General features: G+C 43.2%; 1 protein-coding gene across 1 annotated transcript; it reads left to right on the forward strand.

Moving 5' to 3' along the window:
- The first annotated feature begins 1,225 nt into the window (after positions 1-1,225).
- On the forward strand, positions 1,226-59,837 carry Maco1 (macoilin 1). The gene is made up of 11 exons (XM_057784698.1): positions 1,226-1,512; positions 20,079-20,220; positions 21,592-21,718; positions 26,824-26,947; positions 28,835-29,013; positions 30,790-31,291; positions 48,360-48,518; positions 49,745-49,927; positions 51,799-51,919; positions 55,346-55,520; positions 59,534-59,837. The coding sequence occupies exons 1-11, from the start codon at positions 1,433-1,435 to the stop codon at positions 59,734-59,736; spliced, it is 1,995 nt and encodes a 664-aa protein (XP_057640681.1). The 5' UTR covers positions 1,226-1,432; the 3' UTR covers positions 59,737-59,837.
- The last annotated feature ends 1,013 nt before the right edge of the window (positions 59,838-60,850 follow it).

Genomic DNA, 60,850 nt, shown 5'->3' on the forward strand with positions numbered 1-60,850 from the left:
TTTTTTTTTTTCTCTGTTTTTGCTTTTCGAGACAGGGTTTCTTTATAGCTTTGGAACATGTAGACCAGGCTGGCCTCAAACCCATAGAGTCTCACCTGTCTCTTGCCTTCTAAGTTTAAAGGCGCGTGCCACCACTGCCCGGGTTAGCCGTTTTTAAAAATATGTATTTATTTAGTAGGTGTGTTTGTGGGCGCACGTGTGGAGGTCAGACGGCAACCTGTACGAGTCAGTACTCAGTTCACCACGCGGGTTCCGGGGATCGAACTCGGTCACCGAACTTGGCAGCAAACGCCTTTATCCGCTGCACACGTCGCCGGTCCTTCGCTGTTTTGTCCCCACCTCTAAGCCAAAGGGCTAGCGGGGACTGAAAGAGTAAACAGGACGGACGCAAAGCGCAGCGGACCGAGTCACACTATCTCCGAGGCCGAGCCGAACCCGCGTAACCCTCAGCACGCTCTAACCTGCGGACGTGGAGCCCGGCCACGCCGCCGCACACGCCCCCGGCAGCCCCGCGCGACGTCGCGCGCAACCTCGGCCCCGCCCTCCGTGACACACACCAAGGGGGCGGGAGCGCGAGGCCCCGCCCCCACCCTTCGATTGGTCGGCGCGCTGTCACCACGTCGCGGGAAGCTGGCAGGGTGTATGTGTGTGTGCGTGTGAGTGTGTGTAAGTGTGTGGGGTTTGCTTTGTCATTCGTACCCGGCTGACGCGGCCGGCATGGCCGCACGCCTGGGCGCCCGCAGAAGGGGCCGGGGCTCCGCTCCCGGGACGTCCTCTTACATAAGGACGCGGCTGCCTGAAGCACATGTCGGCGCAAGGTCCGCACACGCAGTACACCACGCCGTTCGCTTCTCGCACGCCAGGCGGGAGCCCGCGGCGCCGCACCGCACGGTGTACTCCGGCGTGGGCCTTCCCACAGCGAGACGCAGCCCAATAACCGCGAAGCGCACCTTCGCAACAAGGCATAATATAGGATGTTATATTTATAGGGCCTATTTATAAGCCTCTATTTAACTCTTTTCTGATAGGCCCAGCCACGCGTCTAGACCCTTTCCTGATTGGTGTGTCCTTCTGTCCTTCAAAGAGGCGGGCTCAAGAGTCCGTGTTACCTCAGAGAGCCCCAGGATTGGCCCTGCACGGCGCGCCGGCGCCTTCGATTGGCCCCGCGGGCCGTCCGTCGGGGCAGAGGAGGCGGGGCGGGCGGCTGGCTGGTGCGGGGCGGGCGGGCCCCGGAATTGTCATTTCTTTGTTTCCGAAGGCGGAGGAGGCTCGGCGCCCCCCTCCTGACCCCCCCTCCCCCCGGTGCTGGCTCCATGTCTGTGTGACCGGCCGCAGGGGTAGAATCCAGGCCCGACGCAGGGCGGGCGGGCGGCGGCGGCAGAGGTGAGAGGCAGCGGCGGCGCGGCGCGGGCACCGGCCCCCCAGCGGGAGGATGAAGCGGCGGAACGCCGACTGCAGTAAGCTCCGCCGCCCCCTGAAGCGGAACCGGATCACCGAGGGTATCTACGGCAGGTGAGCGGCGGTGCCCGGCGTGGGCCCGTGGGTCCCGGGCGCCGCTCTGGAGGGGGCCCGGCCCCGTTATGTAACCCCCGACTAGGCCGCATGCCCGCGCCGGGGGCTCTCCTGAGGCGCGCCGCCCGCGGAGCGCCCGGCCAGCCCGCCGAGGGTCCGCCCCGGGCCGCGGGGTGTGGCGAGGGCGCGGCGGGCGCGGGCGGGAGCCGCGGGGCCGCCGTTGGCCGTGGTGTGCCGGGGGAGGGGCGGCACCCCCGCGTCCCGGAGCCCAGACGCCCGGGGGTCTCCAGCAGGCTGCGCGCCGGGCCCCCCGACGGAGCCCGGGTCACGCTGGGCTCGGGACCTGGGGAGTTGGCTGTCCGAGTCTGAGGCTAGTGGACCCGTGCGAGGGGGAGGGAGAGTGAGGCCGCCAAAGTTGGGAGCTGCCAGGGGCCCTGGACCCCGGACCTCCCAGCTCGGAGCGAGGCCACGCCGGCTACTCTTCCGTCCGTCGCTGCCCTCACGGGATCCCCACTTGGCCCTGAGTGCCAAGACTGATACCCCCAGATCATGCCCGTGGCCCCACTCCAGACCCAGGCTGCTGTCAGCTCCTCAGCAAACATTATTTTGACGATTGCAAGCAGACACGTTGCTCCGACCCTTTCGCAGGGCTTCTCTTTCCCAAATCAGGTTTGGGATTTTTTTTTTTTTAATTCCTTTCTTCATGAAGGAAAGTGGTGTCTTTTTAAATAGAAATTGAGTCCACTCCTCCTGGAGAGGACAACAGGTTCACGGGGCAACTCGGTTGACTGTCACAGCTTCCCCAAGCCCAATTTGTGTATGGCGGCTTTTTTCCGGGAATGCCTCCGAAAGAACCGATTTCAGTGGAGAAGTTATCAGTTTCTGAAAGAGAATGCTCAGCATGTCGCTATAGGCTTAATTGAGTCCTCAAGGCGGCACGGTTTTGTTCTTGATGTGAGTCTTGGAGACATTTAGGAGGCAGCTGTTGACAACCAAGTTGTGTCATAACTATACACCTTGCGCATGCGGTTGTTTCCACGTGTGAAGTGGCTGTCCCCCACAGGCAGGTGACTGACCTAAACAGGAAGGGGGATTCTTCAAGTTTAGAAGGATTAAGAAGTCAAAAATCCTTGGCTAGATCCTCTTGTAAGGAGTCATCGATCTGAGACTCCTTGTTCATTCATTCAACAGACATAAATACTATCTGCTCAGCAGTGTTGGAGCCAGTCGGGACACAGCTGTTAGTAAAACTGAAGAGCACTGTTGCTGAATCAGATGTGACGTTTAAGTAAAACTGAAAAAGCAAAACCAAATTTTTCCAGCAGATTGAATGGGTGGAGGCAAGTCTGCTTACTATAAATTCTTGAATGAAGAAAAGGCTTTTTTCCTAGCCATTGAAAAAGATTAGCAGAACTTATTAATAGCAGCACAAGAACAGAAAGCGTGTTAAACAAAGTAGGCAAGTTAAGAGGACTGTGACATTTGAATTTCTATTTACAGTCACCTAAGACGAGGCCCCTCATAACAAAATTGGGAACTCCGTGTTGTTTGCATGTTTTCTGATGCATATTAACTTCTTTTCCTATTTAAACCAATACCTGGTGTATGACTCGTACCTCAGCAGCCACTCAGTGTGTGCTGACAAGGAGTTCCTCTTGTAATGAAGATCCGATGTTCTACTAATGGGTTTTAGACTTTGAATTTCCTTACCCTGGAGGTTAATAATAGATATACCTTGTCCATCATTTGGTTTCATATGAAAACTTCAGAAAACCAAATGGTTCTTCAGCTTCCAAGTCTGTCTGCTGTCTGTTGGGGATTCTTTGTAAATCTTAGTAAAGGAACCTAAGTTTATTTCTACCTGTCTTTCTTGTTTGACATAGAGTATTTTAGTTCCCTTATCTGTTTCTCAATGTTAATGGAGTACTGCAATGAAATAATCATATGGTGTGTTTTATCCCCTCATTTTTTTTTTAAGGACTTCTTTGAACAGCTTCCAGTTAGTTCTTAAGAGAACAGAATGAGTGGGCTAGTTATAAATTAGGACATTTGGGGATTCATGAATATCAAATTTCTGTTGATCATCAAATTGAAGTCTGTATTCAATTCTGTTTCATGCCATCTATTGCCTGTTTTGTTTCTGAACATCTGGCCAATTTAGTCTCATTAAAAAGGAGCTATCCCCCAAAGGGCTGTGTTGACAATTTTGATAACCACTGTCTGCTGTTTCATAGCCTAACCTTTGGTGGAGTACTGTGTTCATGTTCCCTGTCTGCTCAGCTCTCTTGAGCCCTGGCATATATGAGGGAGCAGCTGAGGTGGGAAGACTGGACTGAAGCCCACCAGAGACCTAGGGTTAGACTCAAAATCCCAGCCCTGATGCTTTGGACCCGTAGAACAGCCCTGCTTTGAAGCTCAATTTTCCCATTTGTTAAATGAACTTTGAAGATAAACGTACATACAGACATGCATACATGCAGTTTGTGTAACTCCTTATAAATTCCAAGATGTTATTGAGACATTATTTACCGTATTATTACTGTTACAGTTAGCATGTATGGCTTATTTCTTTTCTTTTTTCATCCGAGACAGGGTTTCTCTGTGTAGTTGTAGCTCTTCTGAAACTGACTCTGTAGATCAGGCTGGCCTTGAACTCACAGAGATCCTCCTGTCTTTGCTTCCTTGTGCTGGGATTAAAGGGTGCCACCACCACCTAACAGTGTGGTTTATTCTTTAAGAGGCAAGAAAGGTTAGATTTGATCCAACCAAAAGCAAAAGTAGAGTAGTCAAAACAAGGGGCCAATTGCTGCTTGATCATGCTTTAAAACAATGGTTCTGACTTTCCTGATGTTGTGACCCTTTAATACAGCTCATGTTGTACTGACCTCCAGCCATAAAATTATTTTTGTTGCTACTTCATAATTGTAATTTTGCCACTATTATGAATTCTAATGTAAATACCTGTTTTATGATGAATCCTGTGAAAGGGTCGTTCAACTCCCAAAGGAATGGTGACCCACAGGTTAAGAACTGCTACTTTAAAAATCCTGGTGCTACTGGCCTTGGTGGTGCACACCTTTAATCCCAGCACTGGGGAGGCAGATATATCTCTGTGAGTTCAAACCCCCAAATCCTGGTGCTTTTAATCATGGGCAGCTGTTACTGAGGTGACTGTCAGATAAGAGCACTCATTGTCAGTACCTAGTTCCATTGGAATTCTGTTTGAGGGGCCAAGATGCTATGAGTATTTTTTTTTTTTTTACAACTTTATTTCATGCACATTGGTATAACGATGTCAGATTCTCTTGAACTGGAGCTACAGACAGCTGTGAGCTGCCATGTGGGTGCTGGGAATTGAACTCGGGTCCTCTGGAGGAACAGTCAGTGCTCTTAACCTCTGAGCCATCTCACCAGCCCCGATGCTATGAGTATTAATCTTAGATATTAGTACTGTATGAGTGTGTGTATGCATTATCTGAAGATCCAAACATTCTCTGAAAGTGTTATTCCAGTCAAGTTAATGATCAGAATTAAGAGGAAGGAAACAAGAATGGTATTACTGTTATTATTATAGAGCATACATTTAGTGCAATTAAAAAAACCACCACAGAATTTAACATGCAAGGCAATTACTATACAGATGTTGAATGAATAGACAAATACATAAATATAAGCTAATGGATTCTTATTCATTCAAACCCTACATTGTGGTGGAGTTGTGGAAGGTCTAGGATAAGACATAGGTCCCCAGCTTCAGGGATTTATACTCTAGTACGCCATAGTAATACTCTCTTATTTTTTTTTTTTTTTTTTTTTTTGGTTTTTCGAGACAGGGTTTCTCTGTGGTTTTGGAGCCTGTCCTGGAACTAGCTCTTGTAGACCAGGCTGGTCTCGAACTCACAGAGATCCGCCTGCCTCTGCCTCCCGAGAGTAATACTCTCTTAAACTTGTACAGTGACTTAGAGGTTTCAAAGACCCTGGGGTTCTAGTCAAGCAAAAATATTTCTGTTGGATCAAATTTTAACTTCCTGTTTTAGTTGTTTGCCTGCCATGTTCGTGACTGCATTTTCTCCCTGTTCTGTTTTATGAGGTAGACAGTTACCACTAAAAGAGGGGATGCTTTTTTAACCCAAATGAGGTAGACTTGAAAATTATGCAAGCAAATTATTAATAATGAAAACTCTTCTTAATTATTACATACGGAAGTCCCTGGACTTCCTGGCTGTGAGTCCCTCCCCAAGCTTCCCTCACAACTGGTAGTGCACTAGGCTAAGCATTTCATTGCAGGTGGCGATTCTCCTGGTGAGATGAGTGTCTGGTGTGGTGTTTGACCCGCCCATGTGTAGTTCCCTCCCTCTCTCCCGCCACACTACCCACTCCTTTCTTCTAAGACTTAAAAAGAGGTAAAAATACATTAATGATAAGGCTGGACAGAAGCATTTTTATTAAAGTATATTTCAAATCTCTATATTTAAAATTGTTACTTAAAAGAGTAATGTAGAATAAGAACTTGGATTCAGTTATGCATTTCCAGCTTCAGGAAATGGTTTTCTTTCTGTTACTGGTGGTTGACGGTGGCAGCCTTCATTGTGCCAGTCTCCACTTGAAATGATGCCTGAAGCTTACAGTGCAGTACTGGACATGACAGCATAGGCAGTAGGACTGCCCTAGTTACACGAGACATTTATACCTGTTTTTCAACTCCAGAGGCGTTGTTAGAGACTATCAATCTTTGTACTGTTCCTCTCCCTTCCAGTTTCCTTTTCCAGACCCTTGTCTAAATATGGCATCTCCCAAGGTTTCTCTCTGTTGTTGTTCCTGTCTCCTTAATGATGTTTTCTGAGTCTGGTTTTAGATTCCTTAGGGCTATGCTTATTAAAGTCACTGGAGGCTGGCGGCCTTGATTGTACATGTGTTCTGCAACTGGAACTCCAGATTCCAGTGTCGCAATCTCACAGCCTGAAAGCATTTCTGTAACCTTGGTAGGCATTGACTTCAGGCTGGACCTGACATAAAAGACCTGGATACAGGCTCTGTATGTTCTAGAGGGCTTTGGGGAAGGGGTGAGTATAATGAATAAAGCAAAGTATTCAGCTAAACACTTAGGTTTGTTATTTCTATAAACTGCAATTAATTGGTCACACTGGAGTTTGTGTTTAATTTTTACCTGTGGTATATTCCCTTAAAAAAACACTTTACTTCAACTTCCATTATGATTCTTTTTTTTTTTTTTTCCATTATGATTCTTACTGTCTGAGTAGTTTTTGGTAGGTTAGTTTTATTAGATATTTTTAAAAGCCCTTTAGGGGACTGACTACATGGCTCAATGGCTAAGAGCATTGTCTACTCTTGCAGAGGATCTGGGTTTGAGTACCCACATGGTAGCTCACAACCATTTTTAACTCTGTTGTGAAGGGGATCCAGTGCCCTCTTCTGGCTTCTGTGAGCACTAGGCATAAGGGAAGGCAAAATACCCATCTATAAAATGAAATACTAAAAATAATAGCAAAAAAGAAAAGCCCTTTAAATTGTTGCTCCTGGGTTGAGAGGAGGGCATGCAGTTCAAGTTATCTGCAGACCCTGCCTGCCCTGTTGTAGGCACGGTATTCCCTTCATCTTCGTGTTGATTGCTCAGGGTCCTTCTTAAATCTCCACAGTCTTGGAGGATGATTTAACTGTGGGCTTAGGAACTTGATAACTTGATATTTTTACTAATTTCTTATTTCTTGTTATGTACCCTGTCTGCTATGGACTTATTTGGTATTCTGTGAACACTTATATTTCCAGAGACTTTTTTTGGGCTATTTCTCTCAGATATGCCCACTAGGTTGGTTTGTTTGCTTGTTTTGGTGTGCGCGTGCACACAAGTGCAATTTGCTGTTTTCTAGGCTGCTAACATCTTGTGGAGTCTACAGGATCAGATAAAAATCTCAGAAACAAGGCCAGCAAGATGGGTTGAAAAGGTACAGACACTTGCCACCAAGCCCTACAACCTGAGTTCAGTCTCTGGGACTCACCTGGTGGAAGGAAAGAACTAATTCCACAAGTTGTCCTCTGACCACCACACACATCACGATACATGTGTGCACACACAAAGTAAATACAATGAAACAACACACAAACCTAGTTAGCTGAAATATTGTAATTGAGCTACTTCATAAAGTATGGCATCCTCTTCAAATGCACTGATTGTTCTCTGGGCTTACTCAGTTAAGGTGTAATTATTTTACTTGGACAGTTTTCAGGAGTTGGGTTCTGAAGAACAAGTTGGCTGTGCAACAGGTGGCTCACATGAGATGGTGTATGCAGGGAAGAGCATAGGAGCATACACCTTCTCTAAACTTTCCATCGTGGGTCTCTTCAAACCTTTAGATGACTTGCTCCTCATGACCTCACTTTTAGGCATGTGTGTGCTTGTGTCCTGGCAGTGGAAACTAAAACAAACTTCTCCCTCCCTCCCTCCCTCCCTCCCTTCCTCCCTCCCTCCCTCCCTCCCTCCCTCCCTCCCTCCCTCCCTCCCTCCCTCCCTCCCTCCCTCTCTCTCCCCTCCCTCCCTCCCTCCCTCCCTCTCTCTCCCCTCCTTCCCCTCCTCCCTCCCTCCCTCCCTCCCTCCCTCCCTCCCTCCCTCCTTCCCTCCCAAGATGTTTTTTTTTTTTTTTTTCTGTGAAACAGTCCTGGCTGTCCTGGAACTCTGTCTGTAGACAGAGATTCAACTGCCTCTGCCTCCTAAGTGCTGAGATTAAAGATGTGTACCACTACTGCCTGGCTTTCAGTTTTTCTTTTATGTTTTCTTTCTTTCTTTCTTTCTTTCTTTCTTTCTTTCTTTCTTTATTTATTTATTTATTTATTTATTATGTATACAGCATTCCTTCCACGTATGCCTGCAGGCCAGAAGAGGGCACCAGACCCCATTACAGATGGTTGTGAGCCACCATATGGTTGCTGGGAATTGAACTCAGGACCTTTGGAAGAGCAGGCAATGCTCTTAACCTCTGAGCCATCTCTGTTTTGTTTTTTGAGACAGGGTTTCTATAAAGCTTTGGAGCCTGTTCTGAAATTCGCTCTGAAGACCAGGCAGGCCTCAAACTTACAGAGATCTGACTGTCTCTGCCTCCTGAGTGCTGGGATTAAAGGTGTGCACCACTACCACCTGGCTCAATTTTTCTTTTTAAATGACATGTTTCTCTGACACAATGATCATATTAGTTGGGCCTCCAGTACATATGCTGAATCCCAGTACTCAGGAGACATAGGCAGACAAATATCTGAGTTTGAGGTCAGCCAGGGCTACATAGTGAGACCCTAGCTCAAAGGGGCGGGGGCATGGATATTATAGAACTCACCCATAGTTGTTTTTGTAAAGAACCTTTAATTTTAATTATTTTTTTCAGTTTTTGTAGTATGAGTTGTGGGCTGCTTTTCTTACTGCCCGGCTCCCAGCCGCCTGGCTATTTTATGCGCGAAATAATCACATGGAGATCTGTATTAATGAAATTGCTGCCTGGCCCATTATATCTAGCCTCTTATTGGCTAACTCTCACAGCTTGATTCAACCCATTTCTTATAATCCGTATGTCTCCACAAAGTCATGGCTTACCGGGAAAGATTCAACATGTCTGACCTGGCAGCTTCATGGCAGGTGGCTCTCTGTCTGCCTCCTTCCTCCCAGAAATCTGTTCTGTCTACCCCACCCATCTAAGAGCTGCCCTATCAAAAGGCCAAGGCAGCTTTTTTATTCAACCAATGAAAGCAACACATAGAAAGAAGACCCTCCTACACCAAGTTTTATAGTGTGTTTATAATTATCAACTGGAAATTTATGAAGACCAGAGGTTTTTTTTCCTTTGATTAAAGCATATTTGCTCATTAAAAAACAAAACAAACAAACAAACAAACAAAACCTTGGTTCTAGCCAGGCTACACAGAGAAACCCTGTCTCAAAAAAGCCAAAAAACCAAAAGCAATTTATATTAGATTTATTCATTTTGCATGTGTTTTGCCTGTATATACATATGTGCACCATGTGTGCTTGGTGCCTGCAGGGGCTAGAGTCATGAGATCTCCTAAAACTAGAGTTATCGATACTTGGGAACCACCATGTGGGTGTTAGGAACCAAACCCAGGTCTTCTGTAAGAGCAGCAAGTGCTTCAAACCACAGGCCCATCTCTCCAGCCCCACTTCTTTGCATAGACATTTCTGGTATTCATTTAAGCCACATCCATGTAGAATTAACAGTTTCTGCTTTCTGTGCTCTTTCAGTGGTGTCCTAACCTGTTAGTTCCCTTTCTGTCCTTCAGGTTCCTTTCCTGTAAAATAAAAATGTTGTCCTGCCTACTTCCCAGGAGAAAAAATGAGATAATTATAGGCACACATTTAGAAAACTTAGAAGTGTGATGTAAATGTATGGTGTGAGTAAGTAGATTACTATGTCTATGTGAATAGTGGATTTACTTATAAGTGGATTTCTCGTGTTTCCACACTATCAACACAGTTTTTATTTTTATTTATTTATTTATTTTTTAATATTTATTTATTATGTATACAATATTCTGTGTATATGCCTGCAGGCCAGAAGAGGGCACCAGACTCCGTTACAGATGGTTGTGAGCCACCATGTGGTTGCTGGGAATTGAACTCAGGACCTTTGGAAGAGCAGGCAATGCTCTTAACCTCTGAGCCATCTCTCCAGCCCTCAACACAGTTTTTAAATTATTTTAAAAATCTCTGTGTGTATGTGTTGCTGGCTCAATGATGGTTTTGTAAGAGGCTGTGCATTGTCTTCTCTCACCTATTTTGCTTCTTTTCTTTTTATCCCCAACTTCATACATTCCATACTACTAAAATTTCATACTGTTAAAAAGTATTTGGGAGGTGGGGGTATTGCTCAGTGGGCAGAAACATTTGTGCAAGCTGAGGGCCTGAGTTTAAGTACCCACACCTGCATAAAAATCCAGGCATGACCACTTGGTCATGTAATTAGTGCTGTGGGGTGTTGAGACAGGAGGATCACTGGGGCTTATTGGCTGCTGTAGGTTCAGTAAGACAAGACAGTAAGTGCAGCAAACTAGAGCAGCATGCCCAGCATCCTCTCACCTCCATGTGTACACAGGAACTCACACACATATGCAACATGCATCACTCCCCCCCCAACCAAAGTGTTTTTGAAGCAGAAATTATAGAATTTCAAAGTCTCCACTTGCATTAGGTTACATTGTCTGTTCTTGATAGCTTTGTGGTCTGTCCAGCTCTTTATAAAAAGAAAAACATCATACCCCCAAATAATAAAAGTTTATTAGTGATCCCCGCTCCCCACAGGGTTTCTCTGTATAGCAGTGGCTGTCCCTGAACTCAGAGATCCGCCTGCCTCTGCCTGGGGCTGGAGAGATGGCTCAGTGGTTAAGAGCATTGCCTGCTCTTCCAAAGGTCCTGAGTTCAATTCCCAGCAACCACATGGTGGCTCACAACCATCTGTAATGAGGTCTGGTGCCCTCTTCTGGCCTTCGGCATACACACAGATAGACTATTGTATACATAATAAATAATAAATAAATATTTTAAAAAAAAAACTACAGTGGTACAAGCCTATAATCCCACCATTTAGAAGACAGAAGCAGGAGAATCAAAAGTCAGGGTCATCCTCAGACATGTAGATCATTTTAGATCAGCCCTGGCTATAGATTCCATCTCAATGTATAAATGAATATCATATAAATAAATGTATAATTCCCCCATTCCCCTGACATGGTTTCTCTGTGGCGCCCTGACTGTCTTGGAACTTGCTCTGTAGACCAGCCTCTGCCTCCCATATGCTGGTATTAAAGGCATGCATCACCACACCCAGCCTGTAAATAAATATATAAGTTTCTGGGGCTAAGAGGTCCAGGGGTCTGAACTCAAGAGACATATGTGTGACATTTAATAAAGACCTTCTGGCTACATTGTGAGGTAAAGCAGAGCAAGGCTGTTTCAGCTTAGGTGTCTTCCTCTTTGAGATGAAGTCTTATTATGTTTTTCAGGCTGACTTTGAATGTGCAAGCTTCTGACTTGACTGTGTGGGTACCTAGGATTATAGGCATGTGCTTATAAACATGCTCCTGGCTGCTGCCGCCCCGCCTCCTCTTTTGTTTAAAGATTATTTTATTTTTTATAATGTATGTGTGCAAGTGAGTGTCGGTGCCCATAGAAGCCAGAAGAGGTCATCAGATTCCCTGGAGCTAGAGTTATAGTGGCTATGAGCCACCTGATGTGAGTGTTAGGACTGAATGCTGTCCTCTGCTAGAGCAGCAAGTGTTCTTAACGGCTGAGTCTTCTCTCCAGTCCCTTTCACTTATGAAACTATGAGCCTATGACTTAATTTAATCTCACTTACCTCTCTAAGGCCCCACCCCTGACTGTCATCGATACTTGAATTTAAGGATGAAGTTTCAACCTGAGTTTCAGAGGAGACCTCTAATCAAACCATGCCATGCTGCCGGTGCTTCTCAAATGTTAATATATGCACAGGCCTTGGGAGCTGGTTAAAATTAAGGTTTAGGTTAAATAGGTCTGGACTGGGCCCTGAAATTCTGCTTTTCTAAAATGTGCACATGATACTGCTACTGCTGTGCTCTAGACTGTACTCTAAGTAGCAAGACTGCAATTACAGCCTGCCAGTGTGAGACTTCGGCAAATCAGAGAAAGGGGCTAGACGAATATTCTAGCAGTGCTGCATAACAGAGAAGACAGGGCTTGATAGGACATGTACCACGTGCTGAATGTGAAGGTGATTCAGTTGCCATTATGAGAGGACAAGAAAGCCTGGATTGGGATAGATGGCTGCCAGCAGAGCATTAGTTTGCCTAGGGAAAAGGTCAGAGACTGAGCATGGACGGCTAGCCCGTGGTAATTATGTGTACTGCCAGCAAGTAGTTAGTGACAGTGGAAAGAGACGCACTGTCCCTAGAAGGAAGAAGAATGTTCACTCCTCATTCCCATTAATTGGGGATGATGAATCCATAGATGGGAGAGTATTGCTAGATGGATTCAAGTAAAAATGGCTGTAATTGACACTGATGGACCTAGAATGAGGGGATAAAGCTTGTAGTTGGGATCTATTTTCAAAGATTTACCATGGTTAAGACAAGTAATAACACTTATTTTTTCTTAATTTCATCGGCAACTTTAGCAGAAGTATACAGTACCTTCTATCAAAAATGTTATGATATTAGAAAGTATCATTTTGCAGGTGTGCTCTAAATTTTACTCATGATTTTTTTGGGGGGAGGGGGTTGAGACACAGGGTGTGTAGCCCTGGCTGTCCTGGAACTTGCTCTGTAGACCAGCCTGGCCTTCACTTTCACCTGCCTCTGCCTCTTGAGTGCTGGAATTAAAGGCATGTGCCACTACATCAGACTTATTCACGATATTTTATAATTATTTGCCAGTAAGTGTCTATCAGAAATTTGGAATATCAAATTAGCCATAAATCATGTAATGAGCCATGTATGTAGAAATGTATCCAGTCATATTTTCTTCATGGATGAAAAGAAATGTTTTGAAATGCCCTTGGGATTGCAGCTCCTTTTTTTTTTTTTTTAAATATTTATTTATTATTTATTATGTATACAATAGTCTATCTGTGTGTATGCCGAAGGCCAGAAGAGGGCACCAGACCTTATTACAGAAGGTTGTGAGCCACCATGTGGTTGCTGGGAATTGAACTCAGGACCTTTGGAAGAGCAGGCAATGCTCTTAACCACTGAGCCATCTCTCCAGCCCCTGCCATCTCCTTTAATATGACAGAAATCTCAGGATTTTCAGAATATAGAAGGACAGGAACTAATAAAGGCATGCTTTCCATGATCTCTCAAGAGTGAGGCTGAGTGCACTGAACCTGGCATCTCTTGTAAACTTTCTCCTTTTTTTTTTTTTAAGATTTACTTATTTATTATCTATGTATACAGTATTCTGTCTGCATGTATGTCTGCAGGCCAGAGGAGGGCACCAGATCTCATTACAGATGGTTATGAGCCACTATGTGGTTGCTGGGAATTGAACTCTGGACCTTTGGGAGAACAGCCAGTGCTCTTAACCCCTGAGCCTCTCCCCAATCCTCTTGTAAACTCTCTAAACTTATAAATGAAGCAACTTTAGTAGAATTCAAGACTGAGTCTAGGGAAAATCAGCTTTGTTAATTTGCTGTCTCTAGGTTTTAAAGGATACCTTCCTGAAAAGGAAGCCTGAGGGAAGAGCTAGGATGTGGCCTGTGTTTACTGTCCAGATTTACTTAGATGTCTTTGCTTCTTAATAGACTCGGCAAAGAGTGATTGTCAAGGAATATCAAAGGCCTGAAAGAGCCGCACCCTGGCCCCAAGCTGGAAGTTTCAGAATTGAAAAAGAATATTCACCAATAAAGACCATTTTGTACTGCCTTCCGTTTAAATGATTAGGATATCAAAAAATATTCAGCCGGCTGCTGTTCTATGGACAGTGCTGTCCTGTTATTGAAATAGGGTGTTGCCTGCTAAACTTGAACTCTGCCATTCCTTGGGTGCCTTTTGGACAGAGCAGTTGGTACTGTTCATTTTCCACCTGGGAGTAATGACTACTCATTCAGCCACATTGAAGGAACAGCTTCAGAGATTATAAGGCTGGGGTTGTAGCTGAGTTATTAGGAGCGCTTCCCTCTCATAAGCAAAGCCCTGACTTGGGTCCCCAGCGCCTCTCATACACTGAGTGTGGTGGTGCACACCTGTAATTATAGCACTTGGGAATTGGAGGCAGAGGATGATGAGAAGTTCAGGGTCATCCTTTTCTACATAGTACGTTTGAGGCCTTGGATACATGAATACATGAATACTCTGTCTCAACAAACAAATGAAACAAAACAAAAACAGGGCTAGAGAGATGGCTCTGTGTTTAAGAGTGTTGTTTGCTCCTCTTCCAGAGATCCAGGTTTGGTACCGAACCTACTTTGGGTAGCTCACAACTGCCTGTTCCTCTGGCTCCAGAGAATCCAGCTCCCTCTTTTGTATGTTCTCAGACATTATATTCACATACATATACTTGCATTCAAACACAGGCATATATACACAAAATAAAAAATAAATTATTGTTTTGTTTTTTGAAACAATTCTTTTTTTTTTAAAGATTTATTTATTATGTATACAACTTTCTGCCTCCATTTATACCCACACACCAGAGGAGGGCGCCAGATCTCTTTACAGATGGTTTGGAACCACCATGTGGTTGCTGGGAATTGAACTCAGGACCTCTGGAAGAGCAGACAGTGCTCTTAACCACTGAGCCATCTCTCCAGCCCCAGAATTCTTCTTTTTAATGCTAACTGTCCTGGAATTCCCTGTATAGGTCAGACTGGCCTTGAACCCAGGAGTTCCTCCTGCCTCTGCCTCCCCAGTGCTGGAATTAAAAGTATGTCCCACTACTGCCTGGCTAAATAAAAATCTTAGAAAAAAGAAAAGAAAAAAAAGTTTTCTATATTGAAAGACAAGGAAAGGTAGGATCCACAGTTCAGGTGTAGATTTGAATTACTATTTGACAGATGACTAAAAAAAGAAGTAGGTAAGAGTAAACCAACCCAGCATTCCCAGGAGAGTCTGTAGAGACACATATGTTTCCCTTAGGTGACACTTAGAAGTGTCTGGGTCACAGGGCTGATATTTGTTTAAGAAACTGGAAGCCATTGAGTGTATGCTTACCAGTTTACATAATACAGAAATACATTTTCATGCACGTGATGCTGGGGATGGACCCCAAGGCCTTCCACATGCTAGACAAGTGCTTCATCACTGACCTGAACTTCCACCACTCCAGCTAGCCCCTTGCTATTTTTTTATCCCTGAGATGGGGAGGTGGGGAATGTAGCCTTGGTTGCCCTGGAACTCGCTCTGTAGACCAGGCTGGCTTTGAACTCACAGAGATCTGCCTGCCTCTGCCTCCTGAGTGCTGGGATAAAGGACATGTGCCACCATTGCCGGCCTGCCCTGTACCATTTTTAAATGCCTTTAAAACATGGCCAACAGACTGGCTTTCCTTTTTTAGTGCCTAGAAACAGTTCTGGACCAGAGGAAAATTTCTTTTAGTTTTGAAGTCATTTATAATTCTAGGTATCTGCAGAACTCAGTTTTTTTCTACTAAAATGCTTATCACTTTCCACAGTCAGCTGTGGGTTTAAGGAGAATGTAGGCCCTGTCTATAACTGGCCAACAAAACTGTAGTGCAGTGAAGCTGAAGGTGGGGCTTCAAATGAGATGGAACTGTTTCTTCCTTTGGCTCCTTGATACTATGCCAGACGTCTTAGGAACTTATTACCAAACTCACAGAAGTTCTAAGAATTAATGTTAGAAATTAGCAGCAGTGGTGGAGACACGGTTTAGTGATTAAGAACAATTACTGCTCTTGCAGAAGACCTGGGTTCAGTTCCCGGCACCCACGTCTGCTCACAACCACCAGAAACTCCAGTGTCGGGGATCTGATGACCTCCTTGGGCATCAGGCTCATACGTGGTGCAACACATACATACATGAGGACAAAACACTCATGCACAAAACAATTATTACAAGAATTAAAATAAATTAACACTAGATGGCAAATTCTATATTGTTTAAGTATCACATCTCTATTCTTGCTGTCTTCTCCCTGTGTGGCTTCATAGGACACAGAGAGAATCTGCTGACTGAATTTTGTTTTTTTCTTGTCCTCAAGCATATTAACCATTCTGTATGTATGGAGATGCTTCTTAGTTATTACAGTTCTTGATTTGTGTAGGAGCATTACAAGTAAGCGGTAAAGCACTTACTTAGTGTGTACAAGGCCCTGGATTCAATTCCCAGCACCAGGAGGGAAAATACCTTGGCTCTTTTTGGTCTGTATTTATTCAGATAATTAATTTGATCACATCAGCATAGGAATGCTTGCATTGCAAAGTATACAAGACTGGAAAGCTTTTAAAAAAATATTTGTGGCCGGGCGGTGGTGGCGCACGCCTTTAATCCCAGCACTCGGGAGGCAGAGGCAGGCGGATCTCTGTGAGTTCGAGACCAGCCTGGTCTACAAGAGCTAGTTCCAGGACAGGCTCCAAAACCACAGAGAAACCCTGTCTCGAAAAACCAAAAAAAAAAAAAAAAAAAAAAAAAATTTGTGCCAGGTTGTGATGGTGCATGCCAGCACTAAGGAGGCAGAGGCAGGAGGATCTCTGAGTTCAAGGCCAGCCTGGTCTGCAGAGTGAGTTCCAGGACAGCCAGGGCTGTCACTCAGAAAAACCACAAAATAAAAAATAAATAAATAAAAATTTTAAAAAAGGATAGAAAAGAAAGAAAACAGTTGTTATTGTGTATGTGTGTGAGAAAGGAGGATTGGTATTCACATGCCAGTAGTCCGAGGACAAGTTCAGCCTTTTTCTCTTCCACTGTGGAACTCAGGTCTTCAGAGCAAACTGTTTAAAGAACATTTAAAGTCCTGCTGTGGTGGCACTCGGGAGACAGAAGCAGGTGGCCCTCTGAGTTTAAGACCAGCCTGGTCTACATAGTGAGTTCTAGTACAGTCAAAGCTACACAGAAAAACCCTGTCTTGAAAAAAAGCAACTAAATTTTAAAAATATTTTATTTTATGTCTAAAAGTGTTTGGCTTACATGTATGTCTGCACTATGTACATGACTGGTGCCCTTGGAGGCCAGAAGAGGATGTTGAATCCCATGGAATTGGAATTGTGGGCAGTTGTGAGCTGCCATGTGGGTGCTGGGAATCAGCAATTGCTCTTAACTGCTGAGCCATCTCTTCAGCCCTGAAGGGCAATTTGTAAATTATATTTATGTACTGGAAACTCAGCAACACATGTACGTGTAACCCATTTTGTTGACAAGTTCTTTGGCCTTTACTTTTTCCAATTTGGCGAAGTGAGGCAGAGTTTAGACCCAGGACGTTGCCTCCCTGTGGCAACAAATGTCATTATGTCTGTCCTTGTCATTGGTCCTGATAGCTTCCACCAGCTTAGCCAGGGTTTTTCTCTTTGCATTAACCCGTGTGAAGGCTGCAGTGGTGTCTTGCTGTGGTCCAGCTGCCACAACCCTGTTATATCAAGGGACCCACCTTTGGGCACCAGGCAGGGAGACTACCAGTTCCCTTGGGGCTGTAATGTGTAATCACCACCAGCTGAGCATCCCTGCTCCACCACCACAGTGACAGTATTGACCCCCACTCAAAGGACAGGTGGTGTCTTAGCGCAGGCCAGCAGCCTATGCTAAGCCTGTGGTCTCTGGTCTGTACTTGTGGGGTGACTTAAGCAACTGGGAGACTGTCTGCCAGTCCAGGCCTGGGAGAACTGGTTAGTCTCAGGAGACACCTTCATGGCTGACAGGGGACAGACAGCCGTTTGCTGCTGCAGCCAGGTGTAATGAGGCCGTTTGACCAAGCAGGTGAGGACTTTGGTTAGATGTCCTGTTCACAGCCAAAGTTCTTAGGCTTTTGTCTGACCGGATCCACTACCTTTTAGACCTGCTGCTGCTGTTTCTTTTTCTCTAGTAGATCAGGCTGGCCTCGAACTCACAGACTGGCCTGTGCTGAGGTTAAAGGTGTTTGCTACCATTTTTGGTTCTTGTCTCTCTGTCCGCAAGCTTTATTACTCTAGATCATTTAACACCTTCCTGAAGTTTAATTGGTGTTTTTGCTGAGATTTTTGGGGGACAGCTTTGTGCTTTCTCCTGAATGACTTGTTTCCTGACAGTGCTGAATAGTATTACTTGGAGTAAAAACCCTAATTGACTCTTTTTTTTTTTCTTTCTGTGTTAATTTACCTTTGGTCTGTAGCTGACTGCTGGTATCAAACAATTGTAGGTAATATCCCCATGAGTCTGGAGACAAGTGGGCTTTTCTCTTGGGTATCATCCCCTCCACATTGTGAAAGTTCATTCTTGACTGCTTACATTTTCAACAGTACTCATATATGGTTAGTTTGTAAAATTAATTTTTCTAGGATGTAATCTTTCTTAGTCCAGGCTAGGTTGGAACTTGCTGTGTCGCCCAGACTGGCCTCAGACATTGATTTTTCTGGCCCAGCTTTTCCTGTGCTGGAATTGTAAGTGTATGCCACTATGCCTGGTTTAGAAACCTTTTTTTGTTGTTGTTTATTTTTTTCAAGACAGGGTTTCTCTGTGTAACAGCCCTGGCTGTTCTGGAACTAGCTTTGTAGACCAGGCTGATCTCAAACTCACAGAGATCCACCTGCTTCTGTCTCCCAAGTGCTGGGATTAAAGGCATGAGCCACTATCACCCAGTTTAATTTTTTTAAACAGTACAGTGGTTATATATGTGTACTAACTGGCTTCTCAAAATGTTTCTTTTACATGAATAGGAGGAACTCAGAGCACGTTTACATTTCAAGTCCCGAATGATTGTAGATGTCCCCTTTAACAGACACTTTTTTAAAAATATTTATTTATGTATTTATTATGTGTACAGTATTCTGCCTGCAGCACCAGAAGAGGGCCCCAGATCTCACTACAAATGGTTGGGAGTCCCCATGTGGTTGCTGGGAATTGAACTCAGGACTTTTGGAAGAGCAGTCAGTGCGCTTAACCTCTGAGCCATCTCTCCAGCCCCTTTAACAGACACTTTTGTGTCTGCGGTCTTTGGTAGTGACTGGTGATGCCCTAAGAGTTAACTTTGGTATTTTTTTAAGAGTTTGTTTATTATACAGTGTTCTGCCTGTATGTATGCCTGCAGGCCAGAAGGGGGCACCATATATCATCACAGATGGTTGTGAGCCACCACGAGGTTGCTGGGAATTGAACTCAGGTCCTCTTGAAGAGCAACCAGTGTTCTTAACTACTGAGCCATCTCTCCAGCCCCCAGCATTTTTTTTTAAGGTTTATTTGTTATGTATACAGTGTTCTGCCTGTATGCTTGCCAGCACACCAGAAGAGAGCACCAGATCTCATTATAGATGGCTGCAAGCCACCATGTGGTTGCTGGGAATTGAACTGAGGTCTTCTAGAAAAACTGTCAGTGCTCTTAACCTGAGCCATCTCTCCAGCCCCAGCTTTGATAATTTTGGGGAAGTTAGTTATGTTTTGTTTGGTCAGTGCAGGTGAATGCTGTATAGAGAAGCAAAAGAAGAGAGAAAAGCACAGAATTATTGAAGCACGCAGAGGTGCACAGCAAGAATTTCCAATTCTCGAGCAGGTGTGGAGCGTGAGGAAGCAAAGCAGCACATTTGAAGCCTTTCAGCCATGACATTTTCTTCTAATGAAGAACAGCTTGAAAGCTGTCGTTCTGAAAGTATTGAAGTATTTTAAAGTCAGACAGCACATTTTTAAAATTGTGGTTAGATTTAGTGTTTTTCCTCCATTTTAAGTGAGCTGAGCAGGTTTGGTCATCATCTTGACAGTGTGAGGCTTAGAGAGAAGGAGGCTTTACAATCCAGATAGGCCACAGCAGCAGCTTTCGGAGTTTTATCTCAACTGTGTTCGTGGTAAATGAAGTTATTTATATCTATTTTAAACAGAAACAGTGCCTTCCTATTTCTGGTTCTTCACACATGACCTTGAATCCCTTCTTTTTATGTTTACAGTACATTTTTATACCTGAAATTCCTGGTAGTGTGGGCACTTGTCCTTCTGGCCGACTTTGTCCTGGAGTTCCGATTTGAATATCTGTGGCCATTCTGGCTTTTCATCAGAAGCGTCTATGATTCCTTCAGATACCAGGGACTGGTATGTTTCTATTGGATGCTTTCCAACTATAAGGGATTTAGTTACCATTCTAATTAAGAGAATATCTTTAGTGGCTGATACTGATGTGTTTTAAATGAATTTTATTAACAATACTGAAAGTGCCTAATTGGGTCTGTGGATTAAAACTTGACTGTTCTAAGCACACTGATTAGCAATTCTGTTTTCTCCTCCTCCCCTCCCACTTGAGGGGACTGAGGAGACTGGGTGGAGGTTTCCAAGAGGGAGGAAGCTCTCTGAGAGTGCTCTGGAGCTCTTGTCACTAGGTTGTAATTGAATTAACACAGTGATTCTTATTGATGCCAAGATTCCTTTTATATCCTTAAAAGTTACTGAAAACTACAAAGAGTTTCTGTTAATGTAGGTTACAAAATAAAACAAGCTAGGTGATAGCATACACCTTTCATACCAGCGCTCAAGAGGCGGAAGTAGGAGGATTTCTGTGATTTCCAGGTTCCAGGCCAGCCTGGTCTTCAGATTTGGCCAGCCAGGGTTGTAGAAACCATGCTCTCAAAGAAAATGAAACAAATAGCAGCTAAAAAACCCAAAGAGAAAATAAAGCAAAAAACTAAATATATATTTATTAATTCATTAAAAATAACTACTTACCCAAAAAATAAAATAGAAAAGTAGCTCTGTTTTTTTTTAGAGCTCTCTGTTTGGAAGAATCTCAAAGCCCCTCCAGGAGTTGGCAGTTCACAGGTTAGAGTTTGGGGCATAGCCTGAGCTTATTTTTTGACTTATGTGTTATTCTCTTGTGTTCTATAGCTACACCTCATAACTAATTCTCCAATTCAGGTCTGGCGCTTTGGTTAGAGCAAATCCATGCTTCCAAAAGATGTCTTCAAGCTTTTGTCTTATTAGTAATGATAGTGGTGTCCAGAGGAAGGCAGCATTATCAGTATTACCACCAGCACATTTCTTGCCAGTGGTTTTGTTCATCTGCATTCCAGCAAGCCTGTCCTTTAAGAATGAAGCTCTTTAGGATGGTTTATGAGGAAACAGGAGGCTTTTCAGTGTTAAAGTTATTATTTATTCAGGTAACCTGCCTGTAGCATGCCAATGAGTTCACTGTGGTCCAGTCTCAGTTCTGGTCCGGTTCTTCCTCATGGTTTAAGAACCATGGACAGTATCACCCTTTAATGTTGAGTTAGCCCCTTCTTTTTAGTATATGTGCTGCTCAAGCAAGCTAGAAACCACTGCTTCTACATGGTCTATTCTAAGTGTTTAAAATGTCTTCTTGTTCATTTGCTCTGTATTTAGTAATTTTATTCAATCACTCTTTTAATAACATTGATTGAAAATGACAAGTTCTGAAATGTGGTTTTAATTTGTCTTTTTTTCTCTCTTCAGGCCTTTTCAGTATTTTTTGTTTGTGTAGCATTTACATCAAATATCATATGTCTCCTCTTCATTCCCATACAATGGCTCTTTTTCGCTGCTAGCACATATGTATGGGTCCAGTACGTATGGCACACAGGTAAGTCTTAATGACATCTTGGTTAGAAATTTTAGATACAAATTTTTAAAATGTGGAATCTTTGAATGAATTATTTAAGATTGACATTTTAAAATTGTCTTTCCCCAATACATGGTAATATGTCATTTGACCTTTGGTGGTGGTGGTTTGTGGGGTTTCGTTTGGAGTTGTAGGGTTGGTTGTTTGAGGCAGGAGCTCACTAGATAGTCCTGGTTGTCCTGAAACTCACTATATAGACCAGGCCAGTGTAGACTCATAGCAATCCTTTGCCTTCTGAGTTCTGGGATTATAGGTGTACCCCACCATGCCTTGCTCTCTATGCTTTCATACATGGATTTTTTTAAAAAATTATTTGAGTCAAAAGCTTAAAGTTGAGGCATTTCAGTTGGTACCTCTATTGCAAAGATGTCAGTTTAAAAAGAGTTGAAGTGATTTGTGTTTAGTAGTTGATGACATTCACATGCTTTACAAGAAGACTGTTCACTGCATTTCAGTATTGGAAGGAGGGCTAGAATTCATTCATGTGAACCCAGTCATTTAACCCAAAAACATTCTCCCCAGCACCCCGGCACATAGTGGCCCTTCTACAATTGGAAATGTGCAGTGGTCTGGACTCCTCAGCTATTCCCGCTCTGTCATTCACTTTGGGCTGTATAGGAGAAAGTAGTTCTTTATTCTGGATCACAAGTGTCCTTCTTGCACTTTTTAACCAAAGGTGATGTTACACTTTGAGGCTTAGTGATTCTTAGAGGATCCAAAAAGGATTTATCCAGAACATAAGGGGATGGACAGAATTTGGCCTTTAAAGTTTCAGGGGGTCTGACAGAGTACCAAAATTTCATAGGACCCTCCCAGCTGACATATATCAAGTGATCTGAAGACCCTGTCATAGTCTCTTAAGTCCTTGTTTTTTGTAGGCAAAAATACTCCTGATGTCACTAGCTTTTAATTGTCTGGCATTTTAAGTATCTTCCCATTTTGTGCTCCTAATTCTTTGCACTGTATTTCAGATAGATCCTTATTGGTAGAGATACACAGTCAGCTTCCTTCTTTTTTCAAGCTATCCTGTTATTTCGAACCAAGATCAGAAGAGAGATGTTGACAGCTCCAGCTCACTGTGAAAGCATACATGGCGTGTGCTGCTGGGGTCTGAGGACTGGTCCTCAGCGTCACACTGTCTGCAGAGCTTTGCCAAGCGTTGTTTTCAGACCTAGCTGTAACCTGTAGGATTTTGACTCTGAGAGCACACCAAATAGTAAATGTTTTCTGGAGCAGCTTCATCCTTGAGGCAACACTACTGGAAGTGGTGCTGGTCACTGTAGAAGACAGCTGAGCCCTGCTGTTGGAGGTCTCCACTGTGAGCATGGTTTCTCCACTATAGGATTGGACTTGATTTTAAGATACCCAGAATGTTCTCAAGTTGACTATTGTCTAGTCTAATTCAAGAGATATTTTTCTTTGAACCAGTTTTCCCTTGTATTTGCGTCTTCTAGGCCATTTCTTTGTATCCCTGTCTCTAGAGCCCAGTTTATCACCTGAAGATGGGGTAATCTAAAAGTCTGAGAGCCTCCAGCTCAGATGTGCTGGAACTCTGTTAGGCAATGGCAACTTTTCTAATTTCTTTAGTGTTCTTAATAGAACCTGTTGGGACGCCCCCTCCCCCCCCGTTCATAAAGTGACATACACATTGGAGTAGCCAAGTTGTGAAATATGTTTTAATTTGAAATAGTTAATGCTGAGACAACCAAGCTACATTAAATAGAAATATTGTGTTTTTATTGACTCTGAAAAATAGGAATATAATGTGTATAACTTGGAGGGCTAATTTTTCTTTCATGTGTTAAAATTTAAAATTCCTTGAGATTAAGAATGGTTAACAGGGGCTGGCAAGGTAAGACAGTTTGGCAGAAAAAGGCACTTGATGTAAAGCCTGAGGACCTGAGTTGGAACCCCAGAATCCTGTCGATGGAAGCAGAGACCTGACTCTGAAAAGTTGTATAGAGCCAGACATGCTGTGGCATATACATATGTGTACACCCCCACAAAATACCTGAATAAATGTAAAAAATTAAAAAAAGAATGCTTGATAAAATTGTGTATAGCCACAAAAGAATGGTAATGTTGTGTCATAAACTTTTTGGTGTTGGTGATGATTTTTTTTTTAATTTTGTTTATGTATTTTATGTTTGAGTGTTCTGCCTGCATGTACACCTGCATGTCAGAAGAGGCCATCAGATCCTAATATAGATGGTTGTGAGCCACCATGTGGTTGCTGAGAATTGAACTCTGGGAGATTAGCTGGTGCTTTGTTTTTGGGTTGGTTTTTTTTTTTTTTTAAAGATTTATTTATTTATTATGTATACAATATTCTGGCTGCATGTGTGCCTATACGCCAGAAGAGGACACCAGATCTGATTACAGATGGCTGTGAGCCACCACGTGGTTGCTGGGAATTGAACTCAGGACCTCTGGAAGGAAAGTCAGTGCTCTTAACCTCTGAGCCATCTCTCCAGCCCTGGGTTGGTTTTTTTTCTCTCCCTCCCTTAAGACAGGATTTCTCTTTGTAGCCCTTGCTGTCCTAAACTCCCTCCATATGCCAGCCTGGCCTTGAACTCATGGAGATCTACTTACCTCTGTCTTCCAAGTGCTGGGATTAAAAGTGGGTACCACCCCTGCCATTACCCAGCAAACAGTCAGTGCTTTTAATCTCTGAGCCATCTCTCTAGTCCCCATGGTGAGGATTTCTTTGAGGCAGGGACTCATGTATTCCAGGCTGGCCTTTTTATTTTTAAGGTGGCCTTGAACTCTTGATCCTCTTGCTTCCCAGGTGCTGGTTAAAGTTGAAGCCAGGCAGCAAGACAAAGTTTATAATATGGTTCTGTACTTACTTAAAAAGCTTCCAGTGGTGGCGCACGCCTTTAATCCCAGCACTTGGGAGGCAGAGGCAGGTGGATCTCTGGGAGTTCGAGGCCAGCTTGGTCTACAAGAGCTAGTTCCGGGATAGGCACCAAAGCTACAGAGAAACCCTCGAAAAACCGAAAAAAAAAAAAAAAAAAGCTTCCAGTGGAGTTAGTCATTTAATAAGTGGAGAAATAACATGTTTTGTCCAGTTTTCCCTATTTTTCAGTAATAATCTTGCATTTATTTTAACTTAATAAATTAATGTAGGAAGTAGGAAATATTTTAAAAATCACTGTTGTTTTGAGACAGGGTTTCACTTTGTATCTCTAGCCAGTCTGGAACCTTCTGTGTAGAAACAGGCTGGCCTTGAACTCAGATCCATCCATCTGCTTCTACCTCCATAGTGTTTAGATTACAGATGTGTGCCACCACACTCAGCTGGAAATTAAAAAATTAAAATTACCTTGAAAGTTTGGTTAGTTGTGAAAATACTTATTCTAGGTATATTAGATCTCTAAGATCAATTGAGGTTGTTAAGCTACTTTCACAGAGATTCCCAGATTAGCTAATGGACGAGGCATCAAGGTGCTTGGATTTCCTTTCCTCAGAAGCAGACTTAGTCCCCTCTCTGTGAACTTGGACCCTTATGTTATCCATGTCCATAAACACTCCACAGTGGTCCTTTCCCACACTGATAGATGCAGCTTGCACATTGTATTTTATTTATTCTGATGCAAGTTGCTTTCATCTCCCTGGTATTTTTATGCTCACTTAAACGGGCATCTGCTCCTGTGGAGAAAGTTTTTTCAAGTGCTTCTTACTGTCAGAAAAGGAACAGTCCCTGACTGGCCTGGAACTCAGAGACTCGCCCGGCTCTGCTGCCCGAGTGCTGGGCTTAAAGGCATGCGCACACACTTTTCTTTGTTGTGGATAGGGTCGTTGGAGTTGAACCCATAGCTTTGCACATGCTAAGCATAGGCTCTACTACTAGGCCACATCCTCTGTGTTTTGATTGATTTTATTTGCTTGTTGAATCAGGATTTCACTATTTGCCTAGGCTGGCTTCAAAGTCATTCCTCAAGCCATTCCCCTGCCTCAGTCTTCCAAGTGCTGAGACTACTACAGGTAGGCATATAGTACCATACCCAACTTTGGTTGCCTTTTTTTTTTAAGGTTTATTTAATTATGTATACAGTATCCTGCCTGCAGGCCAGAAGAGAGCACTAGATCTCATTACAGGTGGTTGTGAGCCACCATGTGGTAGCTGGGAATTGAACTCAGGACCTCTGGAAGAGCAGTCAGTGCTCTTAACCGCTGAGCCATCTCTCCAACCCCTGGTTGCCTTTTTTAAAAAAATGATTTTTAGGGGCTCTTTGTATATTAAGATTAAGAGTCGGGCTGGAGAGATGGCTCAGAGGTTAAGAGCACTGACTGTTCTTCCAGAGGTCCTGAGTTCAATTCCCAGCAACCACATGATGGCTCACAACCATCTGTAATGAGACCTGGCGCCCTCTTCCGGTGTGTGGGCATACATGGAAGCAGAATGTTGTACACATAATAAATAAATAAATTTAAAAAAAAAAAAAGATTAAGAGTCTTGGGCTGGAGAGATGGCTCAGAGGTTAAGGGTATTGCCTGCTCTTCCAAAGGTCCTGAGTTCAATTCCCAGCAACCACATGGTGGCTCACAATCATCTGTAATGAGGTTTGGTGCCCTCTTCTGGCCTGTAGGCATACACGCAGACAGAATATTGTATACATAATAAATAAATAAAATATTTTTTAAAAAAGATTGAGTGTTTTGTTTGACATGGATTTTGAATATTTCCTGACAGATGTTTACCTTTTGTTTTTGTCGATGAGTTTGTCATAGAAAAGCTTTTAGTTGGGGGCTGGAGAGATGGCTCAGTGGTTAAGAGCATTGCCTGCTCTTCCAAAGGTCCTGAGTTCAATTCCCAGCAACCACATGGTGGCTCACAACCATCTGTAATGAGGTCTGGTGCCCTCTTCTGGCCTGCAGGCATATACAGACACAATATATTGTATACGTAATAAATAAATATTTAAAAAAAAAGAAAGAAAAGCTTTTAGTTGAGCTGACAGTCTTAATGAAAGTTGCTGTCATTGACTGAGTCTCCCAGACAACCAATCTGTTGTGTCAGCTACTGTATCATTGATGGTTGTCTCTCTACTGCTTTCCTACAGAAAGGGGAGTGTGTTTGCCTACAGTGTCCCTTTGGATACTCTTTGTTTATATTGAAGCAGCAATTAGATTCAAAGATCTGAAAAATTTTCATGTAGACCTTTGTCGTCCATTTGCTGCTCACTGGTGAGTATTACCTCTTCTCTTAGTTTCCGTTTCTTTAGTGGTAAGTTCAGCTGAGCCCCACATCAGTATAGCATGCTGGTGAAGGGTGTGAACCTTTTCAGAGATGGAGTCCCAGCTCTGGCCCAACAGCTGTGCTGCTGAACCTGTCATTGTTTCTAAGCATCAGCTTCCTAACCTCTCTCTTTAGGTCATGGGAAAGAGGTGCAGTGTGTCAAGTGTTTAACTTAATGCCAATGTCTGACCAATGATTTTGATGATGCCATCGTCATCTTGATGAGCTATGGCCATGTCCTAAAGCTCCCGTAGTTGTTTACAGAAGTGACAAGATGATTAACACTTTTAAAAGGAGCTTGTCTTCTTATGAGTGAGGATTATTTCATTTAACCTTAATTAAAAATATTAGAAAATAAGCTTGGTTTGTTTATATCAGTTGTAAAAAGTACAAACCCCCAAATAAATAGAAATTGTTTCCAGTTTTTTTTTTAGGTTTTACAAATAAATGAGTTAAGGAAACATTGTCTCTTTAATTTTAGTGAAACCACATTTAAACTAATTAAAAACTATAACACTTTTAACACTTAGGAGCCTTAATATGGGCTTGAAAGTGTTTGTAACTCTGGGAAAGCATTAGATAGTCTGATTGGTTGGAGGAAATACTTTTATTTTCTGTCTTAGATTAGAGTTCTAAGTACATTCACTCGAACTTGTTAACAACCCTGATGATTCCTGACACACATAAGAGGTTTTGGAATTGCTGTATGACTGTGAATTAATTTTACAAAAGCAGCTATTGCTCTTACGCCTTAGACACAAGAAGATTAATGTAATGTAATTGCCTAAATTTGACTCTACTTTCTAATGTTAAAAATTAAGTAATGCCTTATCTATCTATCTATCTATCTATCTATCTATCTATCTATCTATCTATACTTATTTATTTATTTTTGGGTTTTTCAAGACAGGATTTCTCTGCAGTTTTGGAGCTGGTCCTGGAACTAGCTCTTGTAGACCAGGCTGGCCTCGAACTCACAGAGATCCGTCTGCCTCTTCCTCCCAAGTGCTGGGATTAAAGGCATGCACCACCACTGCCCAGGTAGTAATGCCGTTTTGATTTTATTTATTTGTTTTTCAAGATAAGGTTTCTCTGAATAACCCTAGCTTTCCTGGAACTCACTAGGCGGACCAGGCTGGCTTTGAACTCACAGAGACCGTCCTGCCTGTACCTCCCATGCTGGGATTAAAGGCATGCACCACCTCTGCCCGGCCTATTTGAGAATTTCATGTATGAGTGTTTTGATCAAATCTACCTTTCATTCCTTCCCTTCAAACTCTCCCTATTATATCATCCGCATACACATATACTTATCTGTTCCAGCTTCATCTATTCTTTTTAAATCTACTGAGTTCACTCAGTGCTACCAGTATGAGCATGATGTAGGGCCATTCACTGGAACATGGGGAGCTTTAACAGCCCCTCAGCTAGGGGGTGGACTTCATGACCCCTTTACTGGTCTGTGCTGCAACTTTGGCTTGCTGTTGTGCAGCCATAGCCTCTGAGTTCTTGTGAGCAAATGCCCCATTATGTCCAGATACCTTCTCATTCTTAAAAACATGAAGATACATAACTTCCAATGCATAGAGCTCTTTGTTTCCTCAAAAACATTAGCTGCTGTATCTATCAGCCCTGTGGGGACTCCTAGAGGTGTGGTGGGAAATGTTTTCCTATGGTGTCCACCAGACCTGTAGCCCGTGGCTTGTTCTGTGTTCATGGGTTCATCATCATCAATTAGAACTGACTTTCTAATCTTTGATCTCAGTAGCTGTTGTGCTTGATACACGATTGTTTGTGTTGACCTTGTAATTGAGGCTGGACTGTCTTCTTTCTAGTATTGGGTACCCTGTGGTGACTTTGGGCTTTGGCTTCAAAAGTTATGTGAGCTACAAAATGCGGTTAAGAAAGCAAAAGGAAGTTCAAAAGGAGAACGAGTTTTACATGCAGCTTCTTCAGCAGGCCCTCCCTCCAGAGCAGCAAATGTTGCAGAAGCAAGAAAAGGAAGCCGAGGAAGGTAGGTCTTTACTCTGAAGTTGTGGTCCTAATAGGCTAGTCAGATTTTGCCTCAGTAACGAAAAAAATGACCAAGAGTCCAGGTTTTGGATTCCTCCTTGGGGCCATTGTTTGTTTGGTCATGAAATACAGAATGTGAATACCGTGTTTTACTCTCATGGGGGGGGGCCATCTGCGTCTAAATACCGTATTTGTTTACATGTACTTTTATTTTATGTGTGTGGATTTTTCCTGCATGTGTATATGTAAGTAGTCTGGAGCCCTGGAACTGGGCTTGCAGATCATTCTGAGTTACCATGTGGTACTGTAACTGAACCCAGGTCCCAGAGCAACAAGTACACTTAACTATTAAGCTATCTCTCCATCCCCTATTTCATTATTTTTAATTTTTACAATTTAAAATTTTTGTTAGAAATATTAAGAAATACTTATTTTGACGACTTTAAGAAATATTTGTCTTGACATTGTAATTGAAACAAGTCAAGAACCAAAGGATAATAAGCAAGATGGTTGTATGGACATGTGACATTGCCTTCTGTCAGGGCAAGGAGCTATGAGTCCTGTTTGAATGTTTCATATACTATATGGTGGATTTTAAATGGAACTTTTTCATCTTTTGAGACAGTTTCTCTGTAATAGCCCTGATTGTCCTGGAACTCACACTGTAGACCAGGCTGGCCTCAAACTCAGGTCTGTCTCCTGAGTGCTGGGATTAAAGGCGTGAGCCATCACACCCGGCTAATGGAGCCAATTCTAATGGGGCTTTTCTTGTGGATATTCAGCCAGCAGTGATAGGTGAGCTCATAGTAATACTGGTTTTCTATGCTTGGGAGTTAAAAGTTTGAGGTCATGCTTTTTAATTAATTTATATATCAAAATCCTTTTTTTTCTGGAGCAGTACAAAATAGCTGTCCTGGAGATCACAGCAGATTGAAATGTACTGAGCTGATACAAAAAGTTGTTTCTAAGTACCCTGGTAAATGATACAGACATTACTCCAACACTGGAGTCACGAAAAGAATAGATGTCTGTAGCCAGAAGTCACATCTTTTTTTTTTTCATTCGAGTTTTTTCCAGTAATATTATCAGGTGTTTGTTTAAACCAAGCATTTAAGAAAAAGATTGTGTGTGCATGCATGTGTGTGTAAATGTATGTTTATGAGTTGGTGTGCATGAGAGAACGACTTTGTGACAGAGTCATCTTGTCATGTACCTATACTTGGGTCTTGGAGATTGAACTCTGGTTACTAGCCTTGTGTAGCAAACACTGAGCCATCTCCCAGGTCCAATTTAGGTCTCTTTTAAAATAGGGTTTCTTGGAAGGGTAGCCATTGTTGGACCACCCTGCCTGTAGCATACACCAATATAATAAATCCCTTTTCAAAATATTCATTAAAAATAGGTCTTCTTTTTAAAAAAATGAGTTGCTTTTGTTCTCTTACTTTCATGACTAATCTAGTTGACTTTATATAAATATATACGCACTTATATACATGTATGTTATATATGACTTAATTATGAAATTTTACTCTTATTTTAAAGCCAGTCTTTAATGTTTTCAAGTTCATATTATGGTGATTTTTCTCAAATGTGTCTGGACTTGGGAGTTAGTGTAATACATTATACTTACTGCTTCTAAGTTTCTCCCGTGATTAATGTAGTGAATTTCTAGGTCTAGCTAATACAGTTACTAAGTCAATGTGGTCTTATGTTTTTAAAAGATAAATATTCCAGTATGGGTTTTTGTTTGTTTGTTGGTTTGTTTTTGGTACTGTAGCATCCAAAGGATTGCCGGACATGGATTCCTCGATCCTTATACACCACAATGGAGGTATCCCAGCCAACAAAAAACTTTCCACAACGCTGCCAGAGATAGAATATCGAGAAAAAGGGAAAGAAAAGGACAAGGATGCCAAAAAACATAACCTTGGAATAAATAACAACAATATTTTACAACCTGTAGACTCTAAAATACAAGAAATTGAGTACATGGAAAACCATATCAACAGTAAAAGATTAAACAATGATCTTGTGGGAAGTACAGAAAATCTCTTAAAAGAGGACTCATGCACTGCTTCCTCAAAAAATTACAAAAATGCTACTGGAGTTGTAAACTCCTCACCTCGAAGTCACAGTGCTACAAATGGAAGCATTCCTTCCTCGTCTAGTAAAAATGAGAAGAAGCAGAAGTGCTCGAGCAAGAGCCCAAGTGCACATAAGGACTTAATGGAGAACTGTATTCCTAACAACCAGCTGAGCAAACCAGACGCTCTGGTGAGGTAAGTGTGTGCTGGCCTCATCACCTCTCGCCACAGGTCCAACAGTAAGGCTCCATGGGCTGCTGGAGCTACTTGTGACCAGACGCTTGACTGGTAGTGTCTGGGTGTTTGTTTTGGAAGGTTTGTTAGTCATCTGTGTCAGCATATTAAAACACTACTTAAACTTTTTTGTACTCTGAATAAGAGGTGGTGGTGATGACTTCCCACATGTGATGGATTTACATGCAACTCACTAGGTGGCTTTGAAGGATGCTGTTAGTCCTGTCCTTTTAGGTTTACATATCTAAAGTTCCTTTTAGCAAAAAGAGAAAAATTTGTGTACAGTTGGTGCAAATCTTCTATGATCAAACTGACAGATGGGGAGAGGGAATGGGAAAGTTGTTATTACCCTGAGGTTGTTTTATGTGTTAGTTTCTTTTTCACCAGTTAGAATTTAAATTATCCATAGATAAGTCTGAGATACTCAGGCTTGAAAAGTATAATCTCTTGGGCTGACAAGGTGGCTCATTGTGTCAAGGTGCTTGCTGCCAAGCCTGATGATCCCAGGACCACATGGTGGACAGAGAGAACTGAAGCTGACAAATGTCCTTTGACCTCCACATGCACAGGACACATGCACATACAAAATACATTGAGAGAGAGAGAGAGACAGACAGACAGACAGACAGAGACAGAGAACTCTTGCTAAAAATTCCATATGGGAACACAGTGTTAGATGTGGATTTTAGAAACATTCCTTTTCTCAGCCTTAATTTTGACACTGACTGGCTCAGACTTCATTTGCTCTAATGGGCAAACAGGTGTGTCTTTTACCCCCCTGGTCTTCAGTCCTGAAGCTGAGAGCTGAACTCTGGAGGGTTTTTTGTTTGTTTTTGTTTTGTTTTGTTTTGTTGAGACAGGGTTTCTCTCTGTAGCCCAGGCCTCAAACTCACAAGATATCCTCCTGTCTCTGCCTCCCAAGTGTTGGGATTAAAGATGTGAGCTACCACACCTGGCTCTTTTGATAGACTTCTAATATAGATACTGGTTTTTGTTTGTTTGTTTGTTTGTTTGACATAGGATCTCACTATGTAGGTCTGACTGTCACTGGCGTGTTTCTGTGCTACTACACCTGATTTTTAATATAGATATTGTAAAATCATACTTTGGGGCTATATTTAAGAATTTGGGAGAATAGTCACAATATGAATGCTTCATGAAGAAGGAGAAAGCAGTGTAATTTAAAGCACTTTCCTCAGTGTATACAAAAAAGATTTAAAGAGTAAAGCTGAAATGTTGAGAAAAGCTATAGCCTGTGATATAATCCGGCATTCGTTTTTTTCTTTTTACTTAACATACATTTCAGAATTCGCCACAGTGAACAAAAATAAAAGCATTTAAAAGGAAAAACATTTTTTTTCTAAGCAAATTATCCGCCTTAGTTGGAGGAGGTCCCGTCACTTCTTTTTCTCTTGCTTGTCTCCTCTCTGTTTTTGACTTATATATGTTTTGATGAATGCTATTAAGGCTGTTTATCTAAGCCTGATGTGTTTGAGTTGTTAGCTAGAGAGTGGAGTGGGTATGTCATCTGCAGATGAGTAAGCTGGTCTCAGGTGTGTCTGATTAGTTAGGGTTATCATTGCTATGAAACACCATGGCCAAAGCCACTTGGGGAGGAAAAGGTTTATGTGGCTTATGCTTCCACATCATTGAAGGAAGTCAGGACAGGAACTCAAGCAGTGCAGGAACCTGGAGGCAGGAGCTGATGCAGAGGCCATGTAGGGGTGTTGCTTACTGGCTTGCTCTTCATGATTTGCTCAGTCTGCTTTCTTTTAGAACCCAGGACCACCAGGCTAGAGATGGCACCACCCATAATGGACTGGGCCCTCCCCAACAATCACTAATTAAGGAAAAGCCCTATGCTGGGCGGTGGTGGCACAATCCTTTGATCCCAGGAGTGGGAGGCAAAGACAGGTGGATCTCTGAGTTTGAGGCCAGTCTGGTCTACAGAGCAAGTTCCAGTACAGGCTCCAAGGCTACAGAGAAACCATGTCTCAAAAAACCGAAAAAAAAAAAAAAAAAAAAGAAAGAGAAAGAAAACAAAGAAAAAGCCCTACAGGCTTGCCTACAACCTAGTCTTATGGAAGCATTTTCTTAATTGAGGTTTTCTCCTCTCAAATGACTTCAGTTTGTGTCGGGTCGACATAAACTAGGCAGCACAGTCCCTAAGTGTCATAGTGCAGGGACACAGGACCGACTGTGGGTGTGTGCCTTCTTCAGGCACGCCATGGTTTGCATAGTTCTGAGCTGGGTATGACTCCACAGGGACACTTTTTCTGCCTATTTTCAAATATTTGGGGGAAAAATTGAAATTGAGCCAGGCAGTGGTTTGGCACACCTTTAATCCCAGCACTTGAGAGACAGAAGCAGGTGAATTTCTGTGAGTTTAAGACCAGCCTGGTCTACAAGAGCTAATTCCAGCACAGGCTCCAAAATTACAGAGAAACCCTGTTTTGAAAAGCTAAAAAAAAAAAGTAAATTAAAATTGAAATTGAATTACATAAACTGACCTATAGCTTTTTATAATAATAAATTAATTGTAACACAATCTTCAGTTACATCTGAGGACCATGGTTGAAAACTATTTTTGAGGAGTGAATTTAATAATTTATTGGGAATGTTAATTAGTGGTTAATAACTTTCAAAGAGAATTTAAAGGGATGGCTGTTCAGATCAGACTTGGCAGCACTGTGCAGGGCCAGCATGCCAGCAGGTCTTTCCTCAAGCTTTACTAGCTCTTGAGTGTGCCCTAGGGTGCTGGATTCCTTAGTAGGCAGTTACAAACAGGAGTCATCTTGCCCAGATCCAGTTTTGCTGTTTGCTTGTTTGTTTTTTAAGATTTTATTTTTATTTTTAAAATATTTATTTATTTATTATGTATACAATATTCTGCCTGCGTGTATTCTGCAGGCCAGAAGAGGGCACCAGACGTCATTACAGATGGTTGTGAGTCACCATGTGGTTGCTGGGAATTGAACTCAGGACCCTTGGAAGAGCAGGCAATGCTCTTAACCACTGAGCCATCTCTCCAGCCCCCTATTTTTATTTTTTTTAAATGTTTTATATTGTTTATTTGTTAGAGATAGGGTCTTTTTTTTATTTTTACTTAAAATTTCCACCTCCTCCCATTTCCCTCCCCCTCCCCCCATAGGGTCTCATTTTGTCATCCTGGTTTGCTAAGAACTCACAACATAAATAGACCCAATATCATCAAATTCACAGAAATTAGTCTGCCTCTTCTTCGTGAGTTCTTGGATTAATTTTGTGTGTTACCATGCCAAGAATATTTTTATTTCTTAATTATGTGTATGTGCGTGCATGTGGTTTCCTGCATTTTAGTGCAGGGCTGAGGGAAGTGTGAAGAAGGCATTGGATTTCCTGATACTGAAGTTAGAATCATTGTGAGCCCCCACCATGGGTGTTGGGAACTGAGATCTGCACAAGAACAGCGTACTCTTCCCCACTGAGTCCTCTCCAGTGTCCCACTGCTGTCCTGTCTGAAATAGTCCGCTGTAGTCTGTGGTTGTCAGGAGTTCCTTCTGAAATAGTCCGCTGTAGTCTGTGGTTGTCAGGAGTTCCTTCTGAAATAGTCCGCTGTAGTCTGTGGTTGTCAGGAGTTCCTGTCTGAAATAGTCCGCTGTAGTCTGTGGTTGTTAGGAGTTCCTGTCTGAAATAGTCCGCTGTAGTCTGTGGTTGTCAGGAGTTCCTGTCTGAAATAGTCCGCTGTAGTCTGTGGTTGTCAGGAGTTCCTGTCTGAAATAGTCCGCTGTAGTCTGTGGTTGTCAGGAGTTCCTGTCTGAAATAGTCCGCTGTAGTCTGTGGTTGTCAGGAGTTCCTGTCTGAAATAGTCCGCTGTAGTCTGTGGTTGTCAGGAGTTCCTGTCTGAAATAGTCCGCTGTAGTCTGTGGTTGTCGGGAGTTCCTGTCTGAGACCCAGCAGGTCGTAGTGAGACACCTGAACTGCTGCTGTCCTGGACGGGTCAGCAGTTTCATTTGCATTTGGCCCAGAGTTTCTTCTCAAGTACAGCCCAAGACTGAGGGTTCTTGTTGGTGATTGTTACTTGTTTTAGTTCCCTGGTTAAGGGAGACCTCAAAACAAAATGTAATTGCTCCACATTCAGTAGAAAGCCTGAAACAAAAATCTCTTTTCAGTATATTTCTGTCCCCCTGCCTTTTATGCATCAAAACTGGGAGAGTTTGTGTTTTTTTTTTTTTTTTTTTTTGAGAGAAAGTTTCTCTCTATAGTCCTTGCTGTCCTGGAACTCATCTTGTAGACCAGGCTGGCCCCTAACTCAGATCCATCTGCTCTGCTTCTGGAGTACTGGTATTAAAGGAATGGGCCACCTTACCTGGCTAGTAGACTCATTTTAAAAATACATTTTTTTAACATGACAGAAATTTGCTAAAGTAGTTCAATTATATATGGTATAAAGAGTCATTAAGAAATAAGTGTCCTGCTGGGCAGTAGTGGCATATGCCTTTAATCCCAGCACTTGAGAGGCAGAGACAGACAGATCACTGTGAGTTTGTTCTACAGAGCAAGTTCCAGGACAGCCAGGACTACGCAGAGAAACCTTGTCTCAAAAACCAAAAAGCAAACAAAAGAAAAGAAAAAAGAAAAAGAGTGTCCAGATGCTATGATTGACAGAAGAGCATTTAATATAACCATATGGAATTTAGAATAGTTATTATTATTATTATTATTTTTTTTACCTACAGAAAAGACCTTAGAGGGGTGCTAGAAAGATGGCTCAGAGGTTAAGAACACCAGCTACTCTTCCAGAGGTACTGAGTTCAATTCCCAACAACCACATGGTGGCTTACAACCATCTATAATATCTGGGTGCCCTCTTCTGGCGTGCAGGCAGAACACTATACGTAAAAAATAAATAAAAATCTTTTTAAAAAAGAAAGAAAAGATAGGAAAACATTTATACTGGCCTCCCTGACCTTCTCCTTATCAAATAAATGAACTCTAGAAATGAAGACTCTTGCTAGGGCAGCCTGAAGTTCTGAACTTCTAGGATCCTTGAAAAATGTTGGTCAACTTGGTCTATTTTTCTTCTTAATCTTGTTTTATGTTTTAAAAATTCAAATACAGCTGCCATTGCCTCAGAGATTGGCACCAGAATGAGACGTTTTGATCTCAATGCTAAAAATCTATAGAAGGTATGCTTAAACTTCAGAATTTGTTACTTTCCTGTTCTGGGTGTCTTAAAAATTCTTACTTGTAAAAAACCACCAGGTGTTACTTGCAGTAATGTTAGTAAAAGGGGGCCAATTGCTTGTGCCCTTAAGTTTATGTGGTCCCTAAAAGTCAGCTCTAGGGAGAGGTCTGCTGACAGCCTAGAGCCATCTGCTTAGGAACTGCCCTTCTTTTTGGAACAGGCCTAGCTTGACAACAGCAAACATAAATTCTTTCACTTGGAAGACAACAGGGATAGGCCTGAGGCTTACCTGTGGAGGGGAAGGTGTCATTGTTTGCTCCTGTCTCTGCTTAAGAGACTGCAGTCCTGAATGTGAGTGTTGCTGAGAGGGCAGATCCTGGGGGAGTTTGAAAATTTGAAAGAAGAAAATCTTTAGAAATAGGGAAGATAGACATCCAGGTAACACTAACCCACTGACTCCATCTTCTTTTATTTATTTATTTTTTGGTTTTTCGAGACAGGGTTTCTCTGTGGTTTTGGAGCCTGTCCTGGAACTAGCTCTTGTAGACCAGGCTGGTCTCGAACTCACAGAGATCCGCCTGCCTCTGCGTCCCGAGTGCTGGGATTAAAGGCATGCACCACCACCGCCCAGCTTCCATCTTCTTTTATTCCTTTCTAAATTGATGGGCTCTCTTAGGTACAGCAAAATGTAATTATTTAAAACTTAGTTTGTTCCTAAAGCTTAGTTAGTGATTAATTCTGTTTATTTGTTGAGTTGAGATCCAGTTAAAGATAATGGAGAAAACAAAACAGGTCTTAGGATTTCCCCCCAAGTCTTTAAACAACAGATGCTCTGCCAAAAAAAAAAAAAGAGTATAAAGAAACACTTCCAGAAGTTTCCATTTATTTACACTAAGGTATGTATGTAAGTTACACTCAGAGTCAAGAACCAGATTTAATAAAAGAATTAGGTTGCAGGACACATTTTGAGAGCATACAGGCAACACAGTTGGTAAAGAGACTTGGTACAGTTCTAGCATGTTGGTGATTGAGCTTCACTAACATGGAGTTGGGATGAACTTGCAGTCATTGTCCTTGGTAGTCTACACGAACCTCGTATTTATTAAATTTAGGGCTTTAGTTTTCTCTTAAAAAGAGGGTTGGGGCTAGAGAGATAGCTCAGAAGTTAGAAGCACCTGTAGCTCATGCAGAGGACACAGGTTTGGTTCTCAGTGCTCATAACCGTCTGTAACTCCAGTTCCAGAGGATCCTACATGTTCCTCTGACCCCCATAGGCACCAGTCACAGGTGTGGCACACATACATACATGCAGATAAAACACATATACACATAAAATTAAATAAAAACAGGGATGAAAATGTCAAATGCCAAAAAATAAAAGCTAGCTTTCCTTTCTGACTATAACTCAGGTGCTAGAGAAGTAAATAGCCCAGCAGTTAAGAGCACTGGCTGCTCTTCCAGAGGACCCGGGTTCAATTTCCAGCCCCCACATGACAGCTCACACCTGTCTGTAACTCCAGTTACAGGCGAATCTCTGTGAGTTCCAGGAAAGCCAGAGCTACACAAAGAAACCCTGTCTTGAAAACAAAACAAAAAAAAAACAACAAAAAAAGGAAAAAGAAAAACTTTCCACTGCCATGCCCTTTCCTTGGATTCTAGTTTTACATTTGGGCATCTGTCCCTACATTTTTTACAGGCTTTGCAAGAAGGGAAAGGAACCTGGAAGCTCCAGAGAGAAGACCAGGGAAGAACTTCTGGGAGATTATTGTCCTGCTGGCCATTCGCTCCAGCTCTCAGTTGCTTATGTCCAGGGCCAAGGGATTTTGGCTTAGGCCTCCTCTCAGCAAGAGCAGAGAGAAATCTACCTTGTCTTCCTTCTCTGTCCTGCTGGGCCTGGCTCTGTCAGCCCAGGACTAGGCTCCTGCCAAGAACTCAGATTTCACATTTCTGTTCTTCCTTCTCTCCCAGAAGCACCTTAGATGGGAACATTCCCTCCAGCACAGAAAGGAGAGCCTCCATTTGCTTATGCTCTTTGTATTTGACTACATTTTGCTTGAGTGTCAGGAATAGTGGGTGGAAGAAAATCTGATCTCGGAAGAGATGTGCAGGTGACATACTATTGCTGCTGCAGGCTGGCCTGCTGACCCCACCACAACAGGCCTTTCTGCTTCAGGGGGATGCATTAGGTCATTTCAAATGGAATCTTTCCCAGCTAAGAGATAAAAGTGTGAAATTTTAGAATGAGGATGGTGAAAGCCAGACACTTAGAGGTGCTATCCAGATTAGATTAAATGTGTTAGAGAAAGTGACTACTAGATTATTTGGAAAGTACTAAGTGGAAAAAAATAAACCGTAGATTCATAAGTCTATTTTTAAAAGTTTAGTGGTTTGTTTTTTGTCTCTTTGGAAACATACTTAATTTATATTTGTCTGGCACTCTGTCTGAGCAAGTATACTTTGGCAGACCTGGCTTATTTTCATTTTCTGCTATGTCCATAATATTTTAGTTTTCTGTAGCTTTATTTAGTTAGTCTTGTTTATATTAATTCACAAGACAGGTTGTGCTTATTTTAAGCATTGAAAGAATTTTGAAACTATAGTCTCAAATATAATCGTTGTAGTAGGAGCATGATTTATACTTAAAGTAGGGCTACTGTGTGACGTGAGTACTATATAGTGTATTAGAGTCTATACATGTAGTGTGTATAATGTCTCTACATCTAATGATCCCAACAGGAAGATAGTGATTTTGAATAGATAAATAATGGAGAACTTGTGTTCATATAAGAAGCGCAGGAATGATAGGTTCTGAGAGTTTACCCTGTTGAAGCTGCAGTCTCTAGGACAGAAACAGCCTCACTGAAGTTGAGAAGGGATGCTGGCTGGCTCAGAAAAGCTTCCACCCCATTGTGTCAGAGCTCTAAAACTGAGGTTTCCAGCTGAGGGACTGCAGTGGATTCTCTAAAGGGCGGTAACCTTGAAGAGGAACCTTATTCTTGAATTATTGCTCATGCTGTCAGTTAGAAATGGACTTTTCAGGTACTTTGCCTATCATTGTAAGTTTATCTTAGTCTTTTACAAATCTCCTAGGAGCCCCTTAGACTCTTCTTTTCCTTTGTCATCTGGGGCTCTTAGGATTAAAACAAGTTTATTTTATATGTGTGGGTGTTTTGCCTGCATGTGTGTCTGGATACCACATGTGTCCCTTGCTGCCCTCAAATGACAAATCAGCTTCTCCGGAGATGGATTTCTGTATGGTTGTAAGATGTCATGTGGGTGCCAGGAATGGAAAACCAAACCTGGGTCTTCTGCAAGACCAGCAGATTCTCTTGCCTACTGAGCTGCTGCTCCAGCCTGATTTCTTTTATAAAGGGAGAATGGCAGTTTTCCTCCCGTCACAAGGCCATTCCATCTTGCTAGTTGCTGTTCAAACAGATCCAAGTCAGAAACATGAAATAATGAAATATAAAGGACCTTTGCTTCTGCCCATGCATGTGTTGAGGTCAGGGTACTTGCAGGAATTGGTTCTCTGCTTGGAACTGTCTGGGGTCTAGGAATCAAACTTAAGTCATCAGGCTAGGCAGCAAGCACCTTTGCCCACTAAGTCATCTTGCTAGTCCATTTTAAAGATTTTTCATAAAAACTACCAAGTTTAATCACATCCCTTTAAGATGCTGGTTTTTGGACTTGTGGTTTGTGGTTTTTTATTGTTGTTTTTGTTTGTTTATTTGCTTGCTTGCTTGTATTTTTGGTTGGTTAGTTTGATTTTTTTTTTTTTTTTTTTTTGGTTTTTCGAGACAGTGTTTCTCTGTGGCTTTGGAGCCTATCCTGGAACTAGCTCTGTAGACCAGGCTGGTCTCGAACTCACAGAGATCCACCTGCCTCTGCCTCCCGAGTGCTGGGATTAAAGGCGTGCGCCACCATCGCCCGGCAGTTTGATTTTTCAATACAGGGTTTTTCTGTAATAGCTCTGGCTGTCCCAGAACTCACTCTGTAGACCAGGCTGGCCTCTTAACTCACAGAGATGTTTGTGCTGGGATTAAAGACATATGCCACCACACCTGACTGTGTATTTTTTCCCATTAATTTTATTATAAATAAAACCACCACTCATCAAAATTTTAGCGTGTGATGGCCTGCTCTATTCTGTAAGGAAAATTAATGTGCTTGCTGTTTGTGTTTGGCATTGATGGAACAGATACTTTCTAACAGTTTCACTTAATTATCAGGTTATCAGGATGTTATTTATTTTTGGGCATTTGTGCCTGGTAAGCAGTTGGTGTCCAGCAGTAAGGTACAAGGCAGCTTCACTTTGGTATTTATCAAAACTGTGGTTGATAAACTGTATCAGAGCAGCTTCCAGTCAGTGTAGACCTCACATAAGGAGGGGCATGTCCACCACATGCATGGCATACACTTTACCCTGACAGACCCCTGGCTGCCTGTGCTGTCAGTGTGACTGAAAAGGGAGTGGAAACTGGTATGGAGGATTGTCTGGATTTCTTCTTTGTTTTACCTACAAGCCCTGCCTTCTTCACAAGCACACACAAGGGACTACTGATGGCATTAGTTCTTATCTGGATGAGGTTCTCCATTGGTTCTTTTCATGTGTGTCTGCCTTCTTCACAAGCACACACATTTACCCTGTCTCCTAATGCTGCCATTGCCAGGTGGTGGTGGCGCACACCTTTAATCCCAACACTCAGGAGGCAGAGGCAGATGGATCTCTTGTGAGTTTGAGGCCAGCCTGGTCTACAGAGCGAGTTCCATTCCTGACTCTGTAGGTACTGGAAAACCATGTCTCAAAAAACAAACAAAAAAAAAAGAAAAGAAAGGAAAAAGAAAATCTGGCCATCAGTTGTGGTTGTATTACTTCCAGAGGTACAACACTGGTCCCAAGTACTGAGTAGGACATTGAGGATCACCGTGTGAGGATTAGTGGCATGAATGTTTTAGCATGGATAGTTTCAGGCTTCAAAGAATGTAGCCAAAACCAAAAACTAAACAAAACAAAAAACAACAACAAAAAAAAAAAGGGAAAAAAAGAATAAGATGTGTACACAAGCAAATTCAACACCAGAATGGCAGGCGTCCAGTGCAAAGCAGTGAGCACTGCCACTGACTATGAGGCCCTAAGGCTCCACCAGAAGGCACTATGAGCACATAGTGCTGGAGTTTGACTTTTGTTCCTCTTATAACCGGGCCTTGAAAAGTGGTTGGAATTCTCTGTTCCTACAGTACAATTACAGGTAGGTGTCTGGGAACAGATCAGTAGTGAAACTTGCCTCAGTTACAAGTCTTAGACATGGCTTTCAGACACCCTTTCATTTGCTACTAGAAGCAGGGAATGGTCTAGAAGCCAGCAGCCTACAGAGACACATGGTTGTGCATGACTCCTAGAGTGGTTGGAATTCCCCCTCCCCTCTTGGTAAATTCCTATTTAGAAAAGATCAGCTTGTTTCTCACAGATCTTCATTTTGTCAAAACGTACTACACCATGCCTTCAGCCTCTCTGTGCTCAGTCAGGCTTTATAAAAGCTTGAGGTTTTTGATAGCACCATTAGAGACCTTTAGACTTCAGCCAAGTTCGAGTCTTTGTTGTGGTGTGTAATTCAAGGTAGTCACCAGAGAAATACAGACATTTAGATTCTGGATCGCTCTACCTTTTCAGATATTTAAAATATCCTTTCCAAGTATAAGCTGGCACTTGAGAACTGTGAGGGGGTAGGGGGTTCTTTACCTTGCCTGCTGCTATCATCTGCACTTCATTCCTTCAGCCAGTCTGGAGATTCCCTTAAAATGTAAATCTTTCCTCTTGAAGTTAACTAATTATTAACTACTTAAGAGCCTGCTTTCTTGGGTAGGATTGGGGAACAGATGAAGGTTAGAGTAGGTAAGAGGAGCCCTCAGCTTGGCAGATTTGCATCCTAGGTGCCCTGCATCCTGGCCTGGGGACCTGTGGGAGTGCTTCTATAGATTGGTTCCAGCTATGATGAGCCAGGTGAGTGCTTCAGAGCTTCCATAGCCTTTGAATCTTTCCAAGTGTCTGTGGAGTAACTAACAGGTTGTCGTGACCAAGTGAGGAAGAGGTTAGAATCTAGACAAAGATCCATAGAACTGATCTGTCCAGAGTGGCAGTTCCACAGGACAGACCCAGGCTTGATGAGACTACCACTTCTTGGAAGAGTTCCCTTCATCCCTTCAGAATCCCTGATAGGATAGAACAGGCTTAGTTTTGAGACAAGGAGGTCCAAGTATGGTATGGGAATTACTATCCACCATCCTTTCATCCTTGCTTACTGAAATCATTATTATTTTTTTTGAAGATTTATTTATTATGTATACAGTATTCTGCCTGCAATACAGAAAAGGGCACTGAATCTCATGATACATGGTTTCTGGGAATTGAACTCAGGACTTCTGGAAGAGCAACCAGTACTCTTAACCATTGAACCATCTCTTCAGCCCACTGGAATTATTTTTGAGGGTTATAAACTGTTATTTTTGAGGATTGAAAACAAGTTTTCTCTCTAGTCACTTGCTTCTAGTTTAGGTTATTGGCAGTTGAATAGACTGTAATGAGTACATTTGAAGATATCACATCACCCTCTTAACTTAATCAGAGCTTCTTAATTCATACAGTAAATGGTATGTGTGCGTTTTACCTAGGGAAGTGTGACCTTCACCAAGGGAGTTAAATGTGCCATGACAGATAGTCACATCTGCTTAATAAATATTCCTAGCACTTGGCTGATTGATTAGTTCAGTTTCCTAATTCACATAGTTCTCTTAAAATCCCCAGCATCCGTCCTTCTACTAAGCAGATAAAACTGAGCCATATTAGAAAATAGAGTAGCTGGAAATGATGGTACCTGTCAATCCCAGTACTCAGGAGGCAGAGGCTGGCTAATCTCTTGAGTTCAAGGACATCCTGGTCTATAAGATGAGTTCCAGACCAGCCAGGATTTTATATAGAGAGCGAGACCCTATCTAAAAAGAAGGAGGGAGACTGTGTAAGTACATTATACAGTGGAACTTTTTCTCATTTATTTATCATGTGTTTATGTGAGGGAATGTGCTTATGATGTGGTGTGTGTGGAGTTCAGAGGACAACTCCTTTCATGGTGTGGGTTCCGGAAAGTACCTTTACCCACCGCTAGCCCCATACAGTGGAGCACTGTGTAGTAGTTTAAGGAAGATGTCTGTGAGTAGGCAAAGGTACATCTGATATGCAAACTGTATATGTGTAACCCACCTTCATTATAAATGTAACAACATGTATGAAAAGTAGAAAAATAGGAAAGAATTACACCAAATGCAAGATGTGCGATTTAGCTCAGACAAGAGGAGTGCAAGTTATTTACATTTTGAATTTTTTGGTTAGAGTTTTTTGATGCTGAGTGGGTCTCATCCTCACAGTAAAATGTTAAATGCAGGCCAGGCAGTGGTGATGCACACCTTTAATCCCAGCACTCGGGAGGCATAGGCAGGCAGATCTCAGTGAGTTCGAGGCCAACCTGATCTACAGTTCCAGGACAGGCTCCGAAGCTGCAGAGAAACCCTGTTTTGGGGTGGTGGGGGGAGTTAAATCCAGTAAGAGATTGTCAATCATTTTGCCAGCTATTTGAGTAAAAATTTAATTTCAGAGTTAAAGTTTTTTGTAGAGAGTCCATGAACAATTACTCATGGTAAGTTTTGACTTGTGTTTTTGAGCCAAGGTTTTGCTGTACAGCTCGGCCTGACCTTTAGCTAATAGTTTATTTTGTCAGCGTTTGAGATGTTTGGATTATGAGTTTTTGAGGTTCCTAAGAATTGCTATTAGCACATCAACTTGTGTCATTAGGCTGTGATTCTCAAGTCCAGTGTTTCTCTGACAGGAACACTGATCTTAACTCAGTTTACTGTAGCAGTTTGAAAACAGTATTTCTGGGTGAAGCTAGTGACAATAGTTCCAGGAGTTCTCTGTGTGGCTTTGGAGCTTATCTTTGGAACTTGCTCTGTAGACCAGGCTGGCCTTGAGCTCATAGAGATGCTCTTGCCTCTGCCTTCTGAGTGCTGGGATTAAAGCTCTATGCCATCACTGCTTGGCTAGTTCTATTTCTTATAAGAAATATAATATAATATTATGTGTGTGTATAATATATACACTCATTGTTTTTCGAGACAGGGTTTCTCTATAGCTTTGGAGCCTCTCCTGAAACTAGCTCTTGTAGACCAGGTTGGCCTCGAACGCACAGAGATCCGCCTGCCTCTGCCTCCCCAGTGCTGGGATTAAAGGCATGTGCCACCACTTCCCGATGAAATATAATATTTTTATAAGTTTTATATTTTCAAAATAAACCATTTCTAATCATAGCACACTGGAGACAGAGACAGTTGGATCTGTGAGCCCAGCTCGCTCTGCATTTTAAATTTCAGGCTATCCTGGACTATATTGTAAGTTCCTGCCTTAAAAATAAGTAAGTAAAAATAAAGAAACCATTTCCAGGGCTAGAAATGTGGCTCAATGAGAGAAGTCTAGTATGCGAGAAGCCCCGAGTTCAACCTCAACAGCCCAAGCAAGCAGTTTCCCACCGCAGTATGACACAGACACACAAGAGTGTACATATCTTACATAAGTGTGTACTTCTGAAGTGGTTCTTGTGTTGCTTTAAACAAAGGGAACACATTTTTGTAACTTTCTGTTTTTGTTGTGTAGTAATGCTGGGTTGACTTCGACAGAATTCTCACAGAATTTCACTTCTAAAAAGTCATTGTGGGAGACCAGTGAGATGGTTCAGAGGGAAAAGCACTGTTGCCAAGCTGATGGCTTGAGTAGTGGAACTCAACACTGGAAGAGGAGAAAATCTCGCAGAACTTGACCTCTGACCTCCACACGTGCACACATGTAAATGTACATACTAAATAAATAAGTGGAAACATTTTCTTAAAGCACTGTTTTTATGTTTTACAAAAACTATGTTTGTACCTTTTGTTCTTAAAACTCTTTAGATTATTGCAATTTTCCAGAAACTTCAAAACAGAATGAAGATTATTATTCTTAGTTTGTGGTAGGAAAATAGGCTTTTAGAGATTTAAAAAAAAGATTTATTTATTTATCATGGATACAGTGATCTGCCTGCATGTACACCTGCAGGGCAGAAAAGGGCACCAGATCTCTTTATAGATGGTTGTGAGCCACCATGTGGTTGCTGGGGATTGAACTCAGGATCTTTGTGAGAGCAGCCAGTATTCTTAACTGCTGAGCCATCTCTCTTTAGCCCGGTTTTTAGTGATTTTAAGATGAGCCGGGTCGTGGTGGCAAATGTCTTATAATCCAGCTCTTGAGTGTCAGAGGCCAAGTTCTGTGATTTCTCTGCAAGTTTGAGACCAGCCAGGTCTACAGAACAAGTTCCAGGACAGCCAGGGCAACACAGAAAATCCCTGTCTCGGGGAAAAACCAACCAACCAAAACAAAAAAAAGATTTTTAAAGTGAAAGACAGTGGTAACTACAAAATTATTAAAATGTAGCCTCTGAAGGGAGTTTTCCTTTGTCTCCAGTGGCAGGCTGTGCTGTGGAACCAGATCCCATGTCTGCATCTAGTGCAGCTTAGCAGCCATTTGTAAGTGTATCAGGCCAAGAAATCCTAGAGCAAGAGGGAGGAACCGTAGAGATGGCCAGCTGCAGGTTAGGAAACAGCAAGACTGTGTGCCTTCCTTGCCCAGGTCATGGAGTTGACAGCGGGGCCATTGGAAGCCCAGTGATAGAGCCCATTCCCAGACCATATTGTCTCTGTCCTCAGTGAGGAACTTGCCTTTTCACAGACAGTGCAGTTCTTCCTCTGTGAGGCTAACGTCCCTTCAGCGAGACTTCTTAATGTAATGAACCCGACACAACCAACCTGTTTGGAATATAGCCCTTGGGTTACTTCAGGTCTATGAGGGACAGCATGGCTATGGTCTCAGTGCTGATCTGAGAGTACACTGAACTGGAATAACCCTGGTGATAGGGACAGTGTGGTGTGATGTGGACCTCTGGCCCTTCCCCAGGGAGTAAGCCCTGGCAGGAGACCAGGCAGTGCTACTGGAACTCGAGGTTTCTAGGCCAGACTCTCACTCCCAACATGACTGGGGCCTTGAGGCTTGTTTTTAGGTTGTCTAATGGTAGGTAGGGGAAGAAAATTGTTCTTTGTTCTCTGAGAGTCCAGGGAGCATTACTGACTGAGTATTAATTTCTAAGGACTTTGTACTTAATAAAACATCTTTGGGGCTGGAGAGATGGCTCAGTGGTTAAGAGCACTGATTGTTCTTCCAGAGGTCCTGAGTTTCCCAGCAACCACATGGTGGCTCACAACCATCTAGAATGAGATCTGGTGCCCTCTTCTGTATATGTATATCTACATATAGGCAGAATATTGTATAAATAAATAAGTAAATAAATAAATCTTTTTTAAAAAGTATGTGTTTGTAGTCTGTGGAGCTAAAAGCTCCAAAGAGAGATCCATTGCCTCCCATAAGTCTTAATTCTGTTAGTATGCTGGATTAGAAGCACACAAGGAGTTTTAACAGGTGTTGGGGTAATTCAGTGGTTGAGTGTGGCTTAGCATAAGCAAGGCCCCAGGTTGTCTTTAAAACCTAGGATTGAGTTTCTGCATACAAAAACTGATGTTTGTCCATCTGGACATTTGCATCTCGGTAGAAAAATGCCTCTTCTCAGAGCTTCACATGTGTGCATCCTAGGCTTGACCCTCAGCTCTGCTGTCACAGACCCATCTAAGCCTTCCCTGCTGTTTCTACTGTAGTCCTCCTCAGGCACCAAACTGAGGACTTGTCTCTGAATACGTGTGACTGTTGATGCGGCTGAAGTTTTGAGTATGCCCACTCCTTTTAGAACCCTTCTTCCCTGCTTGTGTAAAAGCTACTAACCATTCCCATCCTCTCTGCCCAGCCTTTCCCAGGCTCCGCAGAGTACAGATGACACTTCTGTACTGTGGGCAAGCTGATGGGAAAGAGAATGGATCCAGGGGTCACTGTCTGGGATCTTGAACTGCAAGATTTTTCTTACCTATATTTCTTCATCTGGGAAAAATAGGAGTAATCGTTGCAGGTGGCCTTCGGTCTACCGATTAGTGCACATTGCTGTGACTGTAGGGAGCAGTGAGGAACCGTGGCTGTGCTGTTCTTCCTCCTACTATGTGTCTAACTGCAGCCTTTGTGTTACTGTCTGATTATTTAATCATCTGTTTTTTGGCCTCTATTGAAATTATAAAACCTTCCTGTGAAGAAGGGACTTGATGTTGCCCTTTTGTTCCTTTCACTGCTTGTTTATGTGTAGAGCCCTAGTGCACATCATGGAAAATAGCATTACTATTGGCTAGATGGAGCAAGAAGTAAGGAATGGTAGAGTAAGGTAGGTCTTAGCCCATAGTTTCTTACTAGTCCCTTCTGTTGTGGAGCCTTAATGAGCTCTTCTGCCATAATCACCAAAAGTGTGAATGTTCCTTAACAAGGAGGCTAGCACTTTCAGGAGATGGATGGGGGTCCTGTGTTCTGGGAGCCCCTCCAGGAAGGTGGGGACACAATCACAGTGCAATCTGATTTAGGAGAGTGTGGAAAAGCAAAGTCAGTGGCTTGAGTCATTGTTTTGGCAGACTTAACTTGCTAAGGAAGTCAGCAGTGGAGAGGGGACTTTAGTGTTTAACCCTTCTTTTTCTCTCTTCCTTTACACACAGCTCAGGTACTCGCAGTGTCCCAGCCATGGACTCCTGTGAAGGGAGTCATGCCATAGAAGTAAGCATATCGCAGGGATCAGTCCAGTGAGGACCCTCGATGAGCCCTCGGGCCCTTTCTCAGATGAAAATCTCCCTTTCTCCCCTTCCTAGGCTGGAGCAAGACATTAAAAAGCTAAAGGCTGACTTGCAAGCCAGCCGGCAAGTGGAACAAGAGCTGCGCAGTCAGATCAGCTCTCTCTCAAACACGGAACGAGGGATCCGTTCAGAAATGGGCCAGCTCCGACAGGAAAACGAGCTGCTGCAGAATAAGTAAGTGTGTGTGCCACATCAGCCTTGGGCAGTGCCTCCTGTTACCAGGGGGACACACAGACTCAGGTCGACCAGGAGACATGGCCCAATATTTTCTGCTTACTGACTGGTAGATGCTGAGTGTTCTCATTAAGTCTACACTTCAATCCAACAAGAGTTTATTAATATTATTTTACTTTGATAATGTAGTTTAACTATTTAATATTAGTTATTAAGCTTTTGTGGTAAGTAACCTTGATAAGGAGTTTTGCTACTATTTGAAAATCTTGATCCTTTCCTAAGAATGAGACTATGAATGTCAGAACTAAAAATGACATTGAGCTTTGGTTTTATTTGAAGAAACAGTCAGTAGCCTGCTCTTCTGTGTGAATTCCCTTAAATTCATTTTGGGGTTAGTTGCTGACTCAGTGTAAGGTTATCTCTCCAGTCTCTAAGCACTGTATTTCTGTAGCATTGATGCCTCACAGGCTTCCCCATGAAGATTACACTCACAGTTCTAGGAGTTAGCTCTAACACTAGGCTACAACATGCACGAAACCCCTCCATCATTCTGGGCAACTTCTGCAGTTCTCAGCACTGGCCTCTGGTGACTAGCTCCCTCACTTTGCCCTGTGAAGCTGGGGGAAATTTTATGGCATGAGGAAAGGCCTTGCACCTTTTTTCAAAGAAAGGCTGATGCATGGCTGTAATTTAGAAGGGCCAGTGTGGTAGTGTACACCTGTAATTCCACAGCTCAAGAGGCTGAGCCAGGAGTATTGCCTCAAGTTCAAAGCCAGCCTAGGCTGCAGACTAAGACCTTGCCTAAAAAAAAAAAATAACTGGAAAAAAAAAAAAAAAGAAGACCTTCCCCTCCCACCCACTTTAGATTGGACAGGACTGTCTTTGGTCTGACTGTTTCTTTCCCAGTGTACTGGAGCACTGGAATGAACTCTGCAGTTACCTCCTGCTCTGTTAGACGCTTTCCAGCAGTGTCTTCTGCCTGCTTGCTATAGATCACCTAACAGTGGCGGGCAGGGCTGGCTCTGGGTTACATAAAGCAGGTAGCTTATTAGTGTTTAGAAGCCGTTAAGTAGTAATGACCATGTGTTTTCTCTGGCACTCTGGAAGTTGATACTTTGTTGTGTGAACCTCCCATGTACAGCTGCCTAACAGAGGCTACATAGAGGCAGTGGTTCATGGTGAATCTCTCTATCAGAAGATTCTGTGTGACAATTATTTCTACTTAGGTTACATAATGCTGTACAAATGAAGCAAAAAGACAAACAGAATATCAGCCAGCTGGAGAAAAAGCTAAAAGCTGAGCAGGAAGCCCGAAGCTTTGTAGAAAAACAGTTAATGGAGGAGAAAAAGAGGAAGAAGTTAGAAGAAGCCACTGCTGCGCGGGCTGTTGCCTTTGCGGCCGCATCTAGGTATGTCCGTGCCACTGTGGTGTTTAATCAAGGTTGGGGATTTGATGCTTGGGCGGGACAGACAATAGTTTGTGTGGATGGATTACTTTGTTCCAGCTCACACTGCTCTCCAACCTTTCATTTCTGAGTGATGAAGGACTCACCCTACCCCATATTCCTGACAAGCTTTCTCTCCTTTTCTGTGTGGTATCTAAATGCTCTGAGACCCATCTGCAGTCTGTTCTTTACAAGACTGTTAGTGCTTCCAACACAGATGTGGGTGATTTTGAGGAGCTTAAAATTATTTTTAGATTAATATATTTAATTTATTTTTTGTATATGAGTATTTTGCCTCATGTATGTCTGCGCCATGTGTGCAGTACCCATGAAGGCATTAGATTTCCTAGAACTGGAGTGCTGGAGGGCTGTGAGCTATCATGTGGCTGCTAGGAATCAAGTGTGGATCCTCTGAAAGAACAGTAAGTGCTCTTAACTGCTGAGCCTCTCTCCAACCCTGAGTATTTTAGAGGGCTCTGAAGAGATAGCTCAGTTCCACAGTGCTTGAAGTGCGAGCATAAGGACCTGTTTTCAGTCCCATGTAAAAAAACTGGGGTGGCGTGCTCAGCAACCTAATAAAAAGGCAGGTGAGGTAGTGCACATTTGTGTCCTGTCACTGGGGAGTCCTGGACAGCAGATCCCTGGGACTCACTGACCAGCTTCCCAGAGACCCCGTTTCAGAAAACAAAGTGGGTGGCTTTTGAGGGATAACACCTGAGGTTGACCTCTGGCCTCCATAGTACACATAGACACAATACAGATTTAAAAATAGCTGGGCATGGCCGGGCGGTGGTGGCGCACGCCTTTAATCCCAGGACTCAGGAGGTAGAGGCAGGCGGAGCTCTGTGAGTTCGAGGCCAGCCTGGTCTAAAAGAGCTAGTTCCAGGACAGGCTCCAAAGCTACAGAGAAACCCTGTGTCGAAAAACTACCAAAAAAAAAAAAAAAAAAAAGCTGGGTATGGTGACCATACCTTTAATCCCAGCACTTGGGAGGCAAAGGCAAACAGATCTTTTTGTAAGTTTGAGCCCAACCTGGTCCACAAAGTGAGTTTCAGGTCAGCCAGGGGAACATAGAGAGACCTTGTCTCAAAAAAAAAAAAAAAAGAAAGAATAATTATTTTAGATCGTTGTTGAAATTTTCAAATAATAGTGGGGAGAAGCATATTGAGCCAAAAGTTAAAATTGGGCAGACCCACCAGGTTGTGGTGGTGCATGCTTTTAAACCCAGCACTCGAAGGCAGAGGCAGGCGGATCTCTTGAGTTTGAGCTCAGACTGGTCTACAGAGTGAGCACCAGGGCCCCCAGGACTGTTACACAGAGAAACCCTGTCTGGGGAACATTATAATAATCATCATGCAGAGCCTAGAATCTAAGACGAGTGTGTGAGTCCTGCAGTAAGCGCACGCTGCCTACCTGCCAGCTCCACAGATGGAGTCTACTGCAGAGAGGACTTGAGAGCTGGGTGTGGTGAGGGATGGCTCTGATGAAAGACTGAGGCAGGAGGATAGCAAGGTCAAGGCCAGTATGTGCTACATATTAAATTCTGTCTCAGAAAGATATAAAAGGAAACACTGGAAAAGCTAGATTGCAAAGCATAAACACATGGTTTCTTGTCGTCAGCCCTAACCTACGGCACAGCTACAACACTTCATCTAGTTTTACATTGTGCTGGCTATTAGTAATTTAGAGATGGCATTATGGACAGTCTATGCAGAAACTGCTATTTTATATGAGGAATTTGAGCGTGGGTAGATTCTGTATCCACAGTGGTCTTCAAACCAATCTCCTATGATAGGGGAAACTATAAACCTTGTTTCCTCTGTCTTTTTCAAAAGGGGAGAGTGCACCGAAACCTTACGGAGTCGGATCAGAGAGCTAGAAGCTGAGGGCAAGAAGCTCACAATGGACATGAAGGTGAAAGAGGAGCAGATCAGGGAACTGGAACTGAAGGTTCAGGTGAGGAGGAGGTGGGGGAAGGGCCTTCCATCACCCAGTCCCCTCCAGCCTGCCAGTGTATGTGCTCCAGTGTAGATCAGCACCTCACACCAGACCTCTGTCTCATCATCTACACAGAAGGAGACTTAAAGTTCCAACCTTGTTCTGTTTGATGCAGCCAGGTTCTAACATGAGCTGCAAATTTTGATAGTCTGCTGCACGTATCAGCTCAGAATCTGTCTTAGCAGGCATGCCTTTAGCTTTTTAAGGCTATAGACAAGGTTAATTCCTATGGGACCTGCATCTCTCCTTAGATCTTTCCTGACCTGTCCACAGCCATGCTGTGGCTCTGACTAGGCAGGTAGTACTGAACATGAGGAGGAAAGATGCCAGTGCTGTGGACATAGATAACTAACTAGCTTTGTGGGTTGTGTACCTTAACCAAGAACTTGCTAACAACTTTTCAAGGTGGCATTTTAAATTAATGTCATTTTGTAAAGAACATAGTAATTTAAATTGTATGAGACTGATAGGAAAACACTGGCAAGCCAGGGGAGTAATGGATGATTTGAGACGGAGCTTAAGTATGTAGTAAAGGTGGCTTTAGAGAATGGCAGGAAAGGACAAGATGAGCTAGTAAATGGATTTTGAATAATTGAACAAGTGGGGAATAAAATTAGAGCTTTACTAACACAGAAAAGGAAATTCTAAATAAAGAGTTGAATGTAGAAAAAGAAAAGATAGGGGAAAATAAAGTATTATTTGATCTTGAGACACAAGAAGACTTCCCAAGCATAAAAACTGTAGACAAGCCGGGTGGTGGTGGCACATGCCTTAATCCCAGCACTTGGGAGGCAGAAACAGGTGGATCTCTGTGAGTTCGAGGCCAGCCTGGTCTGTAAGTGCTAGTTTCAGAACAGGCTCCAAAGCTACAGAGAAACCCAGTCACAAAAAACAAAACAAAACAAAAACCAAAAAAACAAAACAACAACAAAAAAACCCTTTAAACAAACTCATAAACAACAGCCAAAAAGAGTTGAATAAGATAGAGATACTCCGGAGGCTGGAGAGATAGGTCATTGGATGGTCAAGAGCACTGGCTGCCCTTCTAGAGGACTCCAGTTCAAATTCCAGCATCTGCATGGCAACTAACAACTGTCTCTAACTCCAAGATATGACACCTTCACACAGACATACATGCCCGCAAAATACCAGTGTAAATGAAATAAAAGTAAATAAATTATTATTTTTTTTAAAAAAGAGATACTTGGGGAGGAGGCCCTGGAAAACTAGGTCACTGGGTAGTCGAGCACTGGCTGCTCTGCAGAGGACCTGGGTTCAATTCCCAGCAGCTACAGAGTGGCTCACAGCTGCCTCTGTGAGGATCTAATGCCCTTTTCTGACCTCCCCAAGGACCAGGCTCACATGTGGCAAACAGATATACATTGCAGGCAAAACATTCATACACTAAAGATACAAAAAAATTTTAAAAATGAGAGAGATATTCACTGAGAATAGTGGCACACACTTTAATCTCAGCACTTGGAAAGCAGAAGCAAAGGGATCTCTGTGAGTTCTAGGACAGCCTGGTCTACAGAGTGAGTTTCAGGACAGCCAGGGCTACACAGAGAAGCTGTCTCAAACAAACAAAACATAAAACAAACAAAAAATACAGGTATCAATGAGTATTAAAAATAGCACTTTTATGCCAAATGGTGGTGGTGGTGCACATCTTTACTCCCAGCACTAGGGAGGCAGAGGCAGTACTCTGTGAATATGAGGCCAGTCTGGTCTACAGGGTAGGTTCCATGACAGGCTCCACAGCTACACAGAGAAACCCTGTCTCGAACCCCACCCCCAAAATAGCACTTTTAGAGTATAAATAGCTGATGAAAGTTACCAACATATAAAGAGAACTGGAGAACACAGACAGATGATTTACAGAAGAAACACACGCTCTAAAAGTGCTCACCATGCTTACTGCCAATCCTGATGACCTGTTATCCACATGGTGAAGGAGAGGTGGAAGACCCAGGTTCTATTTTCTATTTGGTGTCTTACAACTGTAACTCTAGTTCAGCCAGTCTGACCCCTCCTGATTTCCACATGTTCCTGCAAGCACATGGTGTGCATACATACTCTCAGATATACATACATTCAAGTAAAATTAAATTTTTTTAAATTAAAATTAATGTACTATTTAAAATGTTTATTTAAATCCTTTAAACATTTAAATTTTTATTAACCAATAATGACATGACTATAAAAGTTAGCAATGACTTCTCTCCTGTGAAATTGGTAAAGAATTTTTGTTTTGCATAAACACAGGGTCTTGTTATGTGACCCAGGTTTCCAGGTTGGCCTCAAACTAATGGCAATCCTTCTGCTTCTGCCTACCATGTGCTGAGATTATAGGTGTGGCCTACCATGCCCAGCATAGGATTTTAAAGGCAAGACCTCATCAGTGACTGGATACCTTATTTAGTGTAGTGGTGTAGAGGTGCAAACATAAAAAAGAAGGAGACAGTTTTGATAACAGGGCAGATATTTACTTAAGGCACAGGATGTGTACATACAGAAGTATCATTGAGCCATCAAAAGGGTTTTTTTCCCAGCCAGGTGTGGTGGCACATGCCTATAACCCAGCACTTAGAAACCTGAATAGTTGAAATAATCTTAAGGTTTTGCTTTTTAAAAGGCTTTATCTAGCATCGTACATATGCTATGATTTCAGTTATATTAAAAGATTATGGTTAACTTTCAATTTTTCTGTATTTTTGAGTTCTCTGAAATAAGTTTGGGTTTCTATCTTTAAAAAGATTGAGGCTGGTTGGTGGTTGGTGGCGCTCGCCTTTAATCCCAGTACCCGGCAGGCAGAGGCAAGCAGATCTCTGTGAGTTTGAGGCCAGCCTGGTCTATAGAGTGAGTTCCAGGACAGGCTCCAAAGCTACAGAGAAACCCTGTCTCAAAAAAAAAAAAAAAAAAAAAAATTCAGGCCGGGCATGGAGGCAATGCCTCTCATCCTAGCACTTGGCAGAAGCAGGTGAAACCATGTTTCAACAAAAAAAAAAAAGAAAGAAAAAGAATCAAGTTTAATACTTACTGTCTATATTACCAACTATTGTAAATGGGTTTTTCTAAGTTTGCCTTATCAAAATAACAAATATTTCTGCAATTTTTTAGCCACATTTTTAGAAATGTGAGTGCAGCATAAGGCACTCTTTGCTAAGAAGAGCAGTGTCTGCTGAGTCAGTCTTGCAAGAGAGTCCTTGATTTGGAAGCGGTGGCCATTGTTTTCCCGCCATGTGAGAATCTGAATATTGTATGGCACATGCTCTAAGAGTGACGTGTAAACACACAAAGTGCCAGGGTTGTCTGTTCAAGCTCACATATACACATCAATGCCAAAGCTATTTCATAACATCGCTGGTTTGATGCTTTTGATAGGAGCTCCGGAAGTACAAAGAAAATGAGAAGGACACCGAGGTGTTAATGTCAGCACTCTCTGCCATGCAAGACAAGACGCAGCACCTGGAGAACAGCCTCAGCGCAGAGACAAGAATCAAGCTGGACCTGTTCTCTGCACTGGGTGATGCAAAACGGCAGCTCGAGATTGCCCAGGGTAGGAAAACAGCAGGCGCCCGTGGGGTGGCAGGACTGCGTAGAGTGGACCTTCCCTCAGAGCTCTGCACTAGAGGGCCCCTCTGGGTTCCTTAAGCTGTTTGGTTCATGTGTGCCCAGTGTTGAGCTTAGGAGTCAGATCAGTTTATGCTACTGCTGTATTTGAGATGAGAGCATGTCCAGTGCTAGACTTAAAGAGAAGACTATGGATGTCTCCTCAAGGGGTGCACAGTGTTAAAATCTGGAGCCGCAGCTTCATTGTGTGTGCAGTCTGTAGGGACAGAGAGGCAGGGCCTAGACCAGGCTATAGAGCTGGGTCATGGCATGGCAGCTGATGTTTAAGCTGAGCCTGAATGAGGAGAAGGGGTTAGGACCATGGGGAGAGTGAGGGTCAAGAAGCCTCTATGCAGAAAAGATAGTTTCATGGGACCTTCCAAGCTGCAACAGGCTAGAATTGATTTGGGCAGAGCAACAGAGGCATCTACGGTCTGGAGCATAGGCCATGCACTCAACAGAGAATTGCTGAGACCTACTAGTGTCTCTGATAACTGATAGACACATGGACAACATGGACAAGCAGTGAACAAGCCATTGTGGTATTTGTAAGGGCAGTGGACAAAGTGAAAAGAAGAAAGAGACTTCTCGTCACATGGCAGCCACAGAGGAGCCCTTGAACATGTAACGTTTGAGCAGACTGAGGCCAGGAACAGTGAAGGCAAAGCCCATAGGCATGGAAGAGACTCACTAGTCTGCTGGGGCAGGGATAGCTGCAACCAGGTCTTGTAGGAGTGTCCAGTGGAAAGAGCTCAGAACTTTAAACAACATGGAGGGCATGGGAGGTTTCTGACAGAGAGTGGGTGGCAAGAGCCAATGGAAAGAAAATGGGATTTTTGTTCACAAAACTTGATTAGTCAGCCAGGCGGTGGTGGTGCACGCCTTTAATCCCAGCACTCGGGAGGCAGAGGCAGGCAGATCTCTGTGAGTTCGAGGCCAGCCTGGTCTACAAGAGCTAGTTCCAGGACAGGAACCAAAAAAACTACGGAGAAACCCTGTCTCAAAATCCAAAAAAAACAAAACAAAAAAACTGATTAGTCACCTAATCAGTTGGAATATTGAGTAAAGCTATTGCTAGTTGACCTGGGCCATATAAAAGGGCACTTGAATAGGGACTCCCCAAGCTGCCAAGCTCTAGAAGCTACCATCCCAGAAAGCCCAGAGTCTTCTGGAGTAGCAGGGCCCAGGTGCTTAAGATTAGTGAGCACCCTGGATAAACTTATTTCATGTAAATTATCTAGCTGTTTCTTCCTACTATAAATTAAAACTTAAAACATCTAGTAACCTATTTAAAATGATACAAGCATATTATATCTTAACATTAATAGCATTTTATGAAAATAACTGTTGTCCAAAAAATGAGAAAAGTGTCATTGTCTTAAATTTTTCATATAAATTTACTGTCTGACTTAATAGAAAATATTTGCATTCTCTTAGTGTTTATTTTGTTTATTTTATACTCTGCACAGTTCGCCAGAGGCCCAGCTTGTGCTTACTACCGAGGGCTTTGGTACTTCATGTCCTGTGGGCCCTGTGAATCCTGGCTACATTTTGAGAATTTTGAGAATTACTGCATTAGGGCAAGCCAGAGAGAAAGGATGGCAGAGATGGGAGAGTAGAGAAGGCATCGTGCAGTCAGGAGTGAGTAGGCTTATGGGATGAATCCCGAGAGCAGGGGATGGTGGGGAGGAGCACAGTCTAGGGGGAGTAGTGTAAACTGGGAAAGAAAGCTTTGGGGCTATCCAGGCCTGGACTCTGGTGATCCCAAGCCTGGAGGCCATGACTGAAGCAAACTGAAGAATGTAGTCTGTAGGTCTTCCAGAGAACGCGGGCTCTTCTAATGGCAGCTTGAAAGATGAGCAGCAGAGCCAGTTCAGAAACTAGTGTTGTGTCCTATCTAAGGAAATACAGAGCAAGGGGAGGACGGTGTGTGAAAAGAGCTGATTTGCCTTAGAGATCAGAGGATTAGGATGCTGGAACCAAGGCAGAAGAGCAAAGTTTCTAGGAAGTCAGGAGGGGGTGTGCTTGTTTTAGACACTGATTGGTGGGTGCTCCTGAGACACCTGGTGAAGGACATTCATCAGTCACTGGAACATCCAGCCATGCCTGGGAATCTTTAGAAAAGAGAGAAACTAAGAAGTTAGTAAACCCACCTGAGAGGCTTGGGTCAAGTGATTAAGCAGGGGCCAAGAGTGGGCATTGGGTTGCCTTGTCTATATGCCCAGGGACAGGTACTTGAAGGGTTTCCAGGGACCCTGCCTTGCAGCTGAGCATCTCATCTCCAACTGGCCCTTTTTCCTGTCTGGCTTAGCACTGAGGAATGAACACCTCTGCTTAACTAACCCTCTGCTGGGATCTGTACACTTGGAGAAGATGCCCTGACATGGAAGTAGCACTCTAGGACCAGGGCATCAGGCTTCCTGGCATGGCTGTACCCCAGTCTTAGCCCACAAGTGCTTGGGAAGAGAGAAGGGTCCACACTGAAGCTGTTGGGGTGTTTTATTCTTACTAATTAAAGAAATCAGACTGAAGTTTGCTTGGGAAAACCAGTAGCTCGTGTTATCAGGTGCCACTAAGTACCTGTTCACCTGGAGTTCATGTGTTCAAAGAGAAAGTGGCTCTTTGACGTTTACTCTAAACTTCGGGGCCCTGAAGGAAGTGAGGGTGCAGATCTTTTCTCCTGCTCTTGGCTCCTGCTTTCTCACTGCCTCCCTCCGGATCCTATCCAGATTCGTAATTCAAATCCAAACCTGTTCCTTCTGTTAGTGTTACTCATCCCGGTTACAGAGTGACTCTTTATCTCACTCCGTCCTTCTGAAACATGCCACCCAGCTTCTCACTCCTCAGTCACACTGTTGTCTTCACACAGTGAGGGCTGCTCACACACAACCCCTTTCTTTCCCTTGGAGATCAGGGAGGCACATAGCATGATGGAGATTACATGGTTTTTGGAACAGGGTGGTTCTGGCTTCAGTCCTGCTCTGTCTTAATAGCAGATGGACTGAACAAGATGCATGGTTTGTGAAGCCTTGGCTCTCCACTGGGCTGGGGGCAGGGATTTAGCAATGGGAAATTAAGAGGCGCAGTCTCTAGACTGCCTCACAGAGCTCATCATCCGGCAGAGAGATGATGGGTCATCGCCCAAGGAGGGGCATGAGTGCCATGGGACATGTAGGTACTACAGCCAGATATAGAGTCAGCTCCCAACTCTGTCACTAGCGGTACACTGGGAGTACTTGACCAAGTGTTACGGCTTCCTGTTCCCTGTTCGTCCATCATAAAGTGGGTGGTGCTTAGAATCCTTTCTTCTTGGTTGTAAGTGAGAAGTGGGTAGGTGTCTGAGCACTGAGCCCTCCTGTGCCATGCTGGGTTTTAGATGCTGTAGAGACTATGGAACATAAGGGAAAGCTGGGGATGTGTTGAGAATCTAGGACTCAGACGTTGATTGAGATTGATGATCAGGAAACCTCAGCAGCTAGCACATACACAGGGGATGCACGAAGGCCTGAGCTAGTGATGTGCTGAAGCAGCCAGCTGAATGCTGGGCAGAGGTCAGAGAGCATCTTGCCAGTAAGCTGGGCACCCGTCCCAGAATGTCATCTGCTTTCTGTCAGAGACCTGATGTGACCAATCGAAGGTCCTGAGTCTACGTTCCTTGGTCTAACACTCAGAGCCCAGCCTTCCAGAAGAGAACCCGAGCTCAGGAGCTGCAGCTATGAAGCTGATACTTTCTTGTACCCCACAAGCTAAGAACTGGTCAACACTTTCCATAGCATCTGAACCACAGTGCCTAAAAATGCCTACTATTGGGCACTTTACAGAAGTTTGCCTGCCTTTATAAGACAGTGCATGGGGCTGACCTGTGTGTGTGTGTGTGTGTGTGTGTGCGCGCGCGCGCGCGCACGTTATTGCACGCACCAGCCCTCCCTCCTCACTTATGCTGGCTCTTTGATCTTGCAGGGCAAATCCTTCAGAAAGACCAGGAAATCAAGGACCTAAAACAAAAGATAGCCGAAGTCATGGCTGTCATGCCCAGCATAACATACAGTGCTGCCACCAGTCCCCTGAGCCCCGTGTCCCCTCACTACTCTTCCAAGTTTGTGGAGACAAGCCCCTCTGGACTCGATCCTAATGCCTCTGTCTATCAGCCCCTGAAGAAATGAAGGCCAGCTGTGTGTTTGCCCAACCATTTGGAACCAGAAGGCTTCGAAAAGCAGCGTCTCTGGCGGTCAAGATAAAAATGTTGATATTGTGTTTTGTGGGATTGTGTATGTTGTCATTTTTAAAGGGGGGAAATAACATCCAAGTCTGATTAGAACTGCCCATCAGTTGTTCTTGTAAGTTTTTAGAAGACCTCACAGGACTTTGCAGTTTATTTTTCTTGGCCAACACATTAAAACCATTCTTGGATTTCAAGTAGCCAATTTTGCCTTTTTATATATTTTTACATAGTTTCCTCTTGAAGGAAAAAAAAGCAGTTTTTGCTTTTCAACTCTGTTTTGTTCTTAAATAAGCAAGAAAATTGCATGTTGTGTTCACACGATGACAACAAAAGCTTAGTTTCTATCAGGAGAGGGCTAAATGACCCGACACAGTTCTGATTCCATAGTTGAATTAAAGACAATACTGCTGTTATAGAAAAAAAGATTGCCCTTGCAAGGACCAGACAGATCAAGGGAGCATCATGGGAGACTTAAGGGGTGAGGCTAGCTTGCAAGCCATGTGATGGTGTGTTTGGAGTATTGACATTCCCATTGATGTGTAGTTCTAGAACACGTCTGAGAGCAATCTCTGCGTCACCTTGAGAAAAGACATTTCAAGAGGAAACTTGATCATTTTCAGCCCCCCCTCCCCCCGGCCTCTTTTCTGTCATCTGTCTTCTCTTTGTCGAGTTCACTGTGGATCCTGTTGTACAGCTGGTAGATGACTGGACTGCTGGTCACCACGCCACCACAGGGTTTTCCCGTGCAGGGTTCCATGCTTGCTGCCAGCCAGGCACCGTAGGGAGTCGGCCTGGTGGGTGTGAAAGAGGCGAACGATAGCTGTGAAAGCCGTGGTCTAGGAGCTGTCCCCACAGCCACTCGCTGCTCTTCATCTCACGTGGGGCGGTTTACCAGGGCTTGGCTGTTCCGGAGCTCTCGTGCCAAGGAGGATTTGTTGTTGTTTGTTTTTAAGACCTAAACTCTACACAAAGATACTGGTTCAACCGTGTGTCAGATGCTGGTAGAAAGCTTCTACACAGACCTGTGAAAGTGTGTCAAGGGTCAGGGAGGGGGC

This window comes from Chionomys nivalis, chromosome 11, assembly GCF_950005125.1.
Source record: "Chionomys nivalis chromosome 11, mChiNiv1.1, whole genome shotgun sequence".
Lineage (NCBI taxonomy): Eukaryota > Metazoa > Chordata > Mammalia > Rodentia > Cricetidae > Chionomys > Chionomys nivalis.

What these genes read in the sequence shown, in the direction of transcription:
- Maco1 (XM_057784698.1), top strand. Translation starts at nt 1,433, where the DNA reads ATGAAGCGGCGGAACGCCGACTGCAGTAAGCTCCGCCGCCCCCTGAAG. An exon ending in CCTTCAGATACCAGGGACTG is followed by an intron (nt 20,221 to 21,591) that starts GTATGTTTCTAT and finishes TTCTCTCTTCAG; the next exon opens with GCCTTTTCAGTATTTTTTGT. An exon ending in CGTCCATTTGCTGCTCACTG is followed by an intron (nt 26,948 to 28,834) that starts GTGAGTATTACC and finishes TCTTCTTTCTAG; the next exon opens with TATTGGGTACCCTGTGGTGA.